The sequence below is a fragment of the Ixodes scapularis genome, unplaced genomic scaffold (genome assembly GCF_016920785.2).
Source record: "Ixodes scapularis isolate PalLabHiFi unplaced genomic scaffold, ASM1692078v2 PGA_scaffold1__304_contigs__length_218370807, whole genome shotgun sequence".
Taxonomy (NCBI): Eukaryota; Metazoa; Arthropoda; class Arachnida; order Ixodida; family Ixodidae; genus Ixodes; species Ixodes scapularis.
Genome location: NW_024609846.1, coordinates 85,150,411 through 85,216,990, shown reverse-complemented (window position 1 = coordinate 85,216,990; position 66,580 = coordinate 85,150,411). Strand labels below are relative to the sequence as shown.

The 66,580-nt window shown below is 46.8% G+C and overlaps 1 protein-coding gene across 1 annotated transcript; it reads left to right on the top strand.

Moving 5' to 3' along the window:
* Window positions 1–17,322: 17,322 nt before the first annotated feature.
* Window positions 17,323–58,025, top strand: LOC8038476 (glucose dehydrogenase [FAD, quinone]). The gene is made up of 11 exons (XM_040222772.1): window positions 17,323–17,473; window positions 23,317–23,519; window positions 28,421–28,613; window positions 29,913–30,044; window positions 30,741–30,865; window positions 31,276–31,443; window positions 39,962–40,106; window positions 42,587–42,750; window positions 46,062–46,239; window positions 47,256–47,475; window positions 57,857–58,025. The coding sequence occupies exons 1-11, from the start codon at window positions 17,323–17,325 to the stop codon at window positions 58,023–58,025; spliced, it is 1,848 nt and encodes a 615-aa protein (XP_040078706.1).
* The last annotated feature ends 8,555 nt before the right edge of the window (window positions 58,026–66,580 follow it).

Sequence of the window (66,580 nt, the reverse complement as noted above, 5' to 3'; positions counted from 1 at the left end):
AGGACAAAAATTGAACACAAGTGCCGCGTCATCGTTCGGCTTGAACTGGGATTGTCCTTAATCTGGCACGAGTCCGAGCGCTGACGTAGCGCTCGTGTCCTTAAATGCCCCGCGCTCCCGCTAGGCGACGACCAACGCTCGCCAACTTCCAAGTTAGCTTCGGTAAGAATGTAATCGTACTGCATTAAAAGTACTGGTCCCGAGGCAGACATCCCTGTGAAATGCTGGAGGGCACGCTCGAAACGATTGAGCAGGCATCAATGCATCACGCACTGCTACATATTAAACTCAGTAAACCCCACTGCATCCATTCATATAATGCACAGCACAAGAAATAGCGTTCGTGAAGTAAAGAATGTTGGAACACTCAGTCGAAAGCTTCGTATGACTCGAGTCAAACAACATCAACTGGCCTCACTCGATAGAGAAAAAAAAACAAAGGTTGAAACACAGGGAAACATTTATATTTGGTGGGTGACGTTGATTCACATTGATTCATGCGGCATTGCAAAGCCGCTCGTGCAGGATATGCTGCTCTTTTAATAGGACGCTGTGTCGACAGACATGGCAACGCTACGTGCATGATTGCTGCGCCGGCCGGCAGGCGTTGCGCGTGTATGACTGGAGCGCGTTCTAACGTAACCTCCCCCCCTCCCCTTTTAGCGTCGCTGGATAGGTTTTCAGAATACCGCAATCACAAAAAGAGTCTGGCAACGCTGCGCAAAATCCTCCATGTTTCATGCAGCGCTCGAGACGACGAGAGGACCAGCCGTGCTGCTCTGTGAAGTGGGCGGTTCGTGATTACGGATTCCTGTGTTCCCTATATTTGCTAAATTTGATCAAGAAAAAAGAGAGAATTGTTACCGAGAAGCATCAACAGCAAAGTGCGAACGCAGTTTTGTGCTATTATTGTTTTTGGCGGCAACACGAACGCCAGGAAGCGTACTTGCTCGCGGGATGTGTTCGACGTTACAGCTGACCAAAAGTGCAACGACGCTATCAAGACTCTACTGATATGTTGCGTCACAAAGAAAATTGTTTCCTTACGTATCGCACCGGAGGGCTTGATCGTCAACCTAAACCGCCCGTACGCGGACCTGGGTTGGCGTCGCCTCGGGAAACGACATCGGTTCAGTGGTGAGCTTGTGTTGATATCGGAAGCTCGCAGTGTGCGTTCAACGTTTCGAAGACTGCCGGGCACAACCACCATGAATACAAGCTTAGTTTGCTACGATAAGTATTAATCGGTGTTTTCATTAGCCCCAGCAGGGTGTAGCGCTACAGATAGTTATCTAAACATGTTTACATGAAGTAAAATTATTTTTGCTCTTAGAAATACGATCATTTCGAGGGTGACATTTCGTGGGCTTCTTGTACCGTTCTCGGTCTGCATTCTACTGAGGAATGCTAAGCAGTGCTTTCCCAAACTCTGCCCTATAGTGGCGCTGGTGTAGCAGGGCGCTCGGCATTTCTGCCCAGGTGACCACATTCGGCGAATACAAAGGCGAGCGGCGAAGGGAAAAGGAATGCGGTAATCTGAAAACGTATTTAGTAGCACAACCCCCCCCCCCCCCCCCCCCCCCAGACACACACACACTCACGTTGCGCGTGTATAACTAGCAGGAGCGGACAGGTAGCTACCAAGCGCTGCAGAATTTAGAGGGCGGCCAATTTGTAACAGCAAAGTAGAACTTTGGGCTAGTTGGTTCATGATCAGTATATACAGCGCCAAAAAACGACAGGACAAAGACGAGAGTAAACAGGACGAGGCGCCCTGCGCCTCGTCCTGTTTACTCTCGTCTTTGTCCTGTCGTTTTTTGGCGCTGTATATACTGAATTTGTAACAGCCCCCAAATTAATTGGCTCTTTCTTATTTTACTTTTATTCAGTTTCGAACTTGGTTACTTTGGGAATTTTAGCTCCAAATCTAGCTACTTTTGAAAATGTGAACTTTCAACGAGTTTGACCGCTTAACTACTCGACAGTTTTGCTCCCCTCGCTCCCCATGGTCGGGGGGGGGGGGGGGGGGGGGGGGTGCAGTGTTAACGCTGCCCAGGGCGGAAAAATGCTAAGTCCACCTCTGATCACTGGTGCGCGTGAATGAGCCGCCGCAGACTGTCAACGGTGAAGTCTCGATTCGGCTGTGGCCCCAGTTCGGCTGATTACCCAGTTTGGCTGGAACCTTTGGTTCAACTCTAGAAGGGCAAACAAATTAGACTGGTAATTACGATTGGCCTACTTTTCTTGGCGAGACTAAAGGTTTAATTCAATACGCTTCTGCATGGTAGTCGCACATGTTTCTGACCGACATTGTGTTTGTGTTGTTTGTCATGTTGAGCTTTTTTGCACACACCACGTCTGTCATTCAAAGTAAAATGGTTTATTAAGTTGACTACAGTATGATTCAGATGTCCAAAGTCCATGTGTTTTGGTGCTGGACCCCATAAGCACCAGAAAAAGTCCCGGCAGTTTTGTTTGTCCAACTAACATGAAGGGAAGAGAAGATGCAAGCTTCAGTCACATAAAAAAGCATTGTAGCAGGATTTCTCTTTGATCAGTTATTTTCAATGGAGCCATAAGGCACATAATTGTACAGATGTCGAATTCCGGAGGAAAGCTCACCGGAGAAAAGCTCACCCACTTGTGTGAGGGTCCGGAGAAAAGCTCACTCATCTTGACAGACCCGGGGAAAAGCTCACCTTAAATTAAATTAATATGTAAAGTGGCCGTTAATAGCAGTAATACTACCAAGGTTTTATGCGTCTCTCACGCAGGCGGTACACCGTGCAACAATGTTAGCGGGAAGCGATTTTTCGCATTTTACTTAGAGGAGGGGTTGATCAGCATCAAACTTTTATCGCGTAAGTTTGTGCCCCGAATGAGCAATTTGCACCGAACTAGTAGCGTTAATAACAACCACTAAAATGTAAAACACAATGAAAGTTGATCATTTGTTTATGTTGACAGGGTAACGCAGTGTACACACCTCACAATATATTGCTCTGCTGTGGGCAAAAAAAAAATTCAGATAAAAAAAATTATGTTAATTTTATTTAAAGCAGACTAGTATCACTGTAGCTAGCGACTATTGATTATTTTTTACTATATGCATTTCTAAACACGGCTGGTTGCTTGATGAATGCTTCCGATCAGCGAACACAATACAGAAAAAACAATTAGTGCAATTTTAACAACTTTTTGTTCGTGAAAATCCCACCATACTAAAACAAAAACAGCTTTTTTTTTCTTCTTTTTTTATGATTTGATTTTCTAGCAATACGACATTACTTTCTCAGTTTTCGTTTCTATACTTGCGTTCTGATTTCATTGCAAAAAGATGTTAAGTAACTGACGAACGAAGTTGGAGGAAGAAATAAAGCGCTCAATGCTTCCATTTGCTCGCGTTCAGTCCGATATAATTCCTTATTGTGTGATGATTCTTTGATTGAAACACAAAATATATAACAATATAAAAATATCAACAAAAACAAATAATGTTTTTTAAATGTTTTTTTTTTTTTTGATTTAAATGATCCTGGTAAAACCGGCCTGATCTAAATCACGATTTAAGTCATCTTTATTTTTCTTTCTCCACCCTGGCTGTAGCCCTCGTTCCGCTATTATGTCAGCCCATTTCGCGTGAGTCTTACCATACTTAATTATCACGTAGCCGGATAGAGGAAATACGACCATTTTTACTTTCCGTTCGAAGAAAGTGAGAATGTAAACCACTTTTTCCTTAATAAATGGTGAAATATGGAGATTTGCTAGTGCGGTGCCGGTATACTACATAAAAGGTGTATAGAAACTAGCTGAGCTGCAGACCTCTGCATTGGTCATATTCCCCCGTTATTTTATTTTTAAGTAGCGCTCTATCAAAATTACTTAGTTTATTTTTGTCTGCAACGCCTGGTGCGTTACACGATGTTTTTATATTTTAAGAATATATTCTGCTAGTGAAGTGCAGAACCACCGCATGCGCATAAAGTGTGCCAGCATACTTCAGTTGAATTAACCTGTTTCATTTGAGTCAACGCTCGATGCTTAGATTCGTAGGTGAGTTTTTCTCCACATCGGTCAAAAGGCCGGTGAGCTTTTCTAACCATCGGACAGTTTGGCGGCTAGCTTTTCTCCGGTGACCTATTCTCCGCCGCCCCGAATGTCACCGTATTAGGGTTGTGCGAATATTCGAAATCTCGAATAGTAGTTCCGAATAGTACACTATTCGATATTCGCTTCAAGAAGAACTGCATTATTCGCGTTTTTCGAAGTGTTGATAGCGGCGGGTTAGCCCGGTTGAGTGCGCTTCTTACCAAGCGCTTGTGCGCTGCGGAGAAGCAATACCCGCGGGCGCGAGCTCTGCAGGTGTTGCTTCTCCGCAGCGCACTGGTGCTTGGTAAGAAGCGCACTCAACCGGGTAACCCGCCGCGATAAACGCTTGGAAACGTATGAGTATCGTAATTGCGTGCTTGGAAATAAGGCATGCATTCAAAGCGGGATGGTGCACCTGTACCGGTTGTATTTGAAAATAAATGAAAACATTGTGAATGTTTATATCTACATTGCAGTAAAAGTTTTGAAATTAAACTGTTATGCAAGAGTATACTATGTTAGGTTGAGATGCCCTTACAACCTGCCTTCATCATGCATGATTCACTCCTTTTTAACTCCAGATTAAAGGAAGAATATTTTATAAAGCAAGATTTGTAAATTAACTCAATTGGGTGTAGTTAGCCATCTCTATAGCATTCATTTGATGTCAAATCCGTCGTTTACTTGCCATCGCAAGACATCAGACCTTCTGAGGTCACAGTTCATAGATATAGAAAGATTAAACTTGGCTGATAAATGAGCGAGTAGAACAACCTTCACATGTTTAGCTGGGTTTTCATCTAAGCATTATGCAATGGTAGTGAAAGGCGTAGAAAAACTATTCGATATTCGAATCGAAAATAGCCGGCCAAAACCACTATTCTCTTTCAATTCGCTTCGAACTCAAAATCCACTATTCGCGCAAGACTGCACCATATACATAGAGTCCTTTGTTCTCGGGTTTTATTTATATTATCCCGTCTGTAACATGATTTCCGGAACAAGGGAATTTTTTTCTCTCATTTTGAAGTTATTTTATAGAGAATTATATTTTCCCCTTCGAATTGTTTTATACTACGACCCTAAACGGAATAGCACACAAAAGAAAATAAAGCATAAGCCAAATGGCCACACAGAAAAATGGGCCAAACTCATTCAAGACTGTGGGAGCTTTGTACACCTAAAGGGGCACAAAATAGGGAGTGCAATCCTAAGCGAAAACACACGGAGGACAATGGGGAAACAACTATCGGAACAAGATAACACATGTTGACTTAGTCCAGCACGTTTACGCTGCATTTCCCGAAAATATATCAGAAACAGGGAAATAATATTTTCAGGTATTTTGAGGATGGACGTTAAAATTGTCGTTGACAAATATAAAACTCGAGGACGAAGGACCCTGCATGATATACATGGGTTGCGCCTATGTCACGGGATGATGCCTTAAACCGGCGTATATCCTACTGGTGGGTGACACGGCCGCAATTTGAAGTGTAGACCAATGAGGGCAATGCTAAACCACGCCATGTTTGGCTGCAGCAATCGCTCGCGGACCAAGGATGACAGCGGCAAATAGTGTTTTTTTTTTATTGTATTTTGTCGATTGTAGCGTTGGCCTGCCCTAGGACAGAGCAAGGACGAGTTGCAGAGAAGACTCGACAGAGCCAACATCAATGATGAGGCCGCACGTTATCAAGTTTGTAACATGCGTCTCATTAGTCTGGTAACATGCGACAAAATTAGCAACTCTGCATTACCCCAGCTTTTATAGACCAGTGTCCGCGCCGATTCCAGGGCGCCGCCATGTTTATCTACGCTCGCGCCACCACGCGGAGAGAACTGGCAGGCAGGAGGGGGGGGGCTGCGTTGGCGGCGTTGCTTTGGGGAGCTGGATGCTGCAGGCTGTCCGAATGCACCGGCACATCGTGAACGACGTCTTCACCAGAAGACTCCGCGACCCGTCTTTCAACAGATAAGATGTCGTGAACATTTGAGAACCCATCTCGATCAAGAAAACAAGAGAAAACCTTTCTTGTCTTAAATGTTCTCGGTGTCTGCTGACCCTTGCATGACATCCGCGTTTCAGTCCGGGTTCATTGCGTAGTAAATATTTCGCTACCGCTTTCTTGTAGCTTTCAAATGCTTGATTGTTGGCTTCTTGTATACGACATTACATTCGTGGCACGTTTGAGACCGATTTTCGCGATCTGCTTGCCTTTCTGCGGCAGCGCGGCTCTGCCGAGCCGAAATAAGTGGGAGGCGTTCACTTGATCGAACGCGGTTTTAGCGAATGAAAACGAGACCACGACGTTTCATCGAATGACTAGCGAATGGGTCTAGTTAGATAGACAGCTAGGATTAGCTTTCTTTTGTAATGTGGCGCCTTGTCTGCCGCTGCGAAGCGGCGTAAACGAGGGCTCCGAGTATGTTAGCACCCGTCCCGTCCCCCCCCCCCCCCCCCACACACACACAAACACACACTGCGAGCGTCTGGGTTCGAAACTATTAATTGCCAGTTCTAAAGGATGCTACTTACTTGAAGTGGGAGCTGGAATTCTACGAGGTACCAGGAGACACTTACTATCGGGCAACGAAGCACGGTGCCTGTGGGGGCGGAGTCTAGGAACGCTACTGATTAATATTGTGACAAGCGATCAGTTATGATAGCAGACGAAACTTCGACTCGTTTGTTCAGAAGTTCGCGGTGATATTTTATTAGCCCTCGTTACAGCACACCAAGGATCTTAGGCAGTGAAATTCACATCACGCAGGCTCGTCCGTCGCAGTCAAATGAGCGCAGTCGACGATGAGGTGTAATAAGCTACTAAGCTTCACAAGGAAAATGCGCGTGAGAAAGAGTTTTGAGGAAGTCCAAAACACCGATCCAACAGACGCACGTACGTACGTTTACTCCGGACTTCATGAACCCGACGGCGCAAGATCAAAGAGCACCGCCGCCATCGCCACCCGGTTTTCTCTGCACTTTGCGCGACGACGGCACTGCAACGGAGGGCACTCGCCTCGGCGTTAACAATCCGCGAAATAGATTAATTTCCCACTCTTGAAGCCATTCCAAATGATAAATGAAAATACCTCGGCGTTGTTGAACATCTGACGACACAACCAACACAACTGTGCCGCTGGCTGCGTGAGCCTGACACAATTGTGCCGAGCGCCTGCTCGGCAACGTTGTTGCTCGTGAAGGCCTGCTTATTTGTAGTTGAGACGATGATTCCACATCTTTCGTGGTGCTTGCAATAACTTCGAAGGGCAGGGGAACCTTCTCACGAGGACGTTGAAGACACTCAACACCGGAGCCACCAAAGCAATCGCACAAACCGTCGCCATGTTTGCTTCTTCTTCGTCACTCGCGGCGCGGTCAAATCGTCGCGAGATGTTTTCTGGCTCGGCTAGATGGAAACCAACAGCGGCGAAGTGGCGTATGGACACACGGCTCTCACATTACGGGCACTATGCTCACATACCGCGGTAAACAGGACCGATGCCGGCGAAACGGCAGTCGGCACACCAGCGAAGAAGCCCTCAACGGGAAGCGGCGGCGCACGCCGACGCAGCCCCCCCTCCCCGTGAGCGTCTGGGTTCGAGATTATTGTTCGCTTTTGCTCCTTGCGGTCGAGGCTAAAAAGAGCACTTCCGGACAAAGGTCTATAGACCTTTTCTGCAAGTGCGCCGCCATCTTGAATTGACGTCACTTCCAGTATGGGCGACAACATTGTTTTGCCTTTGCCACGCCAATAGAAGGCATTTAGGATATAAGCGCAACCGTCACACTTTCTCGTTTTCCCTCCCCTTTATTTTTTTACTATTTGCAGGTTGAAACGTTGGATTATTTTTTCGGCACCCATACCGGATACGCCTATTAGGTGGCTGGGGATGAGAGTACAGAGAAAAGGTCTATACTCGGTGCCCGGGTCATTGCCCGGGTCACGAACCCACAACTTCCTGCAAACGCACTACGGTGACCCAAACGTTAACTGTTGAAAGGCCTATGCGCAGTGAAAGCTTTGTACGTGACAAAAAGCCCTCCCCTAGCGTCCTTCTTTCCACTCCCTCTTCCACTCCTCCTTCGTCCTTGCCCCCAAGAAGCAAGTCTTGGAGCTTCTCCTAGCAGAAGGGGGAGGTTTCCTCCTTTCTGAAATCTAAAAGAGGATTCGAGGGATTGTTTCCTCCTTTCTGCTTGTTCGCCTGCCTTTAACAGACTCCTCAAACTGTGAACTTGCAATTTGAATATCGGTTACTTAAAGGTCTCTTACCCTGTCAACCACAACTTCACTACTTCAAACAATTCCAATCGCGGCTTTAGGACTTGGCTGCTCATCAAATAATTTAGGTGTTTCAGTGATTTATGCGCCCTACAATACTCCCGCGTGCTGACCCACGTTTTTCCAAAGTTGCCAACTTTTAGCAAGAGCGGATCATTGCAGCTGCTCATCTACACTTTCTGCCTGTAGCGCGACCCCACTAACGCAGCAAATTCTGTCTCTACTGACTTAACATCGTCAGTGTGGGCACGTTCTTTCAAGCTCAGTTGATGAAAAACAATTGCGTTGCTACACAATGTCCGGGCCACTAGCAGCATGCTAGCCTTGACAGGTGCATAACTGTGGTGCGCAGTCAATTGCTATCATCGCGAGAACCCCCCCCCCCCCTTTCCCAGCATAGCATCACGTGCCAACTACGTGTATAGTAATCATAACCCAAGAGCACCTGTAAAGTTTGGAAAGGTATAATTTCCAATTGTAAAATTTGTAGGTTTTTTCTTTCATGTCGTTGTCTGCTTCAAAACTCGAGGGTATATTGTTGGATGAACGGAGGATAAGCAACATTGTTTTACATGTACAGTCGGTATCCAGTAAAATGCGAACAGAGGAGCACGTGTTTTTCGACACATGCTGTATCATCCAATGTCGCACATCTTGTATCGAATAGCACGCACTCTTCTGTTCGAATTTCACTGGGTGCCGACTGTACAAGTTTCAGTTGACACCGAAAGTCTTCGCTACGCGTTCTGTTGGGCATACGGACTTCCAGAAACAGCTGGTTCTCGGAGCGATCCACAACTTTATGCCACCTTGTACTGGCTAAATGAGACTGACTTTAGACATAAATGATTCCAAATATAAACGTTAAAAAATGGTTCAGTGCTGCACAAAATATGTCTGTAAGATGGTGAAGGTGGTCGACGTTGGGAAAGATGAATCCCGGACAAAAGCTCACCCATTCTTGCACAGACCCGGACCAGGAGAAACACAGACTCCACCAGGAGAAAACTTCATGTTGGTTTAACAAGTGTGCGGATAACTTAGGTGCATGCGTGCGACACTAAAATGCAACAATAAATCAAACCTGACAGGCACATGGTAAGTTGCTTAGAGTAGAAGCAAGTTTATTTATCGATTGGTTAGAACTTAGAAGCGAATGCAGTCCCCCACTAGCTCCAGCAGTTTTGGTAGATCTGGCTGCACCTGTAATCCCTCGAAAATATTTTTCACGCGTTTCTGCAGTCGCAGAGTGGTTTTTTAGACTCGCTTCTCTGGGGGTTCACCTCTGCGGGCTTGTGCCAATGCCGCGGCAACGTACGCCTGATTTTCCTGTAGGTATTTTCAATCAGCATCCAGGCTCTTGGGTGGGCGTGGCCGACAAACTTATGGAACCCGGTATTCCATCTCTCGCAGGGGTATGTCCGGTTTTTATCGTGAAAGTGGCGTCGTAGATATCCCACCGCTTCGGAGGAAACTCCGGACGTCGTCGGCACACAGTCAGGCAAAGGGAAGAACTTGCTCTGGGTGCCGCCGCAGGAGCATAACGGAAGGGGCCGTTGACATATATGCGAGCACCATCCCTGGCATGGACGACATCTATCTGGTGTTTCCGTGTTCTGGACCGCCCGATCGAGTGCCGGAGATGGCACATGAAACAGAAACTGGACCAAGTGCCAGAGCTGGGACCAGAAACAGAAGAAACGGACGTGGGTGTCAGTGCTCCTGGCCGGGAATCAGGAACACCACCGTCTCGACGGTACCCGGAGAGAATTCGGGGCACTCCGAACTGGTGCCAAGATTTTGTAATGTAGTTTAAACTAGCGTGGAGGGGTGCTGTATGTTGTGTTACAACAGCACCTCGTGAGCCTAGCATGAGAGAGGCATGAGGCGTGACTACCGCGGTGCTACATTGCGCACGATGTTCTTGGTCATGTTGTTCTTATTAACCTCAGTTGTAAAGTGTTCTACGCCATGAGTAAGCACAATGCACTTAAAAAAACCTCCCAACGCTGAGTAAGGGCAACTATTCTTTGCCTAATTTTACCTCGTGTCTCTTGCCGCTTACTCGCTTTTTCTTGTAAGCATCGGGGAACAAAATTGGCGGTAAGCAGCTTGATTCTCAAATTCAAAGTTGCTTAAAAAAATGGTAACTGCATGCATGCACATCTGGTTTTCCTGCTTTTTTTTTTTTTTTTTTGTTAACAGCCACGGGGAGTCACTGTAGCCACTACACTATAGGGACTTATCGTAGACCGTCAGCGGTGGATTGCGGGGCTTGCGGGCGCAAGCTCAGTCCGCCCTCAAAATGACGGCTCCCCCAAGCAACGCAAAAGTCTTTTGCATGTGACCTACAAAAAGACCCCACTAACGCGACCAGTAAGGGTATCTGCACTACTGAATTATCCGACAAGGTAGAGAAGCAATAGTTAACCTTGTTTTCCGCACAGCTGGCGATTCATGCTTCTGGCGATCGTTTTTGAATCACCTCCCAGGAACCGACTAAAACTTTTTCCGGAGACACATATTTAGCTTTCTGTATATCGCGATGGTGTGCAATTTGACTACGCAACAATACCTGATGCCCTGCCCTTTTACATTCGATACATTTTGATACATTACGAAGCTCGAGGCCAGGACGACAAGCGCACCAGCCTCTCGCGTCGTCTGCAACTCGTCCTGCTAAAGAACTAAAAAGTATGGGCGCGCCTCGCCAAGGGAAAGGAGAGCTGCGTATACGCGGCAAACTTTAACCGCACAGCCCTGGACGGCCAAGCGTTCCAACTTCCGGCGACCACGAACGTGTCATTGAAACGGAATGCGAAATGACCGTAAAGGAAGTGTCGCGCAGCCACCCACTTCGCCGATTGGGGGACAACGATAGGGCCAGCAGAGCCAGCGGAGGATCGGAGCGATAAGCTTGAGCCGCTTTATAAAAGGGTGGAGTCGATCTCAGTCTAATCCGGCCGCCCAAGTGTGACGCGGCAACGGTGGCGTTCGCCCAACTCGGGAACTGCGGGAGCCGGGTCATCAGCATGGCGTCACGCGACAACCTGACCCTATTGGGCGTTCACTTTCACTGAGGTCGCTCTCTAGCTCCTTCCGGTTCGATCACTGTGCTCACTGCCCCTATATTTCCGGCTCAGGTTACCCTCGCCGCAAACGATGTCCCAGAATAATGCAACATTTTGTTTTTCTCTCCCCACTGAAATAAACGAATATATTGGTCGAACGCATGAAGTAGCGCGTGCCTCGCGTCTTTTCGGCCGTGCCAGTTGAATTTCTTGTTTCGGAAGTTGACGCAGCCAAGGCCCCTGCGATCTCCGTCGTTGCAACTCGACCGCGTCTTATTGCGAAGAAACGCCCGACGGTAAGTGCTAGTATACACCTTTTCCACAAGGGCGCACTCATCTTAAATATCGTCACTCCTGGTATGCGGTCAAACGTCGTCTTGATCTCTCCACGCGGCTGGAAGGTGCTTACAAAAAATTCGTGATTGTCGCACCTTCTTGTTTTACCTCACCTCTATTTTCTCGCATAGTCCAGGTCGAAACGTTTTATTGTTTCGCCCCGCATAGCAAATACAGAACCCACGTGACTGAGAACGACAGGAAAGAGAAAACGTCTGCAGTCAGTTACAGGTTAAGAACAGTTTTCGAGGGAAAGGCAGGTTGCGGAGCAGGAAGCAGACGGAAGGCTGGAGAACAGAAGAGGAAATTTTCTCATCTCTTAAGCGTTTAGTCTGCTTCCTCCTCCCATCCTTCCTTTTTCTCGAAAACGTTTCTTAACCTGTAACTGACTATAGCCTTGTTTCAATTAGTGGCTTTCAACTGAAGTCACACCGCTCTTGCAGTCACGGACGAATTGATAAAGCCCAAGCGAGCGCCAGGCCCCAAAGGGGTTTATAGTTATACTATAGGGTTGACCGAACGCCATTTCATCGAAACACGTTTTATGGAGGGGACACGTTTCATCGAAGCTCGGTTTAATGAAAGCGGAGCCTCAGTCTAGAGAAACGCCGCTTATCGAAAAAGGGACCCTGTCTATAGTACTTCCTTACAACTAAAAATTACGTTTAAAAAGTAATGCAATTACTTTACAATTACTTACTTCTGTGAGAGACCCGACTTGGGCCATGTTTAGAATGCAACGTATTTGTTCATTCCTAGCCCCATTGTTTGAAGAAGCTTAAAGCTGTATAATTGTCGCGTATAGTACTTTACTTTCATGAATTTTGTTCAATTGATGATAAATTTTAAAAGTCTGGGGCAGTGAAGTCCTGCGTTCTTATATTTCCAATTAACAATAATAAAATCGTTCATACACTCGAAAACTCCAGATTGCTAAAGTAAAACTTGGTGGAGACACTTTTGTTATCCAGGCAAATAAAAACGTGGCAATTAGTCATATTTGAATATTTTATTAGTGTTAGTATAAAACTATATACAATCCACACACGCTAATACGAAAACATTCACATATAAACGTTTCATGTTATTGTCAATTATTTACATTGAGTTGGAAATTATAATGGTTCAGAAATATAAAAGAACCTAATCGGGGCTCCGGACCCGAATAAATGGTGACAATATTCACAGGCGCGAAGTCAGCCTCTAATTCATTTTAAAAATAGCGCAAAAAAGACGGGACAAAAAGACGAAGAAGCACAGAGGACAAGCGCTAAATGGCAACTAAAATTTATTGAATGCTTCCAACTTTGCTATCGCCGTGCACGCGCTTCGTCTCGTCTCAAAAAAAAAAAAAAAAAAAAACACGGCGTACCGCCGAATCAGCAGATACAGCCCGCCCACCACCTGTTCAAAAAGCCAACAAAGCAAATAGATCGCCCCACCACACAATTCGACTGAGGAAAGGAAAGCGCCGCGTTAATATTTACTCGTTAGATAGTGTTAATGAAACTATACTCTTTCGGATATCAGTCTTTAAAATGCTTATGCAAATAATATTCGACGTAAAACCAGCAGGAAAGAAACTTGAAAATAATACGAAGAAACAAATATTCGACAGTAGTAAAAAATACAAAAAAAAACTGGAAAAAACAATTGGTCGGTGCATAGGTGTGCTATGCTGCCTAAATTTCAGTAGAACTACGTGTGTGTAAAACAAGAGATGAAGGAGGGGAGGGGGGGGGGGGTGGGGGTTAACGCTTTGCCGAGTCGCGCTTGAAAGTTGCGTGCACTGCCCATGCTGCAGAGGACGCGAGCTCGGCCGCTGTCCAGAGCGATGAGCGAAGATTGTGGAATCACGGCTGCCGGAGCCGCGTCTATCGCCGTTTCAATCGGTCAGGAACGCGAACCGTTGAAGCGGGCCAACGAGCAAAGCCAGCAGTTAAGAAATTGCTGCAAAAACGACTATTGTTGATTCTCCATGAATTGCAATATGCAATGGCATTGGTCTAGGACAACCTCAAAGACAACCTCAAGGACGACGTTGGGGACGACGTCCTAGACGACGTCATCAAAGACGACGTTTAGAACGACCTCTAGGGTGATCTCAAGGACGACGTCTAGGTCTAGGACGACGTCGAGGACAACGTCTAGAACGGCCTCTAGGGCGAATTTATGTACGACCTCTAGGACGACCTCAAGGATGACGTCGAGGATGATGTCCTAGAGAGCGACGTCTAGACGACGTCAAGGCCGTCAGGTCCTTCGAAGGGGGTGCGAATGTGAAGGAGTGCAAGAGTGCGAGCGGAAATGGTCTACTGCGCATACATACCGCGCATTAGGAGGCCAGAAAGTTCTAGATATTCGCGGGAAAGGGTTGGGGGGGGGGGGGGGGGGGGTAGGATGCTATTGCATTAAAAGGACGGGCCTGCGCAGTGCGCGGTTCTCGGAAGAAGGCACGGCGCGCCGTCAGAAACCGCAGCGATGCAAATCGCTCGGCGCTTAAATGTTATCTGTGTGGCGTCACTTCCGTGACGAAGTTTTCGTGACACCGATCTCTTAACTTTGCACCCCTTTCCAACCACAGAGAAAGACGCAGTTCAACGTCAAAAGGCAAATAACTTCACAGACAACTGAAATACCCAACCTCGGCTGAAAGCTTAAGCTCAATATTTTTTCTTTCAATATTTTGGCATGTTTCTGGTTATTGAGCGAAAAAGCGGCATGTACGGCCATAAAAATACGATTGAGCGGCACGCGTCGCTAAATCGTATGCTCAAAGACGACGCTGTCCTCGGCGTCACCCTTGAGGTCGTCCTAGAGCTCGTCCTAGACCTCTAGGACGACCTTACTTGTCTCTCTCTGGTTACATGACCTCCAAGTTAACCGATCAGCGTCGAGCATCTCACTCCTCCTCATCCACCCGTTGTAACAACCCAGCCAAGGAATTCGGTCAGGACTCAGGCGGTCCCGACTTCCTATTAACGGCGCCCACCCCTGAGACAGCATCCCATCGCCCATTCCCACGGCTTTCAGCGCTCTACCAGCGAGACAAGTGACCCTGACTTGCAGCCGCAAGAGAGGAGAGCCAACGTCTTCTACGACAAGCTGACGTCTGGTGGTTCCCAAAGGCCGGCACATACGCAAGCGCGGCGCCCAGGGGATTAGCTGTTCGGAGACCACCCATACAAAAATGTCCTATGGTCGGCTATAGCAACACCACCTGTTGCTGTTGGCTATAGAAAATGCTTTGTATGGTCGGCTTTAGATATTTGGCCCAATTAGCTAAATAATTTTCTATGACTGTTTTTAGCATTTTTTATGGTCGCTTTTATGGGCCTCTTTAACTTTGTCTATGACCCTAATGCTGTCCAGCCATAGCGCTGTTTAGCTTTTCTAATGGTTGGCTAAAGACTTGTCTATGGTTTGCCCTATAGCTCTCTTTAGCCAGCAAACTTTTAAAAAAAATTTCAAGTTCCCCCGACTTGTGAATGCTACATGGTAGATGTACATACATCTCTGAACACACAGAATACACAGAACACAAGCAGAACACTACCCACACAACAGCAACAACGCAGCGACACCGGACCCCCACCCCTCTCTACATATGCTATGTTCGCACTAGCTGTATATATAGCAGTCTAATTTTTTAATCGACGTAGCCGGTGACCCATCATTTGTCGCAAAAACACGGAGAGGCGGAGCAAATATTACTCGTACTTAATACATTATTTGAATTCTCTTTTCGAATAGCCCCCCCCCCCCTTTTCTTAATTCAACACCCTGAGCAAAGAAAATGTAGATCATATATCTAATTAACTAAAATGTATTATTATCTTTTTAACAAGTTTGATGAATCGTGTTGACAATGAAGTGTTGAAATGAAGTACACTAGTGGTGAACATTGCAATCAAGATATTGCTTGATTGCAGTGTAATCTATTTTAAGTTTTGGTGGGGTAATAGTTAATTGTAATTCTTGCACAAGTATTTCATTGGATTTTTCAAGCAAACAATATTACTGCTTTTCACGACTCGTTGCAACAGCAGAGAACATATCTTGGGTCATGGTTTGTCACCGGTATTACAGAAATTGAGTATTGCTTTAATTTTCTAACCTGGAGCGTTTTTCCTATAAAAAGTAGGTGCCGGGAGTGATAATGACCCACGAACCATGACTTGGGTATCACAGCAGACAACTAAAATGAGACTGTTTTCGGTGATATAACGCGACCGCTTGTAAACATCAAGTTGCCCAAGTCAGAAAGTTCAAGAGCCCGTGCTGAGAGTTTTAGTAGATCGTTTAGCAGACAACCACTGCCGCCGCGAGCATGGAGGAGGAATTTTTAGACTCGTTGCCATAACATTTTCAATGGACGGGTAGACAGAATTTATTGGTTCCCAGTCTTTAGACTCGGGGCCATAAAATTTCTATAGGCGGTGTAATATTCTGTGGGTCCGAGAACGCCGGCTCAGGATCAAAAAACAGACACGACCAGCCCCGTCCGAATCCAAGCACGATCTCATTTATCACGAGCTTATCGTGGGGTATCGCGCGGGCACGCCAGAGCGTGCAACATGGCGGCGCCGGCTTTTGGCGCCGCTTTGAGTTCATGTACTAAAACCACTACGGCGGGTAGAGAACATTTATTGCTTCCCTCTCTTTAGACCAAGGGCCATAGACTTTTCTATAGGCGGGTAAATACAATTTATTAATTCCCAATTTTTAGATTCGTGGCCATAGAATTTTCTATAAGCGGGTAAAGTATGTTATTGGTTCCCAGTCTTTAGAAAGAGGACTGTAGCTGGCTGCAGCTGTATTTATGGATTTCTATGGCGGACCATTAAGGCCATAGGGGCTGATAGCCCTTTGTAGAATTTTCTATAGAAGGCCATAGGGGGTGATAGGCTGCCATAGAATTTTCCATAGACGACCACAGACCATTTTTGTATGGGCAAGGACTTTGGCGGAATGCTGTGAGCTGGGGAAGCCTACCTATTCTACGGGAGCGAAACCGATGACACTTCCGAGAGAAGAAAAAGAAGCTGAGGCCGCTTCGAGTTCGGATGAAGAGAGAAAGGTGGTCGAGACGCGCGCGAGAGGCGCGCTAGACAAATAGAACGCACATACGGCGCGAGAGAAATGAAACGTTGCCAAGATGCTGCTGATTAAGAACGGTGTACCATGGCCCTTTTGTTGTAAATATGCAGTTAAACGAGTTCTCTGGGAACAGCTCCGGCCCGTCGGTGCTCATCGAGTGTCTGATGACGTGCGCGCCACGTTCCGGAGGAACCACGTGGACCTCGAGTCGTTACACCGTCATCCAATCAGTGTCAAACCTCGCGGCCACACTTTTACCCACGCTTCACGAAATGCCAAAAACCTAGCCAAAAAAGGTTCGTCTTTTGCTGTTATTTTTCAGTAAAGATGTACATATATATATATATAGTGACCATTACCTTTTGCCTAAAACTCGTTTGAAGTCGTTTTCGACCTTGTGTCTCTCATCAGACGTCCACAGCCCGCCGTCAACAGCCATGCTCAGCCAATTCGAGATACCGTTCATGGTGCCCAGATGGGCAGCTTTCCTCATGGCCCAGCTCCTGTGGTTCCTGAGTTTCTCAGACAGCCCGGAGATGAGCACCTACCACACTGCGAGCCTCAATGAAGAGTACGATTACGTCATCGGTGAGTGCATGCAGACACAGTCGGAACACCCCTAACGTCGGTCGGCGCAGCCCGTGGGGCGGTTCCGATCGTCAAAGGGAGATCCACCTAAAAAAGCTTCCGACTAACGACCCTACGGTCAGCTTGGTGCTTAAGATTATTGTTGTCAGTTATCTGAAGCTTTATCTGAAATCTGAAGAAACTGTTTTCGTTCCCCCAGAGGAGACAGACCGCGACAGAGCAACACTACATCGGTTGAGCTACGCACCAATATGGCGGCGCCTACGAAAAAAAGAAATTGAGGAATGAAGTTTCGAGATAAGCGTAGCGTCTTTGGTGGCTCTAATACCGACCATTCACTGGCCCATCTTTACGCAAATATCGCAGGCTTGCATCTCTCGACACGAGCGCGTACTCAAGGCTCTATTATTCCATCAAAAGTGCGAGCGAAGTCGAAGACAGGAGCAATGTCTGCTTCTTGCACAGGGGTTTCGATTGTGTCAGAACGCCGAGCTCTCATTGGCTGATGGAAAAACATAGTGGATAGACCGCAGACCTCAAGGCATCTAGCATTGAGGTCTACCCACTATCGTTCCAACAAAAGCGCAGGGCTGAGCGTCGTTTTGTCGCTACCGCAACCCTTGCGCAAGAAGCAGACGACTTTCTCTACGCGTACGGGGACTTTTAGCAAACCATTATCGTGTTCCGCGTACCATACTACCGCAGCCTTTAAGTCAGATTTTAAGCGCGCCCCCGGGTGATACCATGACCTCGGGGCGCGCGCTTAAACGCATGCTTCAAAGACTCCGGTAATGCAATACACGGAACGCGGCTACGGTTTGCTAAAAGCCTTCAATGGCTTGCACTAACGTCGAATTAACTGGTCGCTGTCCAGCTTGACGGTCGACACAAACTTCGGCAGCCAGGACTTGGGCGACGCTTGCGTTCCCTCGTACTTTTAGAGCGCAGTTCTTAGGGGTTCGTTTCCAGCCTGAGCGGCGTCGCCGTTGGCGTCGGCGTCGCCGTCGCCGTCGGCGTCGGCGTAACCGCGCCCCTCCCTCTCCTCCTCCTCCCTCTCCTTCTCCCCCTCCTCCTCCCCTCCTCCTCCTCCCCCTTCTCCTCCTCCCCTCCTCCTCCCCCCTCTTCCTCCTCCCCCTCCTCCTCCTCCCCCTCCTTCTCCTCCTCCTCCCCCTCCTCCTCCTCCCCCTCCTTCTCCTCCTCCTCCCCTCATTGTCCGGCTTGAGCGGCAAGGAGGAAAGCAGTACGAAGGTGGAGGAGGGGAGGAGGAGAGACGAGGAGGCGGAGGCGAGGGGAGGGGAGGAGCTTGAAGGACGAGGAGGTGGTAAAGGAGAGGGAGGGGGAGCAGGAGGGGAGGAGGACTAGCAGGCATGATCACGAGGGAGGAGGAGGAATATACCCTCCACTCCTCCTCCTCAAGAGCTGCGCTCCAATTCGGCGTTACAGGAAGTTGTAAACGGCTTTCACTTTTAACGGGACGTCTACGACCAACCGCCTGGATCGCGACATCCGACCACATGACTCGTCGGTCTCTCTGACGTTATTTGTTGCCGCTTCGGGACTACTTTTGATGTGTGAGCTGTATAAAAACGTAAAGAGATTGTCCGGCAGATTTTTGTTTTCAAGAAAGCAATGAAATATTGTTTTAACTGTGTTTAGGAACAGCCTCTGCGCCCAATATCAGAATTTTTCATCTTCCTACACGCAAGAAATTGAATTTTAAACTCTTCCCAAAACGCGTCCTCAAAAAACAGCATTTTCGTTGGCAACATTGGCAACCACGGAAGCTCTGACGTAACATCAGGTAAAGAGCCGCGTTGGGGTGCCTCCAGACTGCTGTACTGTAAATTTTCGTTTTTTTATTCGTTTAACCTTGTTGCTCTGTCATACTAGATCCTCGTGGATTTAAAGGGCAACTCCGCTCAATTCCGAAAAATTTAGGCTTCCATGTGATTCACATTCACAAAGCACTACTAAACAACTCTACGTCTTCAGATTCGCGAAATGTGCAATATTATTTGTGTAATCCTAATTTAAACATCAGCAGATACCGAAACCGAAACTTCGATTGCGTCAGGCAACATCGGTCTCGGGTCGTCAGAGTCATGGCCACGCCCCGTCGAACCACGTGGTCTTGTGACGTTCGGGAGGGAGCGAGAAACAGGACACGCGACGCGGGAAGGTTTTTTTTTTTTTTTTTTTATTGGACGCGGGCAGGTCGCTTCGCGTGGCGTGGACGGTGATGGCCCTGGGGAGACGGGGAAGGGGAGAAGACGAAAGAGAAGGGGAGCGGAGAAACAGACCGATAAGCGCGCAGGGCAGCGCAAACTAGCGCATCCGTGTTACGGTGATCACGTGGACGCCCGGTCCTGAGAAGTAAAAACAAGCAAAACGTGAGAATGACGTACACATACCTCTGACGTAGTGGTTCAGCGTTGGCCGCTCCAACTCCGTGGCATTGACTGCGCTGATGATTGCGCTTCGCGCCGCACGCTAGAGTTGGCAGATTTCGGCGACTTGGCTCGCTTGAAGGTTTGCTGGCCAGTTTATTAAATATATAAACGGAATTAGATCGTAATATTTGACGTGAGGTCTTCCTATATGATACTGAAGAGGGCTACATAGTTTTCTAACTATCAAAAATGAAGCGGAGTTGCCCTTTAAGGGGACTTTTGTAATGCGGTTGGTTGAAGCAACCCCCGGACTGCAGACAAACGATGTCCTGTTGCCGTGTGAAATAGAATCGAGCTGTTCGCGTGCGAATGTGCCGCGACCTGTCAGGTCCCAGATTGGTTTCGGCTTCGGCGCGTAGACATATTTTGAAAATAAAACTGTTCCTCTAGCATCAGTTTTTCATGATCTTGCTAGGCATTTAAATAGTCTAAACGTCTAAATTCACGATAGAGCTCACTCGTAATGCTATTCGTATCCAAAATGGTTTCGGTTTCGGTTGCGCCGTATAGACATCTTTTGTGTGCGTGTGTGTGTGCGTGTGTTTGCGCGTGTGTGTGCGCGTGTGTGTGCGCGTGTGTGTGTGCGCGTGTGTGTGCGCGTGTGTGTGTGCTTGTGTATGTGTGTGTGTACGTGTGTGTGTGTCTGTGCGCGTGCGTGCGCGTGTGTGTGCATGTGCGTGTGTGTGCGCGTGCCTGTGTGTGTGTGCGTGTGCATGTGCGTGTGTGTGCGTGCGCGTGCGTGCGTGCGTGTGCGTGCGTGTGCGTGCGTGCGTGTGTGTGTGTGTCTCTCAGTCAAACTGCTGCTGCTCTACGCTCAATTCCTCATGATCTCGCAAGACATTGCCTTCAAATGTCTACGTTAAAGGTAGAGCACCTTTGTTAATCCTCTGTCTCTCACAGTAATGATTCTAATCGATGTGATTGATCTCGCGTGGACTCCAGCTTTGTCCTCAACACTAATTTATATGGTGTGCAAGTACGCCTTTCGCGGATCTCGCGCGTTTATTTACCCGCCGATGCGCTCGAAGGATCATGGCCCCTGCCTGGCTGACATGGTCATCTGCCGTTTATATTTTCCATTGATTTGTGTGCCCCTTCTTTACATTTCCTACTTTTTGAAAAGTGCGCCGATGTTCCTATAACAACCAGGTGTTTATAGTTATCTCACATTTCAGACGTCTTGGGAACCATCCAGCAGGGAGCCCAATATTTGTCAAGTCTCAACACTTTTGTTTTTTATATATACAACTCATCAGGGCTGTAACAGTGCACATTTGAGCTAAAACATTTTATGATCACCGTCCTGTCTAGCTTTATAATTAAAAATTGAAGTCCTCCAACCACATAAATTTGTACAGACAAAGTTTATTTCAGAACTGGGTCGACTAAGCAATCAACAAGTTTCAAAGAAAACTATTTTTCATCTTCCAAAGGACGGTAAGGGAAGTGCTCTCCGGAGGCCTGGAGAGCACTTCCCATACTAACGTTTTGAAGGTTTCAGTTCCTAAGAAAAGTAAAAGTGTTAATCGGTAGACATTCCCCAAAACCTACAAGCCAAGAACTCACCCTCCTCAATCCAGAGTCGATCAGCGACATCACCGTGTAAACGGTGCAGTGGGTTGTTGCGACGGTGGACATCACACAAGTGCCGCGTGAATAACGTGTACTTTGCAAAAATGAGGTTCCCCTGGAGTTTACCGGCTCCCAAATTTTGTTTCAGAAACAAAGAATAATAATATGCGGGTACGCCCACGTCCGGAGACCACATGTCCCCCGGCATATAGTCACAGAATTTCCCCTGAACACTTGCCACAGCGTTGAGACTGGCAGACATATAATGGCTTGCAGGGATGGGCAAAATACATGCAAATATGTATCGAAATACAAAGGTAAAATACTTTGTCAAAAATGTATTTAATTACAAATCTAATTACATTTCCAGAACAGCATTTAAGTACAAGATACAAATACAACCAAATGTATTTGGTCTCCCTCCAAATACTTTTCCAAATACATTCCTCAAAATTTGCGTCAGCAACCTCAGGGCACCTGCAACGGGCTTCTGGGAATCTCATTTTAATGTTGAATCGCACACTCGGGAGTTAGTGTGCGAGGCCCTAATAACGTAATAGAAATATAATCACAAAACATTTAATCAGCTTGGACGTAATAGGGGAAAAAAGTGCAGAGCTTCAAGCAGTTATTTTTGTCAATTACATTTTGGTATAGACCAACAAAAAACCGAGACGACCAAGACGCGCAGCCCTAGCTAGAGAATTTTTTATTGTTGCAACTTGCACCAGTTACGGAAATCTGGACGACCCGCGCATTTAGAATGTTCCAGGGACGCATCACAAGTTGCCACAGGCACTTATTTAGCCAGTCTGCCTGCGAACGTCGATTTCGTCACTATTCTTACCCTGGACTAGCACCGTATACCACAAAGTCACTAAACGCTTGTTCTTGATTGAGAGACACTGCATTCGGTGCAGAACGTAGTCTTCTTCCTGCTCTGAACAGTAATTTGTGGGATGTATTTTCGCCCACAAAATTGTATTTAATTACAATTGTATTTGAAATACCCACGCTTTAGTATTTAAATATACACGTCAAATACATTACCCAATTTGTAATTAAATACAAATGCAAAATACACAAATTATTTGAAATACTGCCCATCCCTGATGGCTTGGAATGACGGATTATCTTTACTATTCATGGCAATGATCGGTTACTGTCAGAAACATAGACAGCCTCAGCAATCCTCTTCGCAAAGGTGTGGTAACTCTTTGCAAAGAATGATATCTCAATCCGAGGAACGCAAAGATAGCTGCTTCAAGCTCACGGCCGTCTTGGAATAATATCTCGATAAAAGTCGTTTTTTTGTGTTTCTTTGTGTTGTTGCTATAACAAGAAACGGAATTGAACTGAGAACAACCTAAAATAGAGTATAACAAGAAACACAATACAAAACACTTATGGAAGAACATATTCCGACCCCCGCGTACACGAAGTGCCTGCATAGCCGACGATCCCATGCCTTATGTCGCGCGTAACGGCAGGATGTCAGCCATTGACACTGGTGAAATTCGGGGTGCAGTTTCGTACAGACGCTCATGACTAGTTTAATTATTATCCGGACATTACATATCAAAATAAAATAGACACTTTTCTATATGAAAGCTCTCTATAGACCTAACGAGCGCAAAAACTTAAGTACTTTTGGTTTAGACCGGACAATCCCTTTAAACAAGTCGAAGACGCGTTCTATGCACCGTAGCGGTACCGACGTGCTCCGAATGCGCCGCAAAGCAGGGACGTCTGAGCCTGCGCGACAACGATGACGTTGTGCGCGTACCGTCGCACCCCTGTCAAGTCCGTAGCGGCTCGCAGTGGGCGGCGGGTCGGCGGGCTGCCTGCTGGCCAACCGGCTGTCGGCGAACCCACTGACCACGGTGCTGCTCCTGGAGGCCGGGGGCCTGGAAGACGCGTCGACGGAGGTGCCGCTGCTGGCGCTGCTACACTTCCACGGCCGATTCGACTGGGACTACCGCACCGAGCCCCAAAACGCCAGTTGCCAGTCCATGAAAGGCAAGGTGAGCTGACGACGCAAGACCCAGACAAACCATACTACGCGCTCTGACGTTCGCGGTCTACACCCCAAAGGACGTCTTTGAGTTCGTAATAGATATGTTTTAGAATAGGGGACCACAACACTTTCGGTGTCCTGAGCAGCTTTGGGCATCGGATTGCACCTGCGCAGAACGTCTGCGCATGAGCGTTGGAGCTTCCACGTTGCAACTTAAGAAGGTAGGGCGAGGGTAAGAGGGGCCGGGGAGGAGGAAGCAGACGGAACGCTGGAAAAGAGGGGGGGAAACCTCCTCTGTTTAGCGTCCCGCCTGCTTTCCTCCTCCCCGGCCCGTCTTAACCTCGCCCTACCTTCTTGAGTTGTAACGGACTATAATGATGCCAATGGACTAACCACGCGGAGAAGATGCACAAATCCCTGTCGATGAAATCGTCCCATTTTCCGCCTTTCCGAGGGCCATTCCACTTTTGTTATGCCCGTGTCCCACTAGAGCGACAGACAGAAACAAGACAACGACAAGCCTCAAACCAGAGTCTTTCGTGATTTCAGAGGATTGTAGAATAAAGTAGGCTATGCTCAAACACGAGCGTCATGCACGCGAGGGTGGCATTGACAGGCTTGCAATTGCTCGTGCTTACTTCACGAGCACCGAACGACTAAACACCTGCCAAAGGTACCATCGCGAGCATGCTGCATGGGTTTGAGGCTTGTCGCTGTCTTTTGTCTCTGTCTGTCGCTCTTGTGGGACACGGGCATTACCAAGGTAATACAGCTAACAAGAGCAAAGAATCTCCCTTTCTTACCCAGGATCGATGGGGTTCAGCCCACTCTTCCCTTCCCCTTTTGAAATCTTATCGACCCTATATGCAAATTCATGACACCCCCCCCCCCCCCCCTCACTCCACAGGTTTGAGAACTCCCTGCCAGTGTTGCCAGGTCTACTGATTTATCAGCAGATCTACTGACTTCGTTCCGGGTCTACTGATTCACTGAAAAACAAGAAAATCTACTGACTTTTTTTTTGTAAACATATTAAATTTTTTTTATTTGTCCCCTTCAGTTCCCAGTGTCGGTCATCAAAGGAAACTCATATTGTACCAGAATTAAAAACGAAGCACTGGCTACATGGCCCAGAAGCCCGTCCTATTCGAGTGACGTAGCCGTATATTCATCGATCTATTTACCCAGAGCAGGTTCGGCAGATTCGGCAGATTCGACGGTGACATCCGGGCCAGAGCCATATATGGAGAGAGTTTGGCCAGTCTATGATCTCGCCGTAACGTCCCTCTCCCGAGTGAGCCAATCAGCCCGCGGCGCAGAGCGAGAGGCGTGAGCGCATGCGCCTGAACTCTCGGCTCCTCCAAGTTGAGCGGAGAGGGCCGCCATTTTCATTCATTCGCCCGGCGGAATGCGTGGGATCGACATCCAAATTTCACTTATTTACTTTTATTTGGCAGGTTGTGGCAAGAAAATTATATAATCTTATTCCTCGGTGGCTTAAAAAGCTAACGAATGAAGTTCTTCACGTTTGAACGCAAACTTTGGGTCAGGCGAAAAAGAAATAAGCCCGTAGCAGACGACGCGTAGCCTCAACAGTGCTCTGCGCCGACAGCATTGCTTCAAAAACCTTCCACAGCCCAGTAAGGAAAGATGGCAGCTTGCAGAGGACTTCCATTGGACATGTACGCGCGCACTTGCCGGAACGTCTTGTTTTGGTTTCGTGTCAATAATAGCGACAGGTGGATGTCGCACTTTCGCCCTCATCCGTTGATGCCAAAAGTGGCTCAGTCTCGATTTCAAAGAATAATCCTCGAAATAGTCGATAATGATTAATAAAAAAAGAAACATTTATGGTGCCATTTTAATTTGTCCTTCACAAGCAATTACTCCAGAACTGGTCTTGTTTTTTTTTCATTTTTATTTGTATTTGTTACTATGTTCTATGTTACTCTATACTATTTCTTCGAAGTGTGTATTAATGGAAATAGCAAAACATGGCAAAACACATATTTCGTAGAATCTACTGATTTTTGTGCAAACCTACTGACTTTTTAGGGATCAATCTGCTGACTTTTTTTTTCTCCATCTGGCAACACTGCTCCCAGCCATTCCAAACACCCCCCCCCCCCCCCTTTTTTTTTACCCTCAAAGAAAAAAAAAAAGAAGAAAACCTGGCTAAGCTGCATGCGTGATCCCTCCTGTAATCTATACACCTTTTCCACAAGGGCGCAGCCATCTTGAATATCATCACTTCTGCTATGCGTTCAAACATCGTTTTGATCTCTCCACGCCGCTGGAAGATGTTCAGGAAAAATGCGTGATTGTCACACATTCTTGTTTTGCCTCACCTACATTTTCTCGCGTATTCCAGGTTGAGATGTTTTATTATTTTTTCGTCCCGCGTACCAGATACGGAACCCACGTGACTGAGAACGAAAGGATACAAAAAACGTCCATAGATGGTGGTTTTCTAGATGTCTCACTATATTTACCGCTTTCGGGGGAGTTGATACCGCGAGGGCGCCACAGTATTTGGTGGCCCACTAGACCTCGGTAGTGTATTTATTTATTCTTCAGCAACGCACAGCGATCGGGTAAGAAGATTTTCCGTTGCAGACGTTTCTGTAATACGCGTATGTTTGTAAGAACATTCGCACATTGTAGTAAGCAGAATAAATAACAAAAGAATGCGGACCACAAAGACAAGAGGAAAACCGGAAGCGCACAGGAGTCCGCCAATAGCGGACGGCAGTGTGCTTGTTCGCGAACAAACATCGGTGAATACTACTCGGTCAACAGCAACATGCATCTTATCGCGTCGTCGCACGTACTGAGCTTATTGTTTGTCTTGGGAGTCATCAGCAGAATTCAGTTGCTTACCCACTTACCCTGCGCATTTGAGAAAGTTTTCCGCAAAAGGTCTGCCCGCCATGAGATTGCGATCTTCTTTTTTGCTGGCGACGTAGCGCTGCTCTAGTCGTAGTCGACATTCCACGATGAACCAAGCCGTCACTATGACATCTTTAGTTTAATTAACTTTTTTTTTTTCGATTAAAGTGAGAGTAGGTCATACTTTCAAAAACGGTATTGGTTGAAGAGTACAATGACTAAAATCTTCTACCGTGCTTTTCACGCACAACATCCAACTTGTCGTTCGGGACTGATATAAATTGCCAGGATTACTACAGGCGACGTCACGGCGTGACAAATTCTGGTCGTGATGTCACGGATAGGTACGGTAAGGGAGCGCCATCGAGACATATGTTAAAAGAGTCTCCTGGCCGGGCAGAAAACCTGTTGGCAGTTTCCTTCTCTCCGTTCCCTCTCGCACACTTGTCCACTACTCTCCCCAGAGAAGCGAGTGTCTGATTGCTGTTCAGAGCGTCTGATGAGCTACTCCCCGCAGAGAGGAGTGTTTCCCTTTTTGTTGAATGGAAAAAAGGAACTGAGGTAGTGTTTCCTCCGTTATGGCTGCTTGTCGGCCTTTAAGAATGCAGTTGAAACTCTATAGTACCGGCGTGTGGTCGTGTATCCTTACTGCGTGGTGTACGTTAAGAATCCCAGGCTAGCGATTGTGCTGCACTGGCAGCTTGCTTATCTACAGCTGAGAGACAAGTCGCTCGTTCAGGCAGTCCAGCCGTATAAACATACACACAACACAATTCAATTCAATTGAGTTTAAACTCAACTAGCGCGAAAATTCTGCCTTTGATAATCTTCTGACTTTGACAATACTTCAGGGGTTCGTGAGCACGTGCAGCCAAAGCACGACGGAAGGCAGTACGTGCCGGTGAGGGAGGTGGAACTAATTCTTATCCTGCATTTTTAGCACATATTGTCACAAATAAAAACATAAACTTGATTAATAAAACTTAAAATGAACGTTTAATGCTACGTACGTGTGCCGAGGAACATAAAGTAACAAAGACCGAACTTTGACGGTGACGGCAGGAAGACTCACTCACGCAGCCATGCGAAGCTCCTTTTGAAAGCACGCGGGTATCTAGAAGTTTCCGAGCTCGTACAAACAACAGATTATCGAGTCACCTGGAACATTCCAGTCATGCAAACAAAAGGGAGATAAAAAGGACAAGCGCTGGCGGGGATCAAACCAGCCAGCGGCGTGGGAGTCGAGCACGCTGCTGACACAGCTCTTCGCACGGGGCTGGCAATGTGATCAGCGCATAAGGACGTTTCCTGATTTCCGTCGTTCTCAGTCACGTGGGTATCATATCTGGTATGCAGGAGGAAAAAATAATAGAATTTTTCAGCCTGAAATATGCGAGAAAATATAGGTGAGGCAAAACAAGAATGTGTGACAACCACGCATTTTTCGTAAACACCTTCAAGCGGCGTGGAGAGATCAGAACGGTGTTTCACCGCATACCAAGTGATGACATTCAAGATGGCCGCATCCTTGTGGAAAGGGTGTGTAGAAAGGTCTGGAAGCCACGCATACGGGCACTCAGCTTCATAACACGTAATGGATACTCCCGTAGATTGCAGTAAATGCTGATATTATCGAGATATTATTATAAAGGAGGCTACGATTTCTCATAGACACTTCGTGGCGCCAGCTTTCGCTATGACGTCTGCTTTGCACGCTTTTCAAGGGGCTGAGCTGTGGAGATCTGACGCTGGGCTTGTCGTGCTGATGCCACGCCACCGAAACGCTTCCACAGCGTGCATTCGACACCATCAAAATTAATGCCCGACCTCAGCCAACGCTATAAAATCCTGTGGAGCCAATCAAGCAGCCTCAAAGGTGCATCCCCAAGGCACTCGTATTCTATCTGCGTTTCCTGCGTGCGCGGTGAACCTCTAATATAACTTTCCGACGAATGCCGCCGAACGTGTCGAAGGCTGGCGAAAACACGTCGGAATTTCTATACAACGTCTTCGACGCAGTACAGTCCGTGGGCTCGAGGCAAGGTGCTGGGCGGTTCAAGCGTCATCAACTTCATGATGCACGTGCGCGGAAACAAGCGTGACTACAACTCGTGGGCCGAGGAGTACGGCGCCAAGGGTTGGTCCTACGACGAGGTGCTGCCCTACTTCAAGAGCATCGAGTCCTTTCACGTCAAGCAGTATGTGCACAACGGTGAGCTGGAACCCGCCGAGAATACAAAAAGGCGCCTTCGCCTTTCTTTCTGATAAGACCATCACAAGGTGAGAGCAGCAGGGAGAAGATTCATTTGTACCGCCTCCAGCGTGACATTCCTATCTGCGACAATGCTTTGGCACCCGTGCACCTCGAGTACCTCGAGCGCGCGCCCGCGACAAAAGCACGGCGGAAGGCGCGTGCTGGAGGCTCTCGCTTTTAAAAGGCAGGCCCGGCCGTTTTCATTCTGTCGCCGACTCTGGTGGACCCACACATTGTCCGTGCAGTGTCTGACTATGATAGTCTGACAGCGAGCGAAATGATAGGCCGCGGCAGACGCCAAGGCTCACGTGTATGCCGCTCTTCGGCGTCTACGAGCCTTAGCGCGTCTGCCGCCGGTGGTGGCCCGGTGGGTTAGGAATTGTGACGTACTGTGTAAGCCTCGTCTTGAATAGGTGGTAAATTTACTGAAGAGGGCCCATGGATAGGGTGGGGGAGGTGTGCTGATTGCCTGCTTCGCTGCATTCCAGTGATTCAGGACGGAAGTATAGATGGCGCGCAGTCATCGAATGTGGTTAAATTCACAAACAACTGCGCGCACTTTGTCGCTTCGCCGTTTGTGTTGGGATAATGTGATCTTGAGAGCGTTTAGCGGTACTCAGTTGGGTGCTGCAGACTGCACTCCCAACCCAGTGCGTTTTACATTGATTTCTTCAGAATAGCCTTCGATAAGAAGATAGAATCAGGACTTCATGAGAACCGTAGCACGCAAGAATAAAATTGAAAACTGAGCAGCTCTACCTAAGGATGATGTGTTACATAGTGACGTCCTTTTCCTAAAAGGATGTTCTCGTTCAACCCTATGGTATCTCGGCTAATGACATAAATTTACTCTCAATTAACAAAACATATTTCAGAATGGACGTAGCTCACACAGTGCCTACCTGCTGTCTAGAGAATAACTGCTTTCCAAGCTTGGAGCAGGTATTCTTTGGAGTCTTGGGGGTTCCACATGCATACGCTATAGCTAGAGGTGCACTCGGAACACCGATCATGGTTCTGCCTGTCCCACCTTCAGCCAGCTAAAATGGTGAGAAGAACGATCGGTGTCGTGCTTCAACAGCCATGCGGTTTCAGTGCCCATAAGGTGTCCGCCCCTTTTGCCACTACATGATATCGATGAGCCTGCTCACTGGTTCGGCTGATGGAAGGAGGTTCAATCTTTGGTAGTGCATCCTGGTAGATCGAACACTCGCACACATTTCTTGCACGATCGGCCTTGCGCCCGCCCTTCCCCAGGTTACCACGGCAGCAGCGGCGAGCTTCCGGTGGATTACCCGAACATCCGCACGTTGCTCAGCAAGACCTTCTTGGAAGCTGGCAAGGAACTTGGCTACGACTACGTTGACTACAACGGTCCCACACAAGCAGGCAATTGCAATTTTCTGTACTGTAGCAATTGTAAGGTAAATTGTCTCAACCTATATATAATCCCTGGCAGCTTAAACAAACGCCGGGCGTGGCCTACTGTATTTCTGCTCCTTCTATATTCGTTCTTCGGCCTTCTTGGTCGGCTAATGCAGCAACCTCATTGGGTGCGGAACAATAATAAGATGCTCGGGGACTGTGTACACTCTAAAGCAAAATGCGCGTGAGTCCACTTTTATGTCGAGCACTTGGAGAGCCAATCACCGTGGTCCACCGATGGAACTCGGCGAATGGCAAGCACATTAACTCTGCGATGTGAGGCATTATGAGCATCGCATTGAGCACGTGGTACATCATCCTCGGTGTCACGTCGCAGGCCCTCTTCATTCGTGGGTGAAGATGCTCTAACGAGGCAGGACTGTCAGATCGCTAGATCGCAGTGATTTAGTCTTCGAGTGACCTGCTGAAAATTAGTCAAGAGGAGTCACTATATATGGCAGCGCAGCGCACACGGATGTTCATTAGTCACAGATGTCGAGCTCGCGCTCGTTGGCCATTAAAATACGCTCGTGGTGAGCTACGCTGTGCTTAGTGCGTTTGACGCTTTAGCATTTATGATATTTATAATAAGTGTGTACACAATAAGTTATCGCCCTCGGAGAACAAGTGTATCTTCATCGTGGCTGCCTCTTGGTGCAGGTTTTTCGCGGGTGCAGGGCAACGTGAAGGACGGAGTGCGGTACAGCGCGAGCAAGACTTTCATCCGACCAATCCTGTCGCACCGAAAAAACCTGCACATCTCTCTGCTGACCAAGGTGACGAAGGTGAGTCGATTTTAATTTCGCCGTCTCCCTCATATACCAGGGGTTCCGGTGAAGACTTCAAAAAAATACCAACACTGCGAAGGTTGTGAAGAAAAGAAACGTTTTTCCGGGAACAAACTTCGAGCCATGGCCAGTGTCAAGGATTGCAACCATCGGCCATACCATGCTGAATACGCCGGTTCTCGTCGGGGATTGAAAAACCGTACTAATTAATAATTTAATTCACTATAATTTGCAAATTACCTTTTTAATAATCGCAGTTTGGTGGCCAGATATCAATGGCAAGCACTAGCGATTCGCCATTTAGCTTTCCGACGCCATGTTCTTCCGCAAAATGTACTTTGAAGCTAACGTCGCACAGTATTGAGGCACTTCGACGCTGTGCAGGTTTGACGTTTCTGTGTGTACAGGTGCTCTTCAAGGACAAGCACGCCTACGGGGTTCTCTTCAAGAGAGGAGCCGAAGAGCGGACGGTGCGGGCCAAGCGAGAGGTTATCCTCTCGGCGGGCACCATCGGCTCGGCTCAGCTGCTGCTTTTGTCCGGCGTCGGCCCGGCAGACCACCTCGAGCAACTGAATGTACGTGTTGGCTGCGTTGCGGTCGAACACTATTTCATATTTATGCAATCAAAATCACCCACAGAAAATTCAAGCCATCTGCAAGCAACAAAACAAGAGATTTTCTGCATGGGTCCTATAGTGTATTGCGTACGCTGGCTGAAAATGCTTTGACGAATTTGCTGAATCGCTTAATTAGGACACGCCAAAAATAAAATATAAGATAACTACACTGCTAGGGCCAATTGTATGTTCCTATATTTCTGATAGTTCTGTCTTGAAAATGGCGCGATGATTTCGTAGATAAATGGATTTATATGCTACACTCTCGGATCCACCTTAGTCGGGGAGGTCGCCATGTTTGTTGTGTCGGTGACGTCATTCACCTAACGCGCGGCGTGCCCTTGCGCGCACTCTCAGCCTTGGCTCTCTCGGCGTCTCGTGCTTCAGCTTCCCGTTTACCTTTCGCGTTTCGAGCATGCGGTTCGATTACTTTTATGCTTCGTTCACCCTCAAGCTGAGACTGCAGCCAAAGCTACAAGCGCCAGCTAACCCGTGCTCCTATAGACAATTGCAAGCATGGCGCCACAAGTGGTGCCCCATGCGTGCAAGCGCGTGCAACGCGCGGGTGAACGTAGCTTTGGCAAGCTCGTAATCGCACGGGCGTGCCTGCTCGAGCAGAGACATGGCGGCGGCCAGTCGCCCAGCTTGCAATCATCTATAGATTTGAGACGTGCATTTCTAGCGCGAGCTCTCGTTTTGTGAAAGGACTATTCAAAGCAGCGACCTCGTGCTCTCGTGCTTGTGGCATTCGCTGCAGTCTCACCTTAAAGGGATACGAAACCAAAACTTTTGGTGTACATAAAGGTGGCGCACGCTCTTTCCACGAGCCAGTATCCGCCGGTTTGCGCTAGCATACACACGAAATCGGCGTCATATCCTCCGTCCACGCTTATAAGATGACAGTGAAATGTGGCTCATGGTAAAAATAGAATAAAGACAGGCTTTTTATCTCCAGAAGTGAAAGTTACGTGCTTGTTAGACCAATTATTCGCCTACCTTTTACAACAAACCCAGTTTTGGAAATGAAAAGCTTGTTTTTATTACTCCTTTCCTTGAATCACACATTTTACTGCCGTCTTAAATGTGACTGGAGGACTATGACGTCCATTTCGGTGCGTGTGCTCGCGCACACCGGCGGCTGCTGGTTCGAGGAAAGATCGTGCGCCACTCATTGTGGATACTGAAATGTTGGTTCAGCATCTATTTAAGGATGAGCGAAGTATGCGGCATCGCTCGCTTCGTCTGAATCTTCGACACTGACCACAGCCGCGATGAGAGTGATTGTTATGAAGAGATGTTGGAACCTGGTCATTTTTACTGCGATCCGTTGGCGACCACCTCCAGCGACGACGAGATCGTCACGGACGAACTGGCCGTGGTCGCCATCGTCCGCGACCATCTCGCCAGTGCATGCAGGGTAGATGGTCAAGGGGCCGGGGGCGAGAGCAAGAGTAGCGTAGGAGTAACCGAGTTGCGTGAGAGGTTTTGATCGTACCATGGCGAGGTGAGCATGGGGAAGCCAAGAATGAGAGCGTTCATGATCACGTGGCTTATGGGCACCATGCATGGATGGATGATAACGGCTGTACCTTTGTAACGGGCGGTACCTTGCGCCACCTAGCCTAAAAACAATGACAAAAGAGTGAAAGACGTTTACAACACCCTGTAACCCCGAACTGGAGCGCAGCTCTTAAGAGGAGAAGGGAAGGATACTGAGGGGAGGGTATACCCCTCCTCCCTCATCCTCCCTGCTACTCCTCCTCCCCTCCACTCTCCTCTTCCTCCTCCTCTTCCTCCTTCCCTTCTCCTTCACCTCCTCCCCCTCCTCCTTCAAGTTTTCCCCTCCTCTCCTCCCCCTCCTCCTTCCTCTCTTACCCTCCCCACTTCCTTCCACCTCCCCCTCTTTCTTCTCCTCCCCTCTCCCTCGTCCTCCTCCCCCTCCCCTCCTTCTCTCCCTCATCCTCCCCTCCCCCTCGACCTCTTCTCCCTCCCCCTCCTTCCCGCGCGGTGCATTATAGGACTAAATAATTAAAAAATTTCCACTTTGCTGCATTATGGGACATTTCCCATAATGCTCCGCGCGGTTACGCTGACGGCGACGGCGACGGCGACGCCGCTCAAGCCAGAAACGGGCGCCTAAGAGCTGCGCTCTAAAACCTGATTTCCCCTTTTTCATTTCAAGCCAATGTGTTTCAGTAACTATCACCAGGTCATAAAATGATCGCCAGACAGATCTTTGGGGGACCGGGCAAAAAACTAAAAACATCACCTTCCTCCCCTCGGCGACGCCAAGTTTCCTCTGGTGGAACCTTGTCGGCGACAGCTAACACCCGACCCAGACTGGGCCGGAGCCACGCGGGAGCAAGTTCCAATCTTTCTCTGTCCCGCCTGACCCCCAGCTGTGCTAGTGAGTGGCACGCAGTTCAATTTTCCCGAGACAATTTCCACCAGCACTCGAATCTCCACTTTGTTGCCTCTACCCTTTCATAATCCACCCTTCCATCTTCTCCAGCGGAACGGATGGCCACCGGTACGTTTGTCGCCCCTTCGGGAAGAGCAGGATTAAGCTCTTTACATTTTAGAATCCCATGCTCAATAGTTTCCGTCTCCTCCTTACATGGCGCTCACATTGTGTCTTCAAATTTTGCCCTATACGTTTCTGTTCTCCTCAAACAGCCGAGCGCTCCGTCTTGAATTACTGAACAAACCTTCCTTTTCTTATTTCTTACTTTTGTGACCTATAAATCGTTAAAGATGATTTTTCCTGCATTTGTTTCTCCCACATTCATCTCTCTGCCTTCTTAACTGCCTTTTCCACTGAACGCGTTTACTCCACGCCATTTCCCGGCTGCAGGAATTTCATCCTAAGCGTTTGCGTACGTTTCGTCCATCTCGCGTTAATGACTCCTCATATAGAGGTATTTATAGATGTTATGTCATCCATATCTGTTAGCCTTTGGTGAAAATTTATTTTCGCTCGCTGTACCTCCGCTCTCAAACGATGGTGAGCCCATATATCACCCTGAACTCCCTCGTTTGGGATGTTCCCATGTGCTCCTAGAGCTACCCTGCCAACGCTCCTTTGTCATATCTCCAATTTCGTCTGAACTTCAGAACTTATACACAAGACTGCATTACCAAAGGTCAATCCTGGTGCCATTATACTCCTTTCCATACTTCGCGCATTACTTCGTATGTATTAAAGTTCCCTAACGCCCTATACTTCATAATGGCCCAATACCTTTTTACGCTTACTAATTATATGTCTCTCATAATCCTCAAAGGTATCTCTTCCCTTCTTTGATCCACACTCTCAGATATTTGTACTTTTCCACCATATATAAGGTGTCCCAAGTCACCTGGCTAGATCTCAAATGGACCTTAAAAATCGGTGCCTGCACGTAACAATCTAAACTTTTCATCAAAGGTGTATTTCACAGGTCGGTGTTTTGATGTAAAATTACAAAACGCAGCTTTCTTTCTGTAAAAAATAGGACTAAGAAACTTGCCAGGATCAACGGCGGGTGGCGACGCAGACGTCCAAGTCGAGTTGCGGAGGTCGTTTGGCGCTCGTATTGGTAGATTGCGCTACCTCCTGAGACTGCTCGCGACGACCGGGGTTCATTAAAATGAAAAATCTTTTGTTATGTACCTTTGGTTGAAAAATAAATGCGGTCAATAAAAACAAAACCTAAAGTTTAAAAAAAAACGCGGTTGCATAACGACGCATGTTGTCTGCTTTCTTTCGCTGGACGTCTACACATTCCGATGCTGCTCCCGACGGCATCTATCAATTTGAGCGCCAAACGCGCCCCGCAACTCGACTTGGTCGTCTGCGTCGCCGCCTGCCGTTGACCCTAGCAGGTTTCTTGGTCCTATTTTTTTTTTTTTTACAAAAAGGGGGCTACCTTTTTGTAATTTTACAAGAAAAAACCGACCTGTGAAATACACCTTTGATGAAAAGTTTAGATCACTACGTGCAGGCGTCGATTTTTAAGCTCTAATTTCGCATTAAACATAATTGTAAACGTCTTTAATTTTCTCTCCCTCTATGTACAATATATTGAAGCCCAATGCTCTTATCTCCAGTCTTTTCTACCTTTTTCTTAAGTACATAATGAAAAGTAGAGGCGAGGGGCATCCCTGTCTAAGTCCAAGCCTTTTGCTGATGTATCTGTGGTTTGAGCCTCCAACGTTATAGTTAGTCCTTTGTCCACGTACACTTCCTTCAAAAACCGTACCAATTTTACATTTAAATCTGATTCCTTTAGCTTTATCTACAGAAATTTCTGATTACCGTTATTTGTATGCTCCCTGCATGTCTAAAAATGCCATCCATAACGGTGGTTGGATTGTCTCGGCTATTTCTATACATTGTGTGACCGCATACAAATTATTTTCTAGTCGCCTATCCTTGCGAAAACCATATTCTGGAGTTCTCCTAACATGTTTTCTGTTTCTGCCCATTTTTCTACTTTATACTTCACCATCCGCATTGCCAGTCTGTATAGCACAGATGTTACCGTTATGGGGCGGTAGGTTTTGATGTTGTCCCTGTCGCCTTTATACCCTTGCATAGCAGCCTCATCCTGCGTTGTCGCCGAGTCTTGGGTACCTCCCCCAAACAATATTTTCTTTCCACTTTTTCGCTGCAGCATAAACTTAGTTGTATTTCCAAGTATTTTCACTAGTCTCATTGGTGTGCCATATCTGGTACAGTTGATGTTTCTGCTGACACTCTGCTTTCGACTCTTTTCCATTCCCTTGGTGTTATCTGTGGTACTTCGCTAAAGTGTGGTTGGCTATCACTACAATCTATTATTTTCGTGGTTTCTGGATGCTTTAGGTCTGAAAACATTTCCTCGTCGATGCTCCTAATATATTAGCACGCTGCACGCCTCCTCCCCTTCTGCTAGTGTCCCATCACCAGTAGTTAATGAGTGGTGACGCATCTCTGTCTTCTACCCTGCGAACTAATGCGCCCCCAAAACTTCTTGGTTGCATTCCTATCATTTCGGTTAATTTTTCTTGTTAATTTCATTCCGTATTTTCCGATCTAGTGCTGGATGAAAGCACATGACGCTGATGTCCTTTCCGAGAAGTCCTTCCATTTGTTCTCTATTTCTTCTGCAGAAACACCCCCCCCCCCTTTTTTTTTTGCTCGTCTATGCTTTCTGGATGCTTCTTGTTTCTAATTTATGGCTGCTTTGGCTTCCTTATTTCACCAGCTTTTGGCCTGTGTTTGCATTTGTCTTTTATATCTGGCTTGGTTTCGTTCTAACTCCCTTTTGAATATTTCTAGTAATTCATCGTACGACCACTCTTTCCCTGCTTGTCTGGCTACCTTGTCCTCCAATCGTTTTGATATTTCGTTTAGCTGTGTCACTAAAACCTATCTTGTCTCCTTGCTTCTGTGATTCTGGTTCTTACTGTGTCCTGCCAAAATTAACCTTAATTCGTTTATGGCCACTTCTTAAGCTTTTCATTCCTTCGTCTATCTACATGCGACTCAATCTGTTGTACAGTTTGCGGGACGTCATACTTGAGCCTACAGTCGATTGAGAGATGTTCCTCTTCCGTGCTACTTTTCCCTCACATTTGGGGCGCATAATTACCAGTACTATATCTAAGGCCTCGCATAACTCCTGTAACGTTCTTCCTGACGCGTCTGTGAAACCATCAAATTCCTCAAAGTAAGCATTCATATCTCCTATGATTATTATTTCAGTGTCCTTTCCGATTTCCTTGATATGAAGTTTTATGCATCCTATGTGCTCTGCGTTTTCCTCTCTCGTATCATTTCGGCCCACAATTATACAAATCCCAAGAGCGTTGGCACACCCCCAATACTACCTTGCACCCACAAATGTCCCAAGAATCTTCCTTGACTCTCTTTCAATCTTTTCCTTTCACCAATTCCCCTAGACCTCCCCATTTTCGTTCCTTTCCTTTCCCGTTGCATCCCATCCACGTGCACTCTGGCATGAAAGGTTGTTCTTCTATGTCTCTAAGATGTGTCTCCGCGACCCCGTATGCTGTAAAATTTTCATTTTGGAGTTGATCCTTAATTTCCGTCTACTTCACCCTAATCCTACCACCTCGCATATTTATAAACCCTACATTCTGTTGTATTTTTCTTTTTCTCCTGCGAGTCATAGTCCTGTCCTTCCTTGTGGCCTCTTCCCTTGTCAGACAGGAACTCTCCTCGGGCCCTTCTTTGCCCGTAAAAAAAACCTAGCTGTACGTCCCATCTTGTACCCTACCCGAAGGTACGCTGTAATGGATGCCATCCCAGGAGAAAAGGTGGTATGCTCCAGTCCCATAGATCTCCTGGTTGACATCCATCACGTCGTACCTTAGGGCCTACCTTATCACCCGTATAACTCCATTCGCTAAAATAATCTGCTTGGCTACTCCGACCTCCTTCACTGGACCTTTGGGATGGTGCACAACGGACATCATTTACCCCTGCGTCTACGACAACTAGAATCTTTCCCTTCATGTTGTCCTAGATCCTGTCCTTGGCTCTATCCATTACCTCATCTAAAACTCCTGCCTGGCCTGTCCTCTGCCTGCACCATCTCATCATACCTTACCGTCTTTAGGACCGCCACTTTGTATCCTGACACATTCTAACTTCCGACCGTTAACACCATCCTGCGCTTTGCCTCCCTTTGCCCTTGTCCTGTCACATTCCTCCTCTTGTTTTCTGATGCTGTGTTTGTCTGTCCTCCCGTGGCCCCACTTGTTCCGGCTATCTGGCTGAATGTCGGCGTTGTCGGCATTCATTTCGGGCCTTGTCCTTGCTATCTCCTACATCTCCTTGCTGGGGAAGGCGCCTCCCGTCAGCACTCGGCTCTCCCACCTTTGGCGCGCCCACCATCCGACTGTCTCTGCGTTTTAGCCCTCCCAGCTCCGTCTACACTGCCTTCCGCGTCTGTCTTTCTAACTTTACCCTTGTATCTATCCCCTCAATCCGTCCTTCCAACTGGTTAGCTGCGCTCTCGCTTTTTGCCATTAGGCTCTCCCTCAGCTCCCCAACCTCGGCCTCCAGCGCCGCCCTACACTCTCTTTCTTTCTGCAGTTCCCCCACCAGTTCCAGTGTAGAGAGCTGGTGGAGGGGAGCTCTGCCTGTCTTAGACAAATCCTGCAGGTGAACTCTGCCTTCTGTGCCGTATACACAATCGGAAACAAGGTTTCATCTAAATAGCACCACCTCCAACACGCGTCGCAATGCACCTCCCCTTCGCCTTCCTTTTCGACCTCTTTATTTTTTCGCGTTCGTCTCGCAATCATTCATTCTGTCTGCACCTGTCTACATAAGTGTTAAGTGTTCAGTCGTCCTCTAATTTTTTTTTCTTCCATCACTCAAAATAACTTACCACACTGTCCTGCGTGGCAAGCCCCACCTGTAGCACCACATGGACCGCCTCTCGAAGGCTGTCACGAAATAACGCCACAAAAATAAAATATAAAAACTAACCGGTTTTTGTTGTCACAAACTATTTTCAGGAAACGTTAAGCGCAAAGCAAATCTTATCTATTCACGTTGTCACAAACTTCTGCAAAAAAAAAAAAAAAAATACGGTCCTACCATCGCGTTATACGTTTAAACAAAGCTTGTGACGTCACCCCAGTAAATCATCTTCCCTAACGCTAAGCGCTAAACTAAACAATCCAATTTAAATTCAAAAGCTATCCTTACACAATATCACTACTTAGCACTATCTCATTTTCTACCTTATGCACACTTAAACAAAGACAAAAAAATCAGCCTTTTCACTCTGGTGAAGGCGGAAGATCAGCGAAGCTGTGCTATGGTGGGAATGAAGTAATGGCCGGCCGCAAGTCGGCAAGCCAGAGTGAAAAGGCTGGAAAGGTTGCCGCCGTCGCTAATAGATGGCGGTAACTGTCCAGAGTTTTGTGTCAAGATCTGTTTGTCCACCAACATGATACTGAGGAAACTAGCCCTTAACAGCGTCGCTGTAAAAAAAAAATAATAAATAAATAAAAGATACTTAATTTTACCGGAGCTCCAGAAAAACACGTCCACTGTCATTGATCTCTATGACTAACTTGGGCAATGTTTTTGCCTGGTCGCGAGATAAAAATGATGAACATTCGTTAATTGATTATTACAATTACTAAAGGTCTAAAAATCTCGAAACTTGGTGTTCATGAGCATTCTATTTAAAGAATAATCTCCCGTTAAATTTTCGTGCCCTAACCCGTTTACGATTTTGAACTCACCAATATTTTTAAAGATACGTCAACTATACACATATGTGCTGATCATGCCTTTGAGCTACGAGCCATCATCGAAGTGAAAACTTAGCGCCCAAGTTTGCACAAACATGTTACAGAAAAAAAGTATGGCGTGTTCGAACGTGCATTTATGATACAAGAACATAGCATGCTAAATCCTAAAAGCGCGATATTATTTTGAAGGAGAATAACGAAGAAGCTCTCCTCGCAGATCTCGCTTGTCGCAGACCTTCCGGTGGGACAGAACCTTCAGGACCACATGTTCACGGGCGGCGTGGCAGCGACCATGAAGAAGGGCGCCGAGCTGCAGCTGGCTAACATGGCCATCATCACAGACTACGTCTTCGGGAGGAGAGGTACCGGTCGCGATACGACGCGCATAAATTAACTCTCCTTTTTGCTCACACCTTAACAGAAAAGAGGTAGAGTCCGAGGGGTGGCAGTGCTGAGTCCTTCGAGCATGTGCCAGGGCATGCACGGCGTTTTTATATTCAACTTATGAGAAGTGTGATCGGTGTCCGGCTCTAATGACCGTCCGATTTCGGATATCAAAAGGGAGGTGGACGCCGTTTTTGTCACTTTATTAATTACCATAAGGACACGACGCTGTCGACCCATCTTATTAGATTAAACTGATGGCAGGCAGATCAGCGATTGGTGTTCCTGCTGCGCATCACAGGCCAGTATGCACGCTGGACCTTCTGAGAGTCCAGACGAGAGACGGGGCGCCATCGAGAGATCTAGAAGCTTGTTTGTCGGAGGCAGGGATGGGCAGTATTTCAAATACAAGTATTTAAAATACGTATTTCAATTACTTTGTGTATTTTGCATTTGTATTTAATTACAAATTGTGTAATGTATTTGACGTGCGTATTTAAATACTAGAACGTGGGTATTTCAAATACAATTGTAATTAAATACCATTTTGTGGGTGAAAATACATCCCTCAAATTTATTGTCACTGTCCAGAGCAGGAAGAAAGCTACGTTCTGCACCAAATGCAGTGTCTCTCAATCAAGCGCAAGCGTTTAGTGACTTTGTGATTACGGTGCTAGTCCAGGGCAAGAATAGTGGCGAAATCAACGTTCACAGGCAGACTGGCTAAATAAGCGCCTGTGACAACTTGTGATGCTTTCCAGCCTGATTTTCATCCATATTTTTGCCTGGAACATTCTAAATGCGCGGGTCGTCCAGATTTTCGTAACTGGTGCGGGTTGCAACAATAAAAAAATCTCTAGCTAGTGCTGCGCGTCCTGATCGTCTCGGTTCTTTGTTGGTCTATACCAAAATGTAATCGACAGAAAAAGCTGCTTGAAGCTCTGTACTTTTTTCACCTATTACGTCCAAGCTGATTACATTTTTTTGTGATTATATTTTTATTACGTTACTAGAGCCTTTCACACTAACTCCGGAGTGTGCGATGCAAAATGAAAATGAGATACCCAGAAACCCGTTGCAGGTGCCCTGAACTTGCTGACGCAAATTTTGAGGAATGTATTTGGAAAAGTATTTGGAGGAGACTAAATACATTTGGTTGTATTTGTATCTTGTAGTTAAATGTTTTTTTTTTTTGGAAATGTAATTAAATTTGTAATTAAATACATTTTTGACGAAGTATTTTTTATGTGTATTTCGATACATATTTGCATGTATTTTGCCCATCCCTGGTCAGAGGGTACTCGGGGCTTTCAGGGCGCAGTAGCTTCAGGGTAAAGAATAAAAATGAAGATGATTTAAATCGTGATTTAGATTATGATTTAAATTAAGGTTTAAATTGAACACTTTTCCCAGAAATAACACTGAAAATATTTTTTATTTACCGTTTTTCCATCAGTGCTTGCTTCTCAGGGGGCATTTATTTTATATTTGAAGCAAAGAGTGATCAAGCAGGAAAGACTGATATCAGACATATTAAAAAACACGCAGATCTGGTGATAAAAAGTAACTATTTAAATTATGTAAGTTTAATTTGAATTAAAAAATCTGATTTATTTATTCTTCTAAAAGAAATAATTATTTCTTTTTCACCCTGAGTATAATGTATGCGTGTGAAACTAAACTTAGACTTAATGTAACCAAATGTGAAACGCAAGCGTCTTGAAGTTAAGTGAAAAGAGGTGAGAGAGCTACACTTAGTGAAGGGAGAAAAAACGTTTTGTGAACCGTCAAACCCCCCCCCCCCCCCCCCCCCCCCCCCCCCGATTCGTCTCGCCTAAATGATTCATGCTTAAATCTCCTTTTTTGTTTTTGTTTTTTAGTATTGCTGTTGTGTATATGCAGTATAGAGGAGGTTAATGTTCGAGCCTCTACCAATGTGAGTGAGTGAGTCACTGGAGTCAGAGTGCACGTACTGGACGCTAATGTGTGTTTATGTTTCTTTTCATGTCTTCGTTTTCATTTGTTTAGCAGAACTCCAACCTGCATGAAATGCACTTGTTTGTTCACTTGTGTTTCGTTTTGTTTGTATGCTGGTTGACTCATTCACATATTTTTTTTGCCTCGAGGGGTATAAAATTCCTTAGACGTAACATTTTCAGCTGAAGAGTTGTCCCCATTCGAAATGTCGTATTAACCTACCTACATAGGACCTCTCACGGGACAGGTCTATTTTATATAGTAAATCCACTGCATGCAAAGAACCTCTCACAGCACACGTCCTCTTTGTGTTATCTCTACCCATCCTTGTTTTTTCCTTGCTTTGCTTCATTTATGCAAGATGCGTATAGACATATATTTGTACGTCCCCCCTCCCAACTGTCCCCTCGTTCCTCTGAGCTTTCGGTTGAACGCAGGGGGAAACCCATTGCCTTCGGGCTAAAAGCAACGGTTGCCACAGGCCCCCTGGCCGTCCCGGCCGGCATCGAAGTGCTGGCCTTCGTGAACACGCCCTTCGTGAACGCCAGCCTGGACTACCCCGACGTGGAGATCGTGCTCATGTCCGTGTCGCCGAGCAGCGACGAAGGAGAGCGCTACCTCATCGACACCGGGCTCACTCGAGAGGTGAGCGGGTCACGCGTCTGGACCCCGAGGGAAGCGACCGGAGAACCACTTTTGTTCCTCTTTCTCTGGGTCAGTAAGGCTGGTTGACACGTTTACGTTTGAGTAAGCTTGAGTGCGCTGTGTTCACACGCTTGAGTTTGCTTACGACCAAGTTCGTGTGACCTCTTCCGACGAGAGAACACACTGGCACACTGGCGCCATCTAGAGGTGACCTTGGAACCAGGATGGATAATAAAAATCCAGATGATTTAAATTCGGATGTAAATCATTATTTAAACCATAATTTAAATCAGACCATCTTTGCCAAGTGGCTTAAATCAAACCGTTCTCGCAAAAATAACAATAAAAAAATAGTTTATATTTAGCGTTTGCCTATCATATCACTCTTTCTATGTGTATTTGTTTTGTACTGAAATAAAAAATAAATCACCAAGGGTGAAAACTTTATATCAGGCTAAACACGAGCAAAAAGCAACGCTCTTCTGAGAAAATCGGAGCGTTGAGGTTTTTATTTCTACTACAGCGAACTAGAACTAGTACTTCCACTTTGCTCGTCAGTCATCACAACGTCACATTGCAAGGAAATCAGTACGGGAAAGAGCCTAAAACTAGAAAAATAACGTCTTATCGCGAAAAAAAGATATTTTTAGCTTATTAAAAGAAGATCAATTTGATTTGGGTTTAGTATGGCCGGGGTTACATCAATAAAAAAGTTGTTAATTAATCTGCATTTTATATTTGCTGTAATTCTTTCTTTTGCATTGTTATCGGTGATCGGTCGGATTGATGACTCAATCAGCCATGTTTAAAACTATGTATGGTGATAAAGAGTCACTATTTTCTAGCTGCATTGATTTCAGACGTATAAATCTTAATTACTTTTTTAACGTGATTTTTGTTATTGTGTTCGCAACACTCGAGTCTTGCGTGTATTACATAAGTTTTGGGTGAATCTCTTGCAAAGTGGGCTTAAAATAATTTTGACAATATTGTAAGCGACTGTGTCATGTAGATAATGCGTAGATTTGATATCGGAAATGTTGCAAAGCCTTTAGTCACGTTATAGGCTGATCTCAGCTCCCTGGGGGATAGCGCCAGTGTCCAGGGTGTCATCTCGTCCTAAGTGATTACATAGGAAAGCAACACACTCGAGCCTGTAGCTTGCAAAGCCTGCAGAGCCTGAGAGCATGTAGCCCGAGAGGCTGTTTCCTGTAGCCTCTAGTCTGAGAGCATGTAGCCTGTAGCCTAAGAGCCTGTAACATGCAAAGCCTGAAACCAATTTTACATCTCTTGCGCGTCACTCTATGGAGACCATATATTCTGCAGACTCCACCAGAGCAAAAGGCTGGAGGAAGACTTGGATCGAACGGCGTAAAAATCATCTCACTACGTTCGCTAGTAACATACACTCACATTTTCTTTTATAACAATAGTCTCTCTCTCTCTCTCTCTATCACTTTCTCTTTTTTTCTTTCTCTCTTTGATAAGCGTTGAACCGCTCAAGTTTGAAAGTCATCAACGGGACACTGACGACCCCAAAATATATATATATTTTTTGCCAGGCGATTTAATTGGTGTCAGAAGACTACCCAATTATTAATTTGCTACAGCGTCACGCATGTTTTTAATAAAGTGAAAAAAAAAAACGCAACTGCTCAAGAACTAAACTGAAACTGGACTGGGGAGGAAGAAGAAATGTAGAGGAGAAGAGAGTTGCCGGAAGTCACGTGGCTACACCCGACCGCGTTTTCTTTTTTTCTTTTCTGCTTTTTTTTTTTTTTTTTTTCCTTCGTTTTTCCCGCCGGGCGATGCAAACGAAAAACTCGCACGTCGCACAAAAAAACGCAAACGCAAAAAACATCTGCGCGAGCGATGTCTTTAGCGAGGAGAAGGGGCGACGACTCGGCGACGTCTTTGTACGAATCAGCTTGGCGGTCGGGCGTGTCGTACGGAAAAAAATCCTGATTGCTTTGATCGGCAAACGATTTCTCTTTCGAAGCTAGGCAGATTCGCCGGTACCGCGAAGAGCAGTTCTGAAGTAGAGGTTCCACAAAGCTTGTCGCCTGCCCCATCGTCCGCTTCGTTCAGCCATCCAGCCCGCAACTGCCTTCGAGAAGACGCCATGTTGAGAATTACGCAGAGAATGCAAAATGCTTGCGGTTCTCTGTGCAATCTTGTTCTTTTTTATTTTCAATCAACGTATTTGCAGCTTTTATAAGCCACTAAAAATGGGTATCATTATTTTTGTTCATTTCTAGTATTGAGTGTGTGCCTTCGATGACCGACGACTTTGATTATATTTGGAGTGTGTGTGTGTCTAAACTATAGAAAACGGCACGTGACCACGGAGAAGAGAGTGAGCGCGACTCAAACCGGTCAGTTCTTGATCGGCGGTTTTCGGGCGGAAAGAAAACGAATTTTGAGCCGCGAATTGGGTTCTGGGTAGTTGGGCTCTCATATGTCATGTACAAATACGAACCTTAGTGAGCAGAAATACCCTGTCAGTGTCCCTGGTGCCTGTGGGCCCTATTTAATAAAAACAAATACGATCATAAAATAAGCACGCCACTAACTCTGCGTTTCGAACACGGCGCGAGAGAGGCTGAGTACCCTCGAAGGATATTAGCCATTCTCACATCACTCGGCGTAACCGCAACCGATGCTACGTTGTGAGTTTTTGTTTCTGTGCACTCTGATTAGACAAATGTGTCACAATATTTAACTTACGCCGAACAAAAATAAGAAGAAAGAAAAAAGTTTTCAGCCCAATTAATTCATATTTACGCCGCGAGACACAATTTGCTATAGACGTAGCGAGACTCATATGAGCGATTCCAAGATGTTTTTGAATATATCAATTGAGTTTCACGACGTAAATATCGCAAATATAGCGCTATAGTTTTGTTTATACTTGAAAAGTTTAATCTTTAAACGTACGTGTCCTACCCACAGCACTTTAAAAAAAAAATATTATTAATGTGAGTTAGTGTTTTTTTTTTTTTTTAAAGAAGGCATTAAGCCACAGTCACACTGGTAATGCGTTATACAAAAGTCAGTCTGTACGCACCGTGTGAGGCGCGCCTTGTACGACACTCGTGTCACGCATTGGTCATGCACAAACTGTCTGCAGACGTCTTGAAAGGTTGGCACAAAGCAAACGCGCCTCAAAACATCCGTGAGGCGCGTCCGCCGATACATTTGCCATATCATGTCTCCAGTGGACACCGTGTATTTTGTAGGGTAGCAGATGCCCGGGACTGCGGCTTTGGGGGAGCGTATGGGTACAGGTGCTGCTCCGTTCGTCTCTCGAGGTCTACGACGCGTACTACAAGCCCAGACGAGGAGAGCACGGCTTCCAGCTCGCACCCATCATCAACAGGCCCAAGTCCAAGGGCCACGTCCGGCTGAGGAGCGCGGACCCGGACGAAGCACCCGTCATCGACCCGCGCTATCTCACGCATCCCGACGACATCCAGGTCGCCGTGCAAGGCGAGTGGCACCGACATCCTCGTCCGAGTCGAAAGCGTTTTGTCCCCGGCCACCTACGAGCTCGGCAGGTCGTCCACGTGGCACCTAAATGAGTATAGTGCCACGTCGACCCTTCTTCTTTCAACGGGATTGCTTTCGCTCTCGCCCCCGTAACTTTGACAACGGCTGTCATGTGCTTCGCCTCTGTCGCTCTATTTGGCTCGAAAGGCTAATTAGAGAGCAACTTCGCAAACGGCTTTCGCCGTTTGTCAAGTTGCGGTGGAACAAAGTAGAGTGCAAGCTGAAAATGGTAAAATGCCACAGAGCGTGCCTCCGTCACGTCAAGATATGAAACCGACTGTCATTGTAATAATAAAAAAGGTCACTGTCTGATCCTTTTTTTTTTTTTTTTGATTTTGGTTATTTGTTTTTTTTTTGCGAGGTTTGTGTGCCGCCCTAGCCTGAACACCACTGGGCACCATGTACCTTACATATCCGCAGCTACAGGCGCGCATTCGGCTGTTCGCATGAGTTTCATTAGCAGGAGCCCAACACAACTCTACGAATTTGAAGAGACCATTGCTGTTTTTGTAACTTTGTCGCGATCAGAAATGTTGCCAAAACTAGGGTATTATTTATTCGAGTAGCCGTGGAACACTTGGCATTTCCGTATATTTCCTCTTGTCTTCGCGCATCATACTATTTTTGTTGGCTTAGAAAATATTTTGACAATGTTAAAAACGACCATTTCTCATTTCTAGTATATGCATTTGATCTCGCAAATCTTGTTAAACTTGGTAAAAGCCTATGCTCTTGTAAAACGCAGTTCTATTGCCCTCCTAATGATGGCGCCAGCGTGTCGGAGTGCTCTATCGTCGTAAGAGATGACAAGAACTCAGTCGTAAGCAAAGCACAAGTGTGTGAACGGGCCTTTACGCGTGCGTATTTTGACAGCGTTGTTATAACTTGCGAGTGCTCCCAAGCAGTCAGAAACATTTCGACATTGAAGCGTAGTTTAATCCCTCGGCTGTGTGCAGGCGCCAAGGCGGCGGTACAGATCATCCGGAGCAAGGCATTCGAAAAACTGGGCGCGCGGCTGTGGACCATTCCTTTCCCTGCCTGCAAAGCGGAGGGTGCCATGTGGAGCGAGCCATACCTGGCCTGCCTGGCGCGCCACCACACCTGCACAACGTGGCACCCCTGCTGCACCTGCCCTCTGGGCGAGCACGGGGCAGCGGTCGTCGACAGCAGGCTCAGGTATCGTCAGACTCAATTTCTACGCTAGTCACAAAAGCAGCGGGGAAATCCATACACCTTCCCAGCGCTTGCGCACACAGACGAAAAATGCTTAGATCAGTGGACTGTGAAGATATATGCGTGGCTTCTGTGGCAGAAGAGCGCTGCAGCGAATCTCACCTGCATTCCACAGCTCAGTAGGCGAAGGTGGGGGTGCGCAGAAGGAAGCCATAATGTTCAGTGTGACTGGTGGCCCCGTCCCTTTCTTCTCGTATCTCTGAGACCGACCGTGGCCGAAATTAGTGGACCCAATCTCGAGCTTTAACGCCCAAGTGCCCTGCAGTGCCACGACGCAGAGCTCGTGCTCAATCGTTGGGTGGCAATGCGACGAGTAACTGACGGAAAGAAGGAGACGAGAGAGCGCAGGGACGTCAGAACGCCGAGCTCCGGTTCGAATGATTATACCCGTTTTCACCCCAAGAAAACAGTAAGTTTTGCGCATTGTTCATACGCCGCGCGAAATAGTTCTCGCCAGATTTGGTTGTCGGAGGCACAGGTGATGCTTTTGGCGTTTGAAACGTGTACTCCTAGATAAGATAACGTGTATCCACTCTAAAATGCTAATAAATATATCTTAAATCTCCACCTAAAGGTGAAAATTAGTAATCATCCGCGAGAAGCCGGACTTTTTTTCCTATGGTTCTTGAGGTGAAAACAGGTATAGTGGGTAGACCTAAAGCTGCCTTTGTCTCCGCTGCACTCGTCGAACGCGTTAACCCTTGACGCTTGCGTTCCGCGTTCTGAAGGTTAGTACACACACTTGCGAGAGTCCGATCGAGCACGGCTGCAACGGCTTTCGACGTGCGGGTTAAGGTCCGTTCACACACTAGCAACCGAGTAGGACCGATTGAGTCAAGACCTGTTTTAAGCCTCTTGCGACGGCGTAGGACCGGATGCGCTGCTGCGGAGGAGGTGCTAGGCCGACACAAGAGGCTTCGAAACCGGTCTTGTCTCCGTCGGTCCTACTCGGTTGCAAGTGTGTGAACGCGCCTTTACTATGGCAACATCTGCGTTGGCTCCAAAAAAACGGGGTATTGGACCGGTTTTGTTGGAGCCGACGCAGCTGTTGCCATAGCAACCCGTACGTCGCAAGGCGTTGCTGTTGCACTCGGTCGGTAAAACGCCCTTAAAGGGGTACGGAAACCAAATTCTGGAGCTCATTTCTTTGTTTCAACATGACGCAGGTAGCAGCACAACCACAGAAACATAAATATTGCGCTAGAAAACGCAAGAAAACATATTTTAAAGTGAATTGAACGATAATCAAAAACCACCTGGTAGTTGGTTATGAAGCTTCAGTGGAATGTCGTGACGACAACATGCCTCTGAAAGCAGCGCCGCAGCGGTATGTCCGCTCACTGGTATAGATTGCCTAGGCCTGAACGCAATACCGAGGCGTCTTGGTGGAAAGAGCCAAAACGAAGTGAGCCACCTTGGTTTCAGCTCTCGCGCGACGTGCAAACGCGTGCTTCGGTTGTTCTCAGGTTTGGTGCGCGTGCTGGCCCCGCGATATCTACAGCCCTTGGGTACTTCGACAAAGCGAGATTGTAACGCGTTGACGCCTCCAAGTGGCAAAACTCGTCACTACGGTACGCTTGGTCGTCCGAGGCATGATGACGTCAAGACGTCTGCCGGATCTCCCGAGATGCATCGCGCTCCTCCATGGCTGATTTTGAAGCGCTCGCCAAAATCGCGGCATTTAGAGCATAAAATATAGCCATCTGCTCAAAATACGACCGTGCGATTATTCATTACAGGCTTAGCTGATCATATTGAACTCATTTCTTGATGTTTTCTCTATATTTCAAGTTTCGATTCCGTATCCCTTTAATGCCTTCGACGAGTGCAGTGGAGAACAAAAGCAATAAACTCGGACTCCCGTGAAAAGAAACCCCAAAATAACTAACGTAAATGCACAGTTAAGACTCATACAAACTAGGAATACTCCTTAAAACCCAGTATCAATGTTTCCCTAACAATTTTGTGGACGCACAAATAGACTTTCCGCAAAAGGGGGGAAATCCATTTCATCGATTCCATCAGCCTAGGAGCAGCGGCTCAAGCTGTCAGCGTTCGTATGCAGTTTACCCCGCTTGTACTTAATGTCAAACGAATATTGCTGCAGCGCGAGGCTCCAGCGGAGCAGACGACCATTTTTGGGCGACATGTTCCTTAGCCAGGTGAGAGGGCAATGATCTGTCTCAACGGTAAATCTCGTCCCGGCAACGTAGCAGACCAGTAATATTCCTGCAACAAGCGTGCTGTAAGGATCGACGAGAGCTCCGCGGGTGGGCCGTTAGCACCAGGGAGATTTGGCTGGGGGAAAAGCGCTGTTGTAAACACTTCCCTTGGCGGGCGACCTCGAGAGACAGGCGTACTTTACGACGCGAGGTTCGGGCGCGCGTTTTCTGCCGAGAGAATCGGAGCGTGCGTTCCGGGCCGGAAAAAGTAAAGTTACACCACCACCGCCACCAGAGCGCAGTGGCTCTGGCCGGCGCTGTTTACACGGCGCGTTTACATCGGTTTAGTCTTTCTCGCCCGAGTGTGGGGGGTCGCGGCAGAACGGCAACGTCAGACCGCCTCTGGCAGAATGAATTGCGAGATGGCTCACTTAGTCGGCGCTATCCACACTGGGGTCGGTTGTCCACTTCGCCTTGCGAGAAATGGTTTTGCTTGCATCCGAACCAGCCCGACCTTTGACCGTCAGATGTACGCAGACCGCGGGTTCCCACCCGGGAATACAAGCAATTCCCACGTGGCGAGAAAGTGAGCCGATTGGTTGGCGGTGGGAAACGCCTGTCTCACAACGCATCGAGGATTCGCCGGTCCACTAAAAGGGGACGGACCAACGAGTAACTTGGATTAGAAACTCAGCGAGTGAGTTTAGTTCGTGCTGGGGCTCGAGAGCTGTCGCTCCGTAATCGAGTCAGGTCGTGGGATTCCGAGGGACTTCTGTCCCCGTAATCGGGACGTAATCCCACGAGCCAGCCAACTCCCGAACTTGGATAAGCTAACACCCGACCACCTCCTTCCCAACCCCGTACAGGGGAAGTTATCGTTTCGCAGTGTTGTTTATCTTTGTATTTTCATTCCCTACCAAAGTATTAAATTGTTTATTGAAAAGTAATCCCCAAATTCAACTGAATTAGTCGTCGACGGCCAAGGGAAGCAACTTCGTCTCCGGCAAGACCCGCCCAGCTTCCCACAACGAAGCCCGTCACCCCATCCGGACCTGGCAGTCCGGACGGCGCAAGGTGACCAGAGGAACGAAAGAACCCGTACTCGTGCCTTCGCCTTTTTGATCCCCAAATGGCCAGACCACGAGCCGCCGTGGGACAGGTGGAGAAGGTCTCGTCGGTAGCTGCTTGGCACGACAAGTTGATCAAATTGTACCCCTTTGCGGTCTCGATACTTTCGGTACAGGACACCCGATCGCTTGTGGAACGTAACGTTCCTCCGAGCTAGGCCTTCCTGGCAACACTCATTCAAGTTTTTGAGGGAATGATCCCCCTCCTGCTCTGCGATCAAAGTTGATCGCTCGACGCTCAAAAGCCTCTGAAAACTAGATGACGCCGGTGTCAAGGCGATTCCCTCTGGCTCCAGCTCCCCTCCCCTGCGAGATGCTGAGCATCTTTCGCCGCGCTTGGCTCAGCCTCCGTGATCTCGGGATCAGTCTCCCTTACAGGTGCTTGAGCACTGTCCGCCTGATCCTTAGTTTTTTCGTCGGTAACCTCTTTACACGCCGTCTCAGCCGAATCCGAGCACTCCGATTCGTACTGAAATTTTGTAGCAAGGTCCCGTGCCTTAGAGCGAGTTAGAGCTTGAACAGAACCCACCGAAAAGCTAAGACCCTTCTCTCGGAGCATCTGATCAGATTTGTTTGAGAAGATGTAGGGGTAATGAAGCGGCAGGCTGCCGGACACCGCAACCTCGGTGTGGAGCGTACCGAACGGACCCTCTATGCAAACTCGGGCGACCGGTAGGCACACACTGTGCTCCTCGATCACCTGCCTGATGCACGCACAACCTCCTGTATATCCGTTGGGGTCTACGTAGGTTGGGTGGATCACGTCCATTGTGGCAGCCGAGTCTCGGAGAACCCTGCACGCCTTCCCGTTCACCGTCAGGTCGCTCAAGTACGGCTCCAGCAGCCGCCGGTTTTCCTCGTTCTCACTTATGTAGGAAAACACGACGTTGGGAGACCTACATCCGGCCGCGATATGCCCCGGTTTTTGACACTTGAAGCACACCATTGGCTTCTTGGCTTCGAACGCCCTCTTTTGTTCAGGCTTTGTGCCCGAACTCTCCCTGATCGCTTGATGTTCCTCATTAGGACGATTCCTCCTTTCGTTACCTTGGGTTTCGGGCGCAGCCTTCTTTGTGAGATTTTCTCGTTCTCCGCATTTTCCTTTTCGTGAATAGCCTTTTGGCTCTGTGTCCCGGCGACCCGAACCATAGCGGTCCTCCTCGCGAAGGTTTCTGCGTACCGCGTACTCCTCCGCCAGCTCTGCTGCCCTCTGGGTTGTTTTTACTTCCCTCTGGTCGAGGATCCAGAGTCGCGTCTGCTCAGGGATGGAGCGGTAAAACTGCTCCAAGCTGAAGCACTCCACCACACTCTCGAGATTGTCGAATACTTCAGCACTCTTTAGCCATTCAATGAGATTGGCCTTTAGGTCATACGCAAACTCGAGGTATGATTCGTCCTTCCCTTTTTTGGCCTGTCGAAAGCGCAGCCGGAACGCCTCCATGGAAAGACGGTATCTCTTAAGGAGATTCGACTTCACCACGTCGTAGCACTCAGCGTCCTCCTTTGAGAGCCGCGCTACGACGTCAGCTGCTTGACACGGCAACAGGGTTAGCAGTCTCTGCGGCCAGGTATTACGAGCGAACGCTAGGTTCTCGCAAGTCCGCTCGAAATTGACCAGAAACAGGCCAATATCCTCTCCTACCTTATAGGGCTGCATAAGGTTTTTCATCTTGAAGGATATCCTGTCTCCGCCGCCAGAGCCCGCTCCGCTTCCGTCGTCCGATGGAGATTTCTTTAACTCGAGATCTAGTTTCTTGAGCTCTATTTCCTGCTGTTGCCTCTTTAGCTCAAGCTCGAGCTCCTCGCGACGAATGCGGTCGCTTCGCTCCCTCTTTTCGAGCTCCTCTCTTTGTCTGTCCTTAGCTAAGTCCAAACTCTCCGCAAGCTCATCCACATCTGCTCCCGTGGCTTTGATGGCCTCAATGATGAGCGCCTTCGTTTTGTTTCTCACCCCCTCCACACCCAGTTCCTCGCAAATCAAAATCAGATCTGCCTTGCCTAACGAACTGAGGTTCATGATTGCTCTGAATGTTGGCTCTGTTACTATCCTGACGGCTTCTTTAAAACCCACGCCTCAGAATAATCTCAACCACCCGCTTCGTCTAACAAAACAATTAAATATAGCGAAAGCCTGGTGTGTCTCTAGGGACAAAAGCCGAACACTCACCCACATGTGTGGTCATCGGTTCGTGGAGTCTGTGGGGGGGTCTTGATCCGCGTTGTTCAGCATCCCACCGCTGCCATCCAGCTGTTATGAGTCCACGCCCAGCCTGGTCTCTCGGGTAGCATGGCCATCTCGCTGGCGTCCAACCTTTCTCGCGAACAACGTCCCAGCCAGACAGTCGGGGAAACAGACCGGGAAAACTTAACAGAACAGAAAACTAGTTTATTTACATGGGTATATCGTTTAGCATGTTGGCAAAAGGAGCGCGCCGAATGGGCAGCGAACAGGTCCTTATATAAGAAAATCGGGGTTCTGGAGCTGCCGTGCCATTGGTTGGTTAACGCCGCATTCCAAAGTTGGCCTCGACGTCAGCCTCCTCCTCTCGGCCCCAATGTTCGGTCGTTGTTCTTCTCCGAATTGAGGGCGACTAGTAGGCGCTTGTCTTGTATGCGGTAGACGCAGACACAACAGACTGCCCATCTGTTCAGGTTGGGATTCTGTCTGGCGTTTCCGTGGAATGCAGACGCCCCCGCGCAATGTAGACGCCGTAGGCAGAGCACACCGACGGCAACGTCGGTTCTGATGCCCTTGAGCCGAGGCCCGAGAGAAACGCTTCTCCGGTTTCGGTCGAACGTGCAAAAAGGGTTCGGATCGCACGCCAACCGTGTTCGCTTGGTCGTTGTCCGCACCAGAATGCAAGGTCGATCCTCACAAGCACAGGGAGATGGAGACGGGTCATAACAGTACACACACTTGCGGGAGTCCGATCGAGCACGGCTGCAACGGCTTTCGACGTGCGGGTTAAGGCCCGTTCACACACTAGCAACCGAGTTGGACCGATTGAGACAAGACCTGTTTTAAGCCTGTTGCGACGGCGTAAGACCGGATGCGCTGCTGCGGAGGAGGTGCTAGGCCGACACAAGAGGCTTCGAAACCGGTCTTGTCTCCGTCGGTCCTACTCGGTTGCAAGTGTGTGAACGCGCCTTTACTATGGCAACATCTGCGTTGGCTCCAAAAAAACGGGGTATTGGACCGGTTTTGTTGGAACCGACGCAGCTGTTGCCATAGCAACCCGTACGTCGCAAGGCGTTGCTGTTGCACTCGGTCGGTAAAACGCCCTTAATGCCTTCGACGAGTGCAGTGCAGACAAAGGCATCTACCCACTAACCGTCTCAACCAAAGCTCGGCGTTCTGACGTCCCCACACGCTCTCGTAAGTCGTCTCCCTCAGTTTCTCAGCGCATACCCTGCACAAAGTTAGTGTTTGGCCACCATGACTAGCGACCGACTGAGGCCCAGACATGCACGTAACGAGTTACTTCATACTTTGTTAACTTTTTTTCTTTAACGAGCAACCTATTTAGTTACTTTTTTTTAGAAAATGAACTAGTAAAGTACATAGTTACTTAGAGGGTCAAGTAACGACGTCAAGTCTTACGAAGTTTGAGGACCAGCTCCGCAGCATTGCATCCGCTCCTAAGACGTCATAAGAGGCTTAAAAACCGGCCCTGTCTCTCTCCGTCTTGCTCGGTTGCAAGTGTGTGAACTACGCTCGAGTCTTAAGGCGCCTGTTCACACTCTTGCGACCGAGTAAGACCGAGAGAGACCAGACCGGTTTTTAAGCCTCTTGCGACTTCTTAGGACCAGTTCCGCTGCAGCGCATCCGGTCCTAAGACGTCTCAAGAGGCTCAAAAACCGGTCTGGTCTCTCTAGGTATTACTGGGTCGCAAGAGTGTGAACGGGCCTTCAAGCGCCGTTCACACACTTGCAACCGAGTAAGACCGAGAGAGACCAGACCGATTTTTAAGTCTCTTACGATATTTTAGGACCAGCTCGGCAGCATCGCATCCGGTTCTAAGACGTCACAAGAGGCTTAAAAACCGATCTTGTCTCTCTCGGTCGTACCTGGTTACACGTGTGTGAACGAGCCTTCACATGTATTGCGATAATTCCAACGAGTGCGAGAAAATTGGTCAACTCCGATTGTGGCAACAAAGGAATGCACGAACCGATTGCCACTTTATCAAAGCCGCAGCATTCCTGAAAAAACGCTGCGGCTTGAACAGCAGACAAAAGGCCTGCATTTATCTTGGCAAAACAATGTATAATCACGTTGTCGATGTATGGTGTTGTAGCGATGCGGAAGCTGTTGTCTCGCCTTGCATCGTTCGACGTGACCGATCGGAAAGCAAAGCAAGGCCGCCAAGACTAAAGACCCACACGACCATCCATGAAGCCAATTTTAAAGTCACGAGGTTTGAAGGGCACGTGTTCGCAGTTTGTAGAGGGACATGCCATCGCTTTGACTCGCCGGCGTCACCGATGTTAAGCAACACTTTTGCCAATATACTATCGTATATTGGCAAATATACTGACGCGCGTAATAATAGCTGTACCAACCTAATCAGCGCCAAATCAGAAAGGCGGCAGCTCATACAGGAGGCAAACCCCACAAGCCGGCGTCGGCCTCCCTCGTGAACCTGAAGGGGGGTTTTACGGGAACCAGAGACGGCCCCATGGACCGCAGAGCACACGCAATTATCGACCGCTTTCTCCTGGTGCACTTTTCTTTTCAGAGGAACTCATTGCCACGTGCTTACTCTGTACCTTGCTTCACAGAAAAGCTAATAACGCATTATCTTTCCTTCTTTCTCTCTCCTGTCATGCTTTCGGGACGTCGCGGAGTGATCGTTAGACAAGACAACACGCGCGCTGCGGTCATTAACAAACGAAGTGGTTGCCAGTCCCGTGTCTTGACAGAACGTCTTCAGCCATGGCAGCGATTTACAGTGTCAATAAAATATTTTGTGCTGATATATCTTAATAAGCACAAAAAATATATAGCAGAAAAATTGATGCAGTGTGTAAGATTTGGATGTCAATTCCCCGAAGAGAATCGGGCAAAATCCTCCAGTTCGTGCATTCCCTATTTCTAGCCACATTCGGAGTTGAATGTTCTTTTCGCATTCGTTGGAATTATTGCAGCACAGGTTAGTGCGTCGCGAAATTGGTCAGTTAGGTTTGAGGGGGGACAAAAGACGAACTTCCCAAGGCGCCCTCCTGCGAACGCGGGCAACTATAGTGCGCTCGGTATGTTTACTCGTTATTTCATAATTTTTTTTTATTTGATGTTTTTTTAACGAAATAAATAATTACAAATAATTTTATAATTATAATTTTTGCTCTTAACGTACGTCTCGCTGAAAGCCTGCCAGTGAAGTCGCAGGTGACACGATTGTACGTATTGAAGGAGACATCAGTAAATGTTCGTTGCTAGTTGAATGAACCGTGCCGTCTGTCCTTGTCCCTAAGTGTTTTTATTCTTTCTTTGATTCTTGCACTTTCACCAACCCATTTGTCTTCTTTGTTTATTTGCTTACCTTGGTCAGCCGGACCAATAGCCGTCATGAATAGCAGTGTAACAAGCTTGGTGGCTCAACCATCCCCACTTCATCGCGAATATACGAATAAATATTAGCATATAGTTTGCACCGCTGTAAATACTTCTTTATTGCTTTCTGTAAAAAAAAATGCAGTAGTAGCGATTATAAGTTTTCGTCCTGCTTTTTCGGAAAACGTTCAGCTAAAGCTCATAGAACTTGCCATTTTAAAGGACAAAACAGGCTTGTTGGGAAAATTAATAAAAAGGACGAGCAATGCGGGTGTTCTTTCGGTTAGTATAATACTTGAAAATGAGCCCAATACCCGAATACAAAACAAAAGATATCTAATAAAATACAAACAATCAAAAGATAATCTCGTCTGTGACATTGGGAAAAATGTCGGCGGGGAAGGTACACTTCGCAGCGCTGTAACTTTGAAGGGAACAAAATGATGCAATATGTTTCTCGTTAATAAACACGTGAGTATGGTTAAGAACTATCAGTATAAATTTCAGAAAAATCGAAAATGAATTTTTTAAATTGACCCTTGATAATTCCTAACTTTGTAATTTAAAACAAGTTTGGAGTGACATAAAAATTTTAATCTTTGAGATGAAGCAATGATTTATATATCATTCGAAATAACGTTTTAATAAAAATATATGACACAAATTTTAATGCTGTAGGTATTCAATTTTTGTAGATAACGACTCAAACATCTAGCGACAGAACGTCAAATTCGCCATGTTTGCGTATTTTTCACGTGAAATATATAACCTCCACAATGGTGTAGTGTAGATATTTCACTGAATAGTTCCTTTAATGTAATATCAGTGAAGAACATTTCAGATTTCTGATATTTGTACTTTGCGTAGTAGGTGTCACCAAACATGACATATACGAAAACTTCAAAAATCAAACATGCCGCTCTGGCGCACTCAACACTTTTTTTTTCTCTTTAAATATTATGTTTTTCGCAAAATGTTTTGTGCATGATCTTATCTAAACAAAGCCTACTGCCGTTTTTTTTTCGTTTTTTTTTCTTTTTTTTTTTTTGTAATGGGAAGCTTAAAACAACCGTTTAAGAAAAGAGAATGTTTAAATTGTTCCTCCGAAACACATTGCTACTGTCGAGACCAGTTATAACGAAGTCAGCGGGAATCGGAAATCAGTTCGCTATATCCGCTATTTCGTTATAACCGACTTCGGTTATAACGAAGTGCAAAAGGGAATGGTAAATCGTGATCACTTCGCTGTAGTCGCTTTTTCCTTATAACCGACTTTGTTATAACCGGTCTCGACAGTACATTCTTTTGACACGAACTCATTGAGAGATCACATATGCTTCTGATAATGATATTAGTACAAATGTTTTTGTTTTTTTTCAACGTTCTGCAACTCCCTGAATAGCGGCCTTTCGTGTTTTGCTCCTCAAACCCAGCTTCTAAAACTTGGAGACTGAACTTTTTCTCTTCTTCTGCCCGTACAGGGTCCGCGGTGGAGTGACGGGTCTGCGCGTTATCGACGCCTCGGTGATGCCGAGCATCGTGACGGCCAACCTGAACGCGCCCACGTACATGATCGCCGAGAAGGGAGCCGCCATGATCAGGGAGGACCACGACCCGTCTCCTTCCGGGTTCCTCAACTTGATCGGATGAAAGCCAGAGAGGGAATAGGACAAATCCCCCGTTCCAGTCCCCGATGGGTTGAGACTTGAGGCGATGCTTTCGCACACTCCCCCCGCATGCACCAGCATGTGGAGAACGTTACTCACCTCTGCACTCTCAAAAGGTCGTGAGCGTGGCTCCACACCGCGATGTGTTCGGAACACCACTCACTGGTCATCCTAAAAAAAAAAAAAAACTTAAGTTGTTTTTTATATGTATACATAGATTAAGAAAATCGCACTGACTTAGGCCGTAAAAGTTCTATGATGCATGAAATGGATTGAAGGGAATGGGTGCGAGAATTGCTGTGTCACGTGACATCTATTTCCCTCTAAATTGAGCGGGGAAACTGAATTGATATTTTGGCCACGAGACGTCAATTTTCCCGCTAAATTAGAGGGAAAAGCACGGGCAGACGGATGGACGGACGGAAAAGGTTTTTTGATGGTGGCTAGCATTAAAAAGCATTTCATGCTTTGAAAAAAAAAAAGTATTGGCTGCCTTTTGGCATTTCCCAAAGGCGCTCTAATGCATAGCATTTATGACCCTCCTGCTGGCGCACATTACACACAGCACCGAACGGATTGTTCGTGAACCGGGTCTTCAACTGCCGACCAATCGATGTGCAACACCCCTGTTGTACGGACCGCTTAAGCTCCTTTAGTAGAAAGGACAATCTCCTAAACGGAGAAGCACTTCGTGCCACGCGGCACCGCAAATTATCTTTCTACTAAAGCGTCTCTCTCGAGAAAAGTGCTAGTCCTACTCCTATGGTACTTTTGACAGTAGGCGCTAATGGCATTGGAGGCGAGCTGGCGCATCATTTTGTCTCCCTGGAGTTAGAGCTTCGAAGAACTGACCTCGGCATGGATTGTTCAGGCGTTGGCTGAGGGCACTGTACCAATGAAAGATTTTTGTTGTCAAGTAGAACCTTAAAAGAGCTGTGCAACAATTTCAGTGCTCTGCCTAAATAATTTGGGAGTTGGTGTCTCGACCTTCCTGAAGTAAAAAAAAAAAAACGCTTTTTCCTGCATGTCGTAAATTTTATTTGAAAAAAAAAATGGACAAAGATTGAGGTTTTCGGCACCTCTCAACTCCTTCAGCATCTTCCAACTCACGTGCGCTGTGACGTGAAAGAAGTACGGAAAGGAAGAGTTAGGACATTTCGAAGGAAGGAGCTGCGTTTCTGTCCTTTCAGATAAGATAAAAAATGTCAAAAGTAGCAGATGCAAATTCTTTCAACGTTAAAGGAGCTGTGCAACGATATTCAGTTGGAATGTTTTTCTCTCTACATGAGCTTACTGGCACACCTGGGACTCAAGGATACTCACACGCAGCGCCATTGGCCAAGAAACTCCTTTGTTGCGGTGTAATTTCAAGGACAAAAGCGATCATTTTCATTCAATCTTTCCCTTGCAAAATTTGATGACGTAACTCGGGGATCGCAGTACACCCAAGTGACGATATTTGAATGCGGTTCATAGATTGGACCCGAGCATTGCGTGGGCACTCGACTTGGGCTCGTGACAATTGCTAGCTCGAGAAGCATTCGGGTTGTGACCCGTGTCCAATCGCTGCAACGACGACAACAGCCGAGCCATAACAATGTCTGGAACTCAGCGCGTGCCCTGCGCTTTGCCAACCCCACCGCGTGGCTATGATCAACACTGGCGGCATATAATCGGCTACAGATCACATGGCCGCTTGTTCTGGCTGCGAGTTGAGGGGGTAAACGCTGCTCGTTTTAGAGCGCAGCTCTTAGGGGCCCGTTCCCGGCTTGAGCGGCGTCGCCGTCGCCGTCGCCGTCGGCGTCGCCGTCGGCGTAACCAAGGTCATCCCAAGGTCACGTGACCCCCAAGGTCATCTCAAGGTCACGTGGCCCCACGTGACTCCCAAGGTCACGTGACCCCTCGAGGTCACGTGACCCCTCCCAAGGTCATCTCAAGGTCACGTGACCCCACGACCCCACGTGACCCTTTGAAGGTCACGTGATCCCCAAGTCACGTGACCCCTCTGAGGTCACGTGACCCCCGAGGTCACGTGGTCTCCTCCCCAAGGTCACGTGATCCCCAAGGTCACGTGACCCCTCCCAAGGGCATCTCAAGGTCACGTGACCCCAAGGTGACCCCCACGTGACCCCCAGGTCACGTGACCCCTCTGAGGTCACGTGACCCCTCCGAGGTCACGTGACCCCTCTGAGGTCACGTGACCCCCCTCCCCGAAGTCACGTGACACCCCCCCCCCCCGAGGTCACGTGACGGCCCCCCCGGAGCATATTAAAGAATGAGGGGAGGAGGAGGGGTCTACCCTCCCCTCAGTACCCTTCACTCCTCCTCCTCAAGAGCTGCGCTCCAATTCGGCGTTACAGGGATTTGTAAACGGCTTTCACTTTTTTTTAGATAATTTTTTTCTGGGACTTCTACTGCGTGGGGTGAAAAACGAACGCGTGTTTCGTAGGTCATTAACATTAGGGATCCGTTTTAAGCGGTATTTGCGCAGAGTACAAAAATTGTTGCATTGCTCCTTTAAAATCGTTGCACGGTTCCTTTGATTTTGTCAGAGACCAATCTGTGTCTTCTTCCTCCTCACACGTCTCAGGCTTAAACCCACCAACTCGCCCGCGCATTTACTCTTCTTTCAGGTATTGCTGGTATAAAGCAATAACTCGGGTGTAAATAAAGCATAGACTTTAACAGAAAATTATAAAAAAATTTCAATCATTTTGAGGTTTCGGTAAGCGGGCAATAGTTGATCACACTGTCAATTTAGTATATGTGGCTGCCAGTGTCTGGCTTTGACACGAAAGCCTCTTGAGAGTGTTTATTTATTTATTATCCGAATTTTAAGAAATGGTTCGTAACATAGACGCTCTAACTTGCAATGCTTCAAGCGACTAAAAAATTTGAATAATAATTTTAGTTTCGGTTTTAAACCCGTGTAACCAGCCCCAAACCAATCAATATCGGATCTAACTAGCATTTCACCGGTCATGTGACAGCAGTTCCTTTAGGGAGTTCTGGGGAACCGTTTTCGCACATCCGATACGTTACGATAGGCCCTCCGGTACGAACTGCGCATGCGCTGCCACAGAAGACTCGTATATGCGCGGTTCGTACAGGAGGACCCATCGTAGCGTATCGGATGCGCAAAAACGGTTCCCTAAAACTCCCTATTGTTCGCCGATACTCCGCCCGTGTCTCTGCGCATGCATACTGGTATCGTTGTCGGTTAACGTTGTGGTATCGTCCGCGAGTGGCTATGCGGTCTCGAAGGTTGAACTGTCGCGCGTCATCTTTAAGCTGAGACGGCATCAGCCCTATGAGGGACTAGACATGCAGCGTGGCTGACAATGGACCTTTTGCAAGAAGCGTTCCGCGTGCGCGCAGGCCCTCCCATGCGCAGCGGCTCATGCTCGAACGCCGCCCGCACTTCGAGCTTTCACCGCTCGGTGTCGCTCTTATGTGAAACGAGTTAAAAACGGGTTCATTGGTGTTCTGCGGGCGTCGTGGGATAGTGTGAACGTAGGGGCTTCTTGGAGCTTATACTCCAATAAAATATTACGTGTATATAGCGGCCGGTGATTTCGCTGCCGTGACAACATTAGGGAGTTTTCGTAAATCGTTTTCGCCTTTCCGCAACGCTCTCCGCAACCCGCTACGATTCCCGGAACTCTATACAGTCAAGGCCATCGACGCGCGAGCGTAGTATAGCGGCTTCTTCGTTGCGGAGGGCCTAGCGGAAGAAGAAACGCGGTCTACGAAAACTCCCTATTAACCTTATTTATTAACAGCGTATCCTCATCTATGTTATTACCCACGGAGTTTACAAACATTGTATGATTTAATCTTTGTTAAAGATTGAAGCCTCGCAAACAGGGTTCTTGTTTTGTGTGTGTTTTCCCGTGATCTACAAAATAAAAGTGGGTATCTGTATTATACCTGGATATCTCGGAGTGATATTCATGATTTATAGTGAGCCCTTTGTCACTCACTGCCGCCTTGTCCTTGTGACGGTGACGTAAAGCGCTTGATCAGGGAAATTACGAGACTATTCTAGACAAATTACAATGTTCCCGGTTTTGAGGTTTTGCTCAATTCATCGCAGAATCTTATCAACAGTGCCGCTTTCGTTACTTTAAAACTAACATATGTATATTAAACGCTCAACGCATTTATTATGTGGCCCCTCAGGAAAATATACTAAGCGCCCTTTTATTGATCGTACAGGTTAATAACGTTATAAATATTGAGCCTTCCGCTAAGTTTATTGTACATATGTGCGGATGGAACAAGCATATATTTTTTCCGATTCTAGGATATATATTGTGAGGCTAAGACTTTTTTAAACTAATTAACACACGGTTGGATAACAATTATCTCGTTATGAACGTCATAAAAAGAGGGTGGTCATCGTTTGAGCCCGTTCTCGTTTCACTTGGCCCCTGTTCGGAGTCGCTCTTTCGTTACAACCAAACGTTGCAGTGCAAGGTATACAGATCTCCACGAAACTCGGCTGCTAGAGCATATTGAGTGTTAAAGCTTCCCCAGGGAAATCGCCAAAAGACAAAGGTGTTGGCCATGGAATACGAATCCTATCGTCGCCTATATAGACTTTTTCAGTGCTTATCACCCAGGCAAAAATTGCTGCCTCACTGGGCTCTAGACGCGTGCGCAGTGTCTCATATTTCGTGAAAAAGAGCTACTGCGCACGTGTACAGAAGACACAGCCCAGCAGCGCCCAAAAGGCGATTATTGGATATACGTTTTACTTACGCCAACCAGTCATTAATGGGCAGACAATCGGATTAAAACGTGGTGGTATAAGAGCTCACGTAGACATATTAATTTTCCAAATCTTTTTTTGTTGGCATACATTATCATCTGCTTGCGCAGCGTTTCTGTTCCGATAGTAGACCTGTCCAGTCTTCGAAGTTATCTTAATTGAGAGAAACATGAAATCGCAGAAGATGTATGATTGTGCTACACTAAAAAAAGGACTTGGACGGGAAGGAAGCCAATCGGTACTCTGGGGTAGCGCTTTCTTATCAAAATTGCCTTCACTAAAATACGTTGTTGTTGTCGTTTTTGCTGTTGTTTTCTTTTTTTCTCAGAAAGTATAATTTTGTGTCGTCTGTGTTGTCTTTACCTTCTTCACTTTGTCCCTGTCCTTCGGCGATTCTAGCCAGTCAACTAGCCCAACTGAATTTTTTGTTACTTGAGTATCTTTTGCATCGCTTCTGTCATGCACACTTTCAACAAGTTTTGTTAAATGAGCTCCACAATTCTACAATGCCAGAAAACGTGAGAATAGCGGAATTGTGGTTCCGAATCCGGTTAATAGTCGTGTTTATTCCACTCTAAATAAATAAATAAATAAATAAATATATATATATATATATATATATATATATATATATATATATATATATCAGGGTGTCGAACCGGAACCGAACCGAACCGAAAACCGGAACCGAACCGGTATTTTCTCCGGAACTGAACCCGAACCTGAACCGTTATATTGATATCGCGATGAACCCGAACCGGAACTGAACCGGAAAAAAAATAACGGTTACCGGCTCGTGTCAAAACGGTTCGGCCACGCGCTGTTGACAATGAATGTGCTATCAATGCCATTTGTTTTTTAAGTGCCATCAACTGACACACACCTCGCTTACATATTTTTCTTCTCCACTCAGTCTTAGGATTATAAACGCTGCATCCATGAATCTTGACAAACGCTGCATCCATGAATCTTGACATAGGAACCAGTATTGCGCTGGTCGCGGCTTGCACGGAAGAAAGAGAATTGGAAGGCTTTGCAAAAAAGAAAATCGCGTCCCGGGATTTCATTTTCCTACACTCTCGTAAATCCTAAATGCTGCTGTGCACGCTCATTTCATAACACTTTTCTAGAACGCGCGAGTTCTTGAAGCTTGCTTCCATCGGAATGAGAAAAGAAAAGGCTGTGGAGTTTGATAATAATGCATTCGGTTTCGTATAGGCACTTAGAAGCTAACATATTTGTGAGACAGCGAACTCTTCTATTTTAATATTTATCCTATTACGTCCTTCTGGCGTTGCGTTCGGTGAAGTGTTTTTCATATTCCGTATCTTATTTAATGAAGACTTCTTTAAGGGTCTAATTTGAGTTACCGAAGGCTAGTTCAAATAAAGAAAGCTGTATTTTCTCCCCACTGTTCCTTCAATTGCTTACACGCCGAGGTGGCGGGATAGTTAGCGAGTTCTACTTGTAAGTGGGTTTGTAAGGAGGTCGCTGATTTTACAGCTACTGCGTCGGACCCATTTAGATGAAGTCCGAATGCGTAAACGTCGGTGAGGTAACCTTTGAGTGCACATAAAGAAACCATTCCTGGTAGAAATCCCTGAGCCTTACACTACGATGTATCCCGTTTCGTATGTGCTGATTTCAGATGTTTTATTTGTAAATTATTTTGATGTTGCAATTTGTCATTTATAATTTTCGAACCGATTCGCGAACCGGTTCGCGGATTGAATTAGTCGAACCGGAACTGAACCGGAACAAAATAAATTTACCTGAACCTGAACCGTAACCGAACCCGTATTTTTTTCGGTTCGACACACTGATATATATATATATATATATATATATATATTTGGGGTGTACATTCAAGGAAATGTCCAGTTTTAACAGAAAACGAAGGACTACAAATACGTATCTGAAGGTATATGCTGGGGGCCCAAACAAGGTAAGACTCACTACAAAGCCGCGAAGGTTCACACGGGACGAATGATATGAGGATGGGACGAAATGCGCAATGTCCAATGTGAGTAGGACGTTTTCAAATAACGGACAAAATGAGAATGGGCCCAGTTGCGAAAATACTGGTTCTGATTTTCTGGGAAGGTTCAAACGAGAAGGACCAAATGAGAATGGGACGAAATGCGCAAGATTCCAATGCAAATGGGACGTTTTGAGATACACGCGTAAAAACAAACGCAGTTTTATTTCGATTTTTGAAGTCACATATTAGATATCGTCCCACAACTTTCTTCCTGAGTCATCCGCACTACAGTTTATTACAACCACCGAAGCACTTAGTGAAATATTCACGAAGCATGTCTCGAAGTGTTCCCGTAACGTACATTCATAAAAAAATAATAATAATAAAGCTGTAAATTTGTGAGTGTGTGTTGTCCGTGTTCTGTCCTTTATGTGTAGGTCTTTCATAAAAATAGCGTGAATAATTATAGGCAAATTTTTTCCAATAAACTTCAAAAATGTTAATCTACTAGCTATCCCCCCCCCCTTTTTTTTTTTTTTTTTTGTCTTTGCATTTTTAATTTAGTTTGGGGACTTACCTTGTGGGGTAACCTAGACAAGGTGTATAATGCTAATGTTTTAAAATCTTTCAAAAACGAGAAAAAAATATCGGGCCTATTCATTCCGCCATTGGCACCCCTAGCGCTTTCCCTCGTCTTGAACAATTTCTGGCTTTCCGCGACGCACTTCTCTTAAAAGATATCCGCTTTTTTTTTTCCTCCACAATAAGCTTGTTTCTTTTTTTTTTTTTTTTTTTTTTTTGAATGGTCATCTATTTTTATTTTAAGAAACATAGTAAAATCATACCTTGCTCTTCTGTCTAAAACTCTAAAACAGCTTCAGGTATTTTCATCGATATTCTATATGCAGATAATATAATGTGCATGTGCGTGCCTTTATGTATAAATACGTTTAACTACGGGTATTTTCATCGTTTCTTCGTAACCTTAAAAAGGAATTAGTCGAAGTTATGCAGATGAATAAACTGTACTGATCAAACAGGAGTAAAGTTCAAGACTGGTTCACATATTGGCCTTTGAGTGCGATCGAATGTTGCTGTAGTTCTTGTCTAGAAAAAGAAAAAAAAAAAAAAGGTTAGCCGGGAGCGCTGTGGCCCTCCATTATGGGGCATCTACCGTGCAGCCCTGGAACGTCTTCAATCAGTCTTTGCGAGATCATATATACGCATTATTATACCTGTGATTTCCGGGACGAAATTAGTGCTGAAATCGGGACAAAATCGAGACAGGAAATGGTAAAACTTATGGAGACTTTCCGGGACAATGTATACGCTTCTGTGAGCACGCTGAGAGTGTTTATTAGCGTTGAAATATTTCTTCCTTTTTTTTTTTTAATATTCCAAAACACACGTTCTACTCGGCGTGCGTTGAAGGAAAGGGTCAGGAACGTCTCGAGTGTTTGTTTGCCTAGGCTCTGCCTTTTTTTTTTTTTTGTTAACAAATTCTTAAAAGACAAAGAACTATTGTTCCCCTTACACTGAGACAAGCGTCAGAAATTTGAGGGTTCGTTTGGCATCCAACTCATAAACGCCATTTGGAGCTTTTACTGAACGCACCCGCTCTATATCGGGGCTTTTCTCACGCGACTTGTTTGTCTTTCGCAGAGCATTACTGTTAGATATGATAGTGCGGGTAGGAATGTACAGTGCGCCTCAAACTTAACGCCGTTACAGCATTTGCCATTTCTGACAGTCACTCTACGGCCCATTGAGCTATCTGAAGAAT

Coding starts and splice junctions, on each gene's coding strand:
- LOC8038476 (XM_040222772.1), top strand. CDS start 17,323: ATGCTCAGCCAATTCGAGATACCGTTCATGGTGCCCAGATGGGCAGCT. Junction 40,107..42,586: donor CTACGTCTTCGGGAGGAGAG/GTACCGGTCGCG, acceptor CGGTTGCCACAG/GCCCCCTGGCCGTCCCGGCC. Junction 46,240..47,255: donor CATCCAGGTCGCCGTGCAAG/GCGAGTGGCACC, acceptor GGCTGTGTGCAG/GCGCCAAGGCGGCGGTACAG.